At 40.8% G+C, this 72,089-nt stretch overlaps 2 protein-coding genes and 1 pseudogene across 7 annotated transcripts in view; all 3 read left to right on the forward strand.

Annotated features, from left to right (window-relative positions):
* Positions 1 to 4,575, forward strand: part of EPRS1 (glutamyl-prolyl-tRNA synthetase 1) — a 71,862-nt gene extending 67,287 nt beyond the window's left edge. For 2 of the 4 annotated variants that reach the window (XM_023632725.2, XM_070255728.1), the window contains 2 exons: positions 4,048 to 4,112; positions 4,189 to 4,575. In XM_023632725.2, coding sequence (XP_023488493.2) covers positions 4,048 to 4,112; positions 4,189 to 4,207 — 84 coding nt within the window. In that variant the 3' untranslated portion in view covers positions 4,208 to 4,575. The remainder of the gene's footprint in view (positions 1 to 4,047; positions 4,113 to 4,188) is intronic. The other 2 variants (XM_023632724.2, XM_001488930.7) reach the window with 1 other exon arrangement.
* An 8,602-nt stretch (positions 4,576 to 13,177) lies between these two features.
* Positions 13,178 to 59,051, forward strand: SLC30A10 (solute carrier family 30 member 10). Of its 3 annotated transcripts, none has more exons than XM_070255738.1 (4): positions 13,178 to 13,628; positions 44,132 to 44,209; positions 51,019 to 51,258; positions 53,568 to 59,051. In XM_070255738.1, exons 1-4 carry the CDS (start codon positions 13,178 to 13,180, stop codon positions 54,062 to 54,064), a joined length of 1,266 nt encoding a protein of 421 aa, XP_070111839.1. In that variant the 3' UTR covers positions 54,065 to 59,051. The 3 variants fall into 3 exon arrangements, with proteins under 3 accessions (XP_070111839.1, XP_001489195.1, XP_070111840.1); XM_001489145.5 differs by lacking the exon at positions 13,178 to 13,628 and adding an exon at positions 40,779 to 43,455; XM_070255739.1 differs by lacking the exon at positions 13,178 to 13,628 and adding an exon at positions 43,059 to 43,455 and having other exon boundaries at positions 44,094 to 44,209.
* LOC100055808 (ER membrane protein complex subunit 5 pseudogene) lies at positions 19,589 to 21,463 on the forward strand (annotated as a pseudogene).
* Positions 59,052 to 72,089: the final 13,038 nt, after the last annotated feature.

Here is a 72,089-nt window from a genome sequence, read left to right on the forward strand (position 1 = left end):
ATGTGGATGGCCAATAGGCACATGAAAAGATGTTCATCATCACTGATCATCAGGGAAATGCAAATCAAAACTACACTAAGATATCACCTTACACCCATTAGAATGGCAAAAATAACCAAAACAAAAAGTAAAAAGTGTTGGAGAGATTGTGGAGAAAAAGGATCCCTCATACACTGCTGATGGGAGTGCAAACTGGTGTAGCCACTATGGAAAACAGTATAGAGATTTCTCAAAAACTTAAAAATAGAAATACCATATGACCTAGCCATCCCACTACTGGGTATCTAGCCAAAGAACTTGAAGTCAGCAATTCCAAAAGTCCCATGCACCCCTATGTTCACTGCAGCATTATTTACAATAGCTGAGATGTGGAAGCAACCTAAGTGCCCATCAACTGATGATTGGATAAAGAAGATACGGTGTGTGTGTGTACACACACACACACACACCCACACACAATGGAATATTACTTAGCCATAAAAAAGAACAAAATCATCCCATTCACAACAACATGGGTGGACCTTGAGGGTATTATGTTAAGTGAAATAAGCCAGATAGAGAAGGACAATCTGTATGACTCCACTCATAGGTGGAATTTAAACATATAGACAAAGAGAACAGATGAGTGGCAACCGGGGGAAGCGGGGGGGGGGGGGGGGGGGTGGGCACAAAGGGTGAAGGGGTGCACCTACAATATGACTGACAAACAATAATGTACAACTGATATTTCACAAGATTGTAAACTATCATAAACTCAATAAAAGAACTACATAGGTTTTTCTGATTAGGTGGTTAATGGCTCTTAAGATTTTATCAGCTTTATGTGTTATGCGTATACAGATGTTAATAGTGGAAACTTTTAATTTTGATAAGAGGTCCTGACTTGCAAAATTATTAATCACTGGAGTGAATCACCTGTGAACTTTAGTATTCTGGTGTACACGTTTGATTATACAATCAGTCCTGTGTCCCCAGGTTATAAATGAGAAAACCATGGCCCAAAGTCTAAATGAATTAGTCCAAGCTATAGAGAAGCAGGCTTGGTACTAGAATTTAGGTCTTTCTTCTGACTCTGTTTAATGTACTTTTTGCTGTGTCTTTCTTCTTTTTCTTCTTTTTAAATTCATGCTGAGAGTATAAGGCAAAGTTTTAATTGGTTGTGGTTATAACCTCTTATTATATCTCTTATTGCATGAGCTGGAAAAATGTTAATCTCTCTGGCTCTCAGTTTACTAATCTGCAAAATGAGTACAAAGTAGATAATCTCAAGGTCCCCTTCAGATCCATAATTCTTCAGTATTTAGCCTTTTATTATTCTTGATTTATTGCCGTTGTAATCTTCAGCCTTTCTGCTTTCCATATTTGTCACTTGATTCAAACTATGTGCTGCTAATAGAAAGCTAGAGAACAGAGAGTCATCTGATGCAGTGTATTATTTTCCTTTCACTGTAATTTATTTATGATTATTTAATTTTTGTCCCATTAATTACTGAATTTTAAAATTTCCTTTATTGTAGAAATATGGTAGTCACTTTTGCAGTACAGTCTATTAAAGACTGCATAAGAGTTAATAAATCAACAGAGTAGCTGTTAGTTAATCCATTGCTTTCAAAGAAATGAATCTCAGCAGATACTAATGGAATCGTATTGTTTATTCTAATATTAGATAAGATACTGGAGAGATTTCAACCTCTCTTCTAAAGCAGAATGTAGTATTTTAGTTCTATGTCCAAAGAACACGTAGACACCAAAGCAAATTTTGTTTCTTGTGTTGAGTAGTTAGTTCCATCCCCTGTCACACCTCATGTTGGTCAGCTTAAATGTGTTGACTGACCATCAAGTAACCTTTGAGGCTGTTGTAAATAAAATTGTATTTACTAGGAGAGGAGAAGGAGGAAAAGATCTTTGGAACTTGAATGTAGGTGAAAGTTTGATTTTTCTTTTTTTTTACTCTCCCTTATTGGTATAAATGAAAAAAAAGTGTTTTATGTCTGATTTATGTGACTTGATTTTAGTAGATTTTTCAATGGGGATGATCTTAATTAAATGAAAAGTAAATGTTATTTATATATAATATATACTTTTTACTGTTGACATACATTACTAATTTGTTAGTCACTATGATTTTTGAGTATTGATATTTCTCATCAACATTTTCTGCTACAGAATTCAAGATATTATATATTGCAAAAGATTGTGTTTTTAAAATACAGATATAGAAATAAAAAAAAGTAACAAGTTAAAAATCTTTCCCATGGCTGAATAAATAGCCTAAAAATGCATACTGTCCTTTCATATTAATGAATTCATGCATAAATAATCAGAAATTTCAGGTCTTAGCTTTACTTTGAAGCTAGAAAGAAGTAAAACATACTTTACAAAATTAACATATTTTTCAAAATTAACATTTATGAGTTCACGTACATTTAATAATAACTTTAGTTGAATTTGTTCTCATGCTACACCGTTTAACATTTAAAATTTTAAAAATTACTGTTTTAAAAATGCCTTCTCAAGGCTTTGTCAGTTTTTTTAGAGAAAAAGAAAAGATTGTTTACTGTAAAAGTTGTTAAAGTTATAAAAACTATAGCCATAAGTGTTGGGAGTTAATAAAAGTAAAATTTCCTGAGCAACCAAATTTATTACCCAAAGTCATTCTTTGTAATTGTCTTAATATTTTTATCATTGCATAATTAGAGACAGTGATTAAAGTTTTTCCTCTATTCTGTCTTTGTCATGAATTTTAAATAGTAGTTTATGAATGTACATTTTTTTCATGTTTTTTGTTTGTATAAATGCTAATGATTTACCAAGTTTCAATACAGGGAAGTAACTGTGTGTTATTTCAGCTCGTATCTCTAGATTTTTATCAGTTTATCAGTTTTTGGGAATTAGGCTAACACATTTTGCAATGTAGATAACTAACGCTTCCTCACCTTGCAGTAAGGTTCACCTGATGAATTCCTTGTTTTTTTGTAATTTCCTAATCTCTGTTTACTTTCGCTTTACGAGAGAAACCTTTTGAAATGCCTTTAACCAAATCCCAAGTGCAAGGAAGGGTTTGCAGGAAGGACTCAGGTAGAGCATAGAATGCGTGACTGGGAATCAGAAGTTGATGAGGAAGCTGGATAACTTTCTAGCTGTTTCCAAACTAGCATTTCTGATGTATGGAGATTATCCACACCTTTGATTTCCCCAAAACTAACATTGATCTCCAGGAATTTTTTATAGGACTATTACATAATTGTTACTATAGACAAACCTCACTTTGAGATAGACATGCAATGAGAAATTTAGGATTCACAACTGAGAGAAATCTTAATTCTCATCTAGTCCAACATCCACATTTTACAATAGAAAAGTCAGTGCTGGAGGTTTTCAGATAGGCAGTGAATTTCAAAATTAGAATAAAATTCCAGGTGTCCTGTTTCAGCCTGTAATTCTATATGATCTACGAAAGAAAATCTGAGAGGTGGTTTTTTTCCAATAGAAAATGATTTTTGACTTTCAGATATCCTTGGACTTTAAAAATGATTCACTTACAAAATGTTAAAAAAAAAAAGTGAGGCATAAAGTGAGGTTTGCCTGATCGTTAATTGTGTTAACAACAGTTTAAAAATTAGTTTACTCTTCGTCACCTCCCCTCGCCTCCTGATGAGCATTTAGCGAAGTAGAGCAGGGAGTAGTTCAGATTCATAGGCGGGAGGTGCAACTGGAGTCTGGATGCAGGTCAGCTCACCCTTTGTTCTTTCTCTCAGGTGCTGTGTGGTAGCCAATATCTTAGGGCATTTAAGTATATGACGAGGCTGTCTTTGACAGTTGTGTCCTGGTGTTTTATGGTATGTGAGTTTTGGATAGTGGAAAAACATTCTTTCCCATCTCTTGCACCTCTGAGCCAAGTTCCCAGCAGGTTCGCAAAGGTACCATGGCCTGAAAAAGGCTGGGGGATCTATCCTCTTTGCTTGTAAGTTTAATAGAGACCTCAAGTGCTCCTTTTATAGAATAGAAGGAGTTACAAATACTGAATATTTTTCCTTTTCTTATTAGATTGCTCAGATTCCATTCTGTGGGGAAATTGACTGTGAAGACTGGATCAAAAAGACCACTGCCAGGTGAATAGAATTAGCGGATAGAACTTGCGAGGTACTGCGATGAAAAAGGATAGAAATACACAGCATCAATGAACAGACTTCTTATTTGTGTTTAATTGTAGGGATCAAGATCTTGAACCTGGTGCTCCATCCATGGGAGCTAAAAGCCTCTGCATCCCCTTCAAACCACTGTGTGAGCTGCAGCCTGGAGCCAGATGCGTCTGTGGCAAGAACCCTGCCAAGTTCTACACCTTGTTTGGTCGCAGTTACTAAGGGATAAAACAAAACCCCAGCTCCTACCCTCCTCTCTTTTTAAGAAATTGATACTACTATCTTCCCAGATATATCTAGACTGTTTTTTTGATTTTTTAAATAAAAGTTCTAAACAGAGGTCATGTGAAACAAACACCTATTCTTATGCCTAAATTAACAGTAGAATAAGACTTTTCTGTGAACAACCCCAGTAATAAATATCATGAACTGATACTGTTTTATGCTTTCCTTTGTTTCTCAAATACCTGAATTATTACTACAATGACCTTCCTACAAAGAGATGAAGGTAACTGAAGCCTAGGGAATTGTGCTGAATCTAAGCATCCCTCATGTTTCAGACCTTGAACCACCAATGATCTTGTGTTTTATATGTTGAAGTACTTCCTTTCCGTAACTCCTGCTGAATCTAAGATTGCCATAAATCTTTCTCTTTAAAAAATGAAACAAAACCACAAATGGACCAAAAAAAAAAAGGCTTTGCCTTGAAACCCCTCTCCCTCTCATTACTACTAGTTGCTGTGGGGTCTTCAAAAAACAAGTCACGGTTTCTGAAAGAGCGACCAGCCTTCCTCGCTCCTTCTTAGTTGGCGCTCTTCCTTACCCTCCTGCTTCCCCCACCCACCGCTCTTCCCTGAGATCATTAATGCCCCTTCTGACCAAAGCTGACTTCCTAGTTCTTGTCTTCCAGTGCCACTCTGTGGCTATAAAAAGTTTCTCTCTTTAATAAAATTACTCCTGTAACTTGCCCTCCTCCCTCTCTGACTCTTGTTCTCAATTATGTGTCTTTCACTGGCTTTTCCTCCTTGGCCCACTTCTGAGACGTTGGTGTACTAAACTTCCAGACTTGGCCCCCTTCTCAGGCTGCCTGATGAGCCTCCTCTAATCCCGTGGTTTTAAATTGCATTCGTAGGATGATGACTCCAGCATTTTTATCACTAGGTCTGAGCTCTAAACCTCTATTCCAACTACAAACTGAATTCTCTTGAGTGTTCCATCAATGTTTCACGTCATCCTGTCCCCCAAATCTCATTTCTTTCTCCACTTCCAGACCTGCTCTTCCTACAGTATTCCCGCCTGAAAGATTAGCATTACCAAAATGTACCCAGAAACCTGAGAGTTGTCCTAGTCAGCCCCTCCAACACACCGCCATCCACGTGCACTTGGCCAGCAAAGCATACTGCTGTTGCCTCTCCTGTCTCGTGGGCCTCGCCTTTCACAGGGCTCTGGATTGCCTTCATACCTGTTACCTCTTGTGCTGAGTACTGTCATCTGCATGTTTCTACAAGTGTGTTTTTTCCTAACGTGCAGTTTATTAAGATATTTTTCTTCCCCTTAAAATCTTTTCGTAGCTCACCATCACTAACAGGATAAAATTTAAACCCTTGTGCCTGGTCTGGTTCCACCTATGCATCCTGTCTTCTCTTCAATCCAGCAAAGTCTTTGCAAGTTAACCGTTTAGGATTTCCTGTAAACCACATGCTGTTGCCCATCTCTGTCTCTGTTCCTTGGCCTAGAATGCTTTTTATTCCTCATTTCTAGCCTACTTGATAAATCTCTTTATTTCAGGGCCCCGTTCCAATATGCTTTTCTACTTGGTAGTGATAAATACGCCAATAAAGGGGAAAGGGGGACCCGCCCGGTGGTGCAGTGGTTAAGTTCGCCCATTCCGCTTTGGCGGCCCGGGGTTCACCGGTTCAGGTCCCGGGTGTGGACATGGCACCGCTTGTCAAGCCATGCTGTGGTAGGCGTCCCGCATATAAAGTAGAGGAAGATGGGCATGGATGTTAGCTCAAGGCCAGTCTTCCTCAGCAAAAAGAGGAGGATTGGCAGCAGTTAGCTCAGGGCTAATCTTCCTTAAAAACAAAAAAAGGGAAAAGCCTTCAAGAGGGACTTGAATTTTGAGGTGTGCTTTGAAGGATGAGTAGAATTTTAATAAAAAGAGGAAGGACATTCCAGGCAGAGGGAACAACATATGTATGCAAAGCCATCAAAGTATATGCTGTGTATGAGAACACAGCAAAACCAGCTTAAGTTGGCAGGAAATTGCCAAAAGAAAGCAGATTAAATACAGCACTCTTTCAAGACTGATGTTTGGAGTATGTGTATTCATACACCTAGCTTGATGAGATGAATATCTGAGCTACATTTTTATACTCGGAATCAATTTTTTTTATTGATCTATGGCAGTTCAGAATACTTTATCTTGTTTTGCAACCCTCAGTAGCTGTGTAAGCTGCCTAGTTCCTCAGTTGTAATATGGAGAGAGTCTAGCGCTTATAGAGTTACTCTGTCTCATAAAGTGCTTAGAACAATGTCTAACACATACGAAATAATAATAAATAGTTATGACAATGATGCAGGGTCAACTGGGAGTTACCCCTAATACATAAGTCTAGTTAACAGTAATTACTTTAGCTTCTCATTTTTTTTCTGAAAACTAACAAATGCTTTAGAGGACAAGAGTTTTTTTAGGCCAGTCTGTGACAAAGCCTGAAAAGTAGATCATAGACTAATAACCACATCCCCTGGTTATTTTGGAGGAGGTGGCCATCTCTGGTGCAAGGACAAATCCCCAGGCGGTTTTTTTCTTTTTCTTTTGTGAGGAAGATTGGCCCTGAGCTAACATCCATGCCAATCTTCCTCTGTTTTGTATGAGGGTCACTGCCACAGCGTGGCTTGATGAGCAGTGTGTAGGTCTTCCCTGGAATCTGAACCTGTGAACCCTGGGCAGCAAAAGCGGAGCTTGTGAATTTAACCACAATGCCACGAGGCTGGTCCACTAAGGCTATTTTTTGAAGTTTCAGATGAGTAGAACTAATCACAGAAAAGCTTGAAGTTTGCTGGTTTAAGGGAATTTACTTTAAAAGAATTCCACAGTAAGTGATGATGTTAAGACTGGAATTCTTCACCCAGAATCTGCATGTGAGAGATGGGCTTTTTTCTTAAATTGAGGTTCAGCTAAAGTATCAAAACATCTTCAAATATGTTAAGAGTGGTGGTGCTTTTCAAGAGGATACGTAAACCCGAATCCAAATGATATTCTTTAAGAAATGATCACTATTTTACTTGCAGATGACAGCTATTAGTTAACTAGATATGTGACTGACAGTCACAAAAGTGTGCCTAGTGTTCATTGCAGCAAAAAGAAAACAAACAGATCAGGGTATATTGACTAGTGGCTCTGCTCACTGGGACTACCAGTGTATACTACGTGTTAGCAGTTTCTAGTTCTTCCGTGACAGGGTGTTTAAAATAGTTTTTAATTAGGTCAGTAAATCAAATGCAGCCTTTATGAGACTTGGACAATCACAGCAACTCCTTTGGCCTGCTAGTGGAGAGGCTCTGAGTTTGAGTCGACATCAGCAGGGGAAAACTCCATAAAACAAGCAAAGAGAAGGCATTTTGACTGGAGAGTCTGGACATACAACCCTACTTATATCTGATTCTAGTTATAAATATTAGCCATCTATCATATAACTGCTGCTCAGGGGTTGTCAGTAGCATCAAAAGTTTGGGGAGGCAGCTACCACGACCCTGTTATTTTCAGATACATCTTTGGCCCTTTGCTTGTCGCTTTTATTGTGTCTCGAAAATGCTAGCCATTTATTTAATAAATTTGAGTGCCTGCTCTGTGCAGAGGGCCAGAGTAGATAGTAGTAAGTAAACCTAAACATGCTCTTTCCTCTTCTTGGCTTTATCTCCTTGAAGTTTTTCTATGTTAGATGTAAAATCAGGCAATCAAGTGGACAATGAGACCGAGCAATGAACCGGGCTGAGCATTGTCAGTAGGAGGCCATTGCCTCCATGACCCTTCCTGAGACATTGTGAGATTATCCTGCCAACAGCAGCATGCTGAGAACTTTCCTGTAGCTGGAAAATTCAATCAATGCTATTCTGCCACACCATAGGCTTAAAGTAGTAGACACAATCACATTTCTATGACTCAGTAGGTAGCTTTAAACCAGTGTCTTGTTCAACTTTACTGGAAGATTTAAGAGTTTGGAACATCAATAGTACTGAAATGATGTAAAAAGATTTTATTAAATATCTCATGTAATAGGGATATTTCAAAATATATTTTAAGTATGTCACCAAAACCAAATTTTGTGATTGAGAAATACTTGTGGCATGAATGAGGAGTTTGGAGGATATACAGGCTGGTGACAATGCTAACATACATATTGCTTTTTATGTGGTAAATATGTAATTGTACTGTATTTCCCTCATTCATCATTCTCTCACTCTCCTAGACAATTATTTCATACCTTTTCCTCCTCAAATTTTCAATCCTTCTGCTTTCTGACTTTCAGTTGATCATCTTGATTTCTGTTTCACTGAGAGGATAGAAACAGTAAGACTCGACCCACCAGAACCTCCCTCCACCACATCTACCCTACTCATGTGTCCATATATTCTACCTTCTCTCTGTTTCAGATGAGCTCTCTTCTCATAGCAAAAGGCAGCCTCCACTTACGCACCAAGTCTCACCCCCTCCTGCCTTCTCAACGGTGGCATGTCAGCAATTCTCCACTATGTATCATCAGATTTTCTTTCTCTACTGAATCTTTCCATCAGCTTACATGCTGTTATCTTCCCCAACCTAAGAATACCCTTTCTTGACTCCATATCCCTTTCACTTTAAAGTAAAACTCAGTGAAAGGATTGTCTGTACTTGCCATCTCCAATTTCTCTTCTCTCTTCTCTTGAACCCACTTCACGTTTGCCCTCTTGCTAAGGTCACCCATGGCCTCCATAATGGCAAATCCATTCATCATTTCCAGTCCTCATTTTGCCGCCCTCTCAGCATTAGACCCAGCTGATTCTCTCTCCTCTTTGAAACACATTCTTCCTTGGCCTTTAGAATACTGGACTCTCCTATTTTCCCTTTTATCTCTTTGCCCTTCCCTCTTATCTCTTCATATTTTCTTCTCTTTTCTATTTTCTCTCATTTCCCTCGTGACTTTGTGCATTCTTACGGCTTTTAATACTGTAGATTGTCAACTCTCAAGTTCATATATTCTCAGCCTTACCATCTCCCCTTAACTCCAGACTCTCTTATTCAGCTCCCTACTTAGCATTTCAACTTGGATGTCTAATAGATACACCAAACTTAGCGTCATCTCCACCCCTTGCTCCCACATTGTCCTCACAGCTGTCATCCTTGTCTTACCTTCATCTCAGTTGCAGCATCATTCTTCCAGGCAAAACCCTAGTGTTACCTAGACTGTTCTCCTTCTCTCATACCTCACATCCGATTGCTCAGCAAATGCTGCTGCCTCTAACTTCAAAATATGTCCTGGATATATTCATGGGTGTGTGAGCTGTGCGATCGTACAGGGCCCTGTGCTTAGTTTAATGGTCTGCTATTTTGAAATTCTTATAAAAAATTAATTCTGATAAAATAACATAAAATTTATCATCTTAACCATTTTTAAGTGTACACTTCAATAGTCAGTATATTCACATTGTTGGGCAACCAATCACCAGAAGTTTTTCATTTTGTAAAGCTGAAACTCTATACGCATTAAACAACTCCCTCATGTTTCCCTCCCCTCAGCCTCTGGCAACCATCATTCCACTTTGTTTCTATGAATTTGACTACTTTAGATAGCGCATATAGATGGAATCATACAATATTTATCTTTTTGTGACTGGCTTATTTCACTTAGCATAATGTCCTCAAGGTTCATCTATGTTGTAGCACGTGTCAAAATTTCCTCCCTTTTTAAGGTGGAATAATATTCCATTATATGTATAGACCACATTTTGTTTATCATTTCTTCTGTCAATGGACACTTGGATTGCTTCCACCTCTTGGCTATTGGGAATAGTGCTGCTATGAACATGGGTGTACAAATATCTCTTTGAAACCCTCTTTCAATTCTTTTGGATATGTACCCAGAAGTGGAATTACTGGATCATGTGGTAGTTCTACTTTTAATTTTTTGAGGAACTGCCATACTGTTTTCCATAGTGGTTGTACCATTTAAAAATAATTTTTTTTTTAAAGATTTTATTTTTTTCCTTTTTCTCCCCAAACCCCCCTGATACATAGTTGTATATTCTTAGTTGTGGGTCCTTCTAGATGTGGCATGTGGGACGCCGCTTCAGCGTGGCTTGATGAGCGGTACCATGTCCATGCCTGGGATTCGAACCAACGAAACACTGGGTCACCTGCAGCGGAGCGCGCGAACTTAACCACTTGGCCACGGGGCCGGCCCTGCCATTTAAAAATTTTTAATTTTTGAAAGAGGGATCCCGAACTTTCATTTTGTAACAATACCCTTGAATTATGTAGCTGATTCTGCTTGGATGTTCCCACTTCCCACCTGGTGTAAGTCACCAATCTTTTGTTTAGATTATTGCAATAGCCCCCTAACTGGTATCTTTGATTTCATGTGATCTCAACGCAGAATCCAATGATTCTTTTAAAACATAAATTAAATCTTGTCATTCTTCTGCTCCATACTATCCTCTCTCAGAACCTCACATGATCTTCCCCCTCCCTCTGTCACCTCTCTGACTTCATATTCTATTTCTCTCCCTCAGTCTCTCCTTTCCAACCAGGCTGAGCTCTTTTGATGCCCCTGAACTTCCCATTCTCATTGCTCCCTCTGCCTAGGGAGATCTTCTTTCAGATGTCTTCTTGGCTCAGTTTCTTACCTCCTTCAGGTCTTTACTCAAAGAACATCTCAGTGAATTCTTCCCTGTCCACTGTACTTAAAATTACAAACCATCCCATGCCAATACGCTATGCCTCTTCTCTGCTTCATTTGACTCCACTATTCTTATTACCATCTGATATTCAGTACGTTTTAAGATTTATTTTGTTCATTATCTCTCTCCCCCGTCAGAATGAAAGTTTTGTAAGGGCAGAGATTTTTGTCTGTTTTCTTCAGTGCCATATCCCCAGAGCCAAAATCTGTGTCTGACCTGTAGGAACTCAGTAAGTGTTTGTTGCATGAATGGATGAATGAGATTGTCTTAGTGCCGTAATTCCCACAATCTGGTTGTATTAGAAGTCTCATTGCTAGAATGTCAACTGAATTAGAGATTATTTATGAGATGCTAAGGAAATTACGAGGGTTACATCTAAGCTGTCAGGTTTAAGTCAAAGTCAGTGAATTAGTCCAGATAAGTAGAACCAATAGAATGTATATATAAATAGAAAGAGGTTTATTATAAGGAATGGGCTCATGTGATTATGGAGGCTGAGCAGTCCCAAGATCTGCAGGTGAGTGAAGAAGCAGGAGATCCAGGACAGCCAATGGGTGGCTCTAGTCTGAAGGTCCACAGGCTCCAGGCCCTGGAGGAGCTGTTTCAGTTTAAGCCTGAAGACAAGAAAAACCCAAGGTCCCAGCTTGAAGGCAGTCAGGAGAAATCCTGTCCTACTTGCAAGAGGGTCAGCCATTTTGTTCTGTTCAGGCCTTCAGCCGGTTGGATGAGGCCTATCCACATTAGGGAGGGCAATCAACTTTACTCAATCTACCAGTTCAAATTCAAATAATCTCATCCAAAACACCCTCACAGAAACATTCAGAATAATGTTTGACCAAATATCTGGGCACCTGATGGCCCAGTCAGACTGACATAAAATCAATCACCACAGTCACACTTTAAATTCAGAAAGGAAAAGATTGGGTACAGTAATTTCAGTCCATATTTCTTTAAAGGACTGATCGTAGGCAGTCTGCTCAAAACAATAGAGGCCGCTACTGTTTTAGATATTCTGGAACTGGGTAAACCTTTAAGGTTTATATGCGACAGAAGATAAGATTAGAAATGGGCCAGCCCAGTGGTGCAGAAGTTAAGTGCGCATGTTCCGCTTCGGCAGCCTGGGGTTCGCTGGTTCAGATCCTTGGTGTGGACATGGCACCGCTTGGCGAGCCATGCTGTGGTAGGTGTCCCATGTATAAAGTGGAGGAAGATGGGCACAGATGTTAGCTCAGGGCCAGTCTTCCTCAGCAAAAACAGGAGGATTGGAAGCAGATGTTAGCTCAGGGCTAATCTTCCTCAAAAAAAAAATTAATTAAAAAAATAGATAATTAAAAAAATGATTAAAAACAAAAAAAATTTCCTGGATCAGTTAAATCAAGTCATTATAATTTGCCTTTCTTCTTGAAACTAACAGGATTTATGTCTTTAGCTCCTCCACTTTAAAGGTGTTTTATCTTTTCTGAACATGAGGAATGTTTTTCTTGTCTTATTTATGGAGAACGTTTGGAAATAGGGTGCTGGTTTATTCCAGATCAGTGGACAATGTGGTAGAAAATTCACCCTAGCTTCATCTTTGCTTTCATTTACTGTAGCTCTGATCTCTGGATTAGTGACCCCTGGAATATTTCCTGTTCCATGCAGTAAACAGAATTCAAAACTATTTGCTCACCAGGTAGACAAGATACGATGATTTATGCCAAATGACTTGTTTTACCAGAGCAATTATAGCGCACTTGGAGTGTGGACGCTGGGAAGGCCAAAGCCATGGTTGAGCTTCTGCATGAATCAAAGACACAGAGGCTCTTGACTTGTGTAATTAAGTACACAAAGAAATAAACAAAAGAAATCTTTCAAGTCCGTATCTGAAGCCAGTATCTTTCATTTTCATAAGTTCCAGCTCACGTGACATCTCTTGTTTAATCGCCCTTTAAACTGTTTTATGGCTTTATAGCAGCCTATAAAAGGTGATTTCCAAATATGACAAGCACTGAAAGGCTGAAGGGGAGAGTTATCCAGGAGTTGTAATCACTAAATCTGTAGCTGTTCCCCGAAGAGCTCAGCCTTCTCAAGAAAGGCAGAGGAACCGCTGGAGAGCCATGGGGCGATACTCCGGAAGAAGCTGCCGTTTAGTCCTCATGTGCATCGTGAGCTTCTTTCTCTTTGTGATGGAGCTGGTGATCGCCTACGTGGGCAACTCCCTCTCCTTGGCCTCCGATGCTTTTGCTGTAGTTTCCCACCTTGTTTCCATGATCATAGGTTTGGTAGGGGTAAGGGCTAGCAGTGTAACACAGCACAGGAAGAGCACTTTCGGCTTTATTCGGGCCGATGTTTTGGGAGCATTTGGCAACTCTATTTTTGCTGTGGCACTGATGTTCAGCATCCTGATTGAAGCTATCAAAAGGTATGTTAATCCCCAGAAGACAGAGGAGCCGCTGCTGGTTCTCAGTGCTGGAATTATCGGGCTGTTCTTCAATGCTCTTAACTATGTCATCTTCTTGGACTGCTGTTACTGCACAGCACGCAGGCCACAGGGAGACACTGAAACAGGTAAACAGCTCCTCAGACGTTGTAGTAAATGTGGTCAGACTCCCAGCAGGTTTTCCCTTCGGGGCCCTCTGATGGTGCTACGGAGAGAGGCCCGATTCATTTGGCCAGCTTCTTGTCCTTGTGACTTTACAAAATGTCTTTCTCAGAAGACTTGCCTTCAGTCCAAAGTTCTTGTGAGCTGGTTGGCAGCAAGCCACTTTTATCTCGGGGGTCTTCTTTAGTTTTTGGTCACAGAGAATGAAAAAGTGTTCAGACCGGTAGAGAGGAAGGAAAGACATTAACTGGAGGCTTAAAGGGATCATTTTGAAAGAAAGTGTCTGTGGCATTGAAAGCACTCTCTTATACTTATGATTCATTTTTGTCTACCCAGATGTGACATGACTCTGTTTGAGGTTAAAAATAATATTTGTCTCCCCATAAAATATGTGCAAAAAATACTGGACTGCGTAACCAGCCCATGCAGAGCAAAGTATCAACAGTTGGCTAGGCTGATAAACTCTTTGGAATATATTCAAGGAATGTTACATAAAATGGAGAGAGAAAAAATAAAGGAGAGAATCTAGTAAACTTAGTTCTTTTTTGGATGGAAATATTTGTGTTTATTTATTGTATACATCCGTCCTATTTGAGAAAAATGAAAACTATTTGCTAAAAGTCTTTAGGAGGGACTTGAAAGTGGATACCAAACTTATTGGGTCACCTGTCAAAAGATGGAATTAAATCTTGGAAGACGACCAGAAATCTAAAACAATAAATCCAAAAGATAAATTCAATGGAAACATGTTTCTTTATTTCCACAAGAGGAATTAAAAAATATATATTAAAAGCTTCTTGCAGAAGAGAAATTTCAAGTGCTTTTTGAAGGAGTCCTATAGCATGAACAGAACAGGGTCAATCATGGCTCTACCCCAGGGCACTGGTCGAGTTACTCCCCGAGCTTGCTTGCCCACCTATAAGGTGGATGTAGGAAGGACTCAATGAGATCCTAAGTGACGAGTACTTCATAGACACTTGGTAAAGAGTATTTTTTAAAAAAAATCAAATTAAAAAAATGCAAGACTTTGAATTATGTGATAATAGTATCATTGAATCCTAACTGATCATCTGGATTTTAACCAATTTCAAGATTTTCCTTACTTGATGCTGATCAGTTTTCTCTCACTAGTAGGAACATTATATAAGTAACCCTGGGGGGGCGGGGAGGGTGAGTCTCAGAGTCAAAGTTTGCGTTTTTTATTGTATTCCTCCTGTCTTTGCAACCATTGTAAATTATGTCAGTTGGGTCCAGCCCTTTATGCTCTCTCTGTCTAAATGTTCCTATTGGTAGAAGGTATGTTATGGGAGCACCTCTAGCATGTGTTAAGTCTAAAAGGGAACAAACAAGAGACTAGAGTCTATATCTTTATTCGATTTAATGAATCAATTAGGACCTCATCTTTTAAAAAAGACAATAATCAGTTAACTTGGGACCCCATGCCTTGTTTACATCAGTCGTCGTGCAAAAATTACTAATTGGGGTTCTGGACCATAAATTCACATAACTGATGTCAAATAGATATTTTTTTATTGCTAAGTATAAATTTCAGGCAAGGAAGCTGATTTCAAACAAACAGTATTGGCAGTGGGAGTGTCACCATTACTAAGCTTACCATTGTGTTTTACTTCTTCTTTTGTCTTTACTCTTGATATGTGATATTTACCTGCATATAGCAAAAGCAATTTAGGCAAAGGGTTGGACTATTTGACCCACATGACAATTGGTAGACAACCATAGTTCTAGTTTTATAAATTGTGTTATTCTTGGATAGATCTTAGTTCAGCTCTTGCTTGCGAAGGGGTGCTTTCCAATGTTTATGTCCATGCTAAGATAACAATCAGAAGCTTAAGACAAATAGCTCACCCTGAACATATGGGGTTCTATTGTCTTAATTCCAAACTAGCAGTCTTCTTTTGAGGTATTTGATGCTTTTTAGTATTCTACTTTAAATAACTAAGTATAGTGCTAGGTACTATACACAAATAACTAATGCTTTAAGATCCATGTTCTGTGTTAACTCATTATTTAGGTAGCTTTTGGTATTGCTGAATTCTTACATTAGAAATTTTAGAGTGTTTAAATCCTCCAAGTAATTTTAGGATAGTTACTTAGCTTCTTAGTATTTAAAACTCAAGTTACGCATTTATCACTTTTACTAAAACATACATTTTGGTATTCTTCTCATCACCTAAATAAGTTTAAAGTAAACTTTTGAGTTAGAATAACACACCACTGAGTGGTTGCTCTCCAAGCTTCTAGTTAAATTCTAATTAGTTATAGACCACAAGACTATAGCTTCCTGGGAGCTTTCCACCGGACAGTCCTGTAGACACTGAAAGCAAGGAGGGTTTCCTTTCCTTGTAGGGTGAATTTTAGCCAGAGACAAGCAAAGTAGGCCAGGCTCTGCGAGTTTTAGGAGAGGCAAGGGGAATTTTCTGTCTCTCTCCTAGAAGCAAATATCATGGAGTCAATGGGAGACCAGAAACTGCACAAAGGCAGCTTTTCAACCTGGAAAGCGGAAGGCGTTCTAGGCACAGGTTCCCAGAGTTCTCTTTCTAGTTCAGAGGCAGGATTGGAATGATTGGGAGTCTGCAATAATTTAATAATTATTAAATAATTTTAGGAAGCATGATGCTTAATTCCCAGAAGCTGTTACGTATTTGCTGTCTGTCCGTATCTGATGTACCACCATTCTCTTCCAAGCGCTATCGCGGGTTTTGAACAGTTCACTTCCACCTGAGGGTTCAGTGATAAGTATACACACACATATCACAGACCACAGCATCTACACCATTGTACGTGCTTCAGATTCCCTTCCATCTCTTCTGTATGTTTGCGACAGCTTGCTTAACCCTGACCTTGGGTCAGTTATAGAGAGTAAGAAAGATTAAAGGAAGATTGAAAATGGTTGTATTTCACATTTGTGAAATCCAATTCAACTGAAGAAAAAAAGGGCATAAAGAGACCAGCTCCTTGTTCTCAGCGATTTTCTTCTAATACACAGAGGCTGCTCTGACTGATGAGTTAAATTTTAATGAAAACCAGGTGTTTACCGACACTGTGAGTTGTCAGGCACTGCGAACATGTACAGAGAATAATTACAGCACCCTATCACATACATTTGGAGATTTGTGTGTTTTGTGAAATAATTAAAATGTATCACATACATTTGGAGAATTGTATGTATTGTGAGAGAGTATTTGCTATGTCCAGACAAGAAAACAGAGGTTGAGAGTCAGCTCCACAGTCATAAACCCGTTAATGGTAGAGTACAAAGAAATTAGAAGGCTGAATCCAGGCCCTAAATTAAAGACCCTACTCTGCTTGGCCAAACAAAGAAAAAAAAAATCATGGGCAGTGAAAAGTTACTTGGCAATAATCACAAAATAGCATGTCAAAAAGTGTAAATTAATACAACATAAATTGAATCCTAGTTCTGGTAGCTGAATGACTTTCAGAAAGTTACTTGAACTTTCTAAATCTCAGTTCCTTTAGCTGTAAAGTGGGTAACGTTTCTCCTAAGGATGTTGTGAGGATGAAATTATATTGTGTGTGTAAACTGTTCAACATGGCACTTGGTGGTGGTGGTTGGTTGTGATCATCCACAGGTGAAAGGGACAAAGAATAAATGAAATATTAATAAGATCCCTCTGTGGACAATTTGCTTTCTCTCTTCCACAACCCTGGACTGAGAGCCACCTTATCACTGGCCAACACTCATAATACCTATGATCAATACAGATCCATCACCACTCCTGGAAACCCACACAAACCATGTGTCTCACTGAGGATTGGTTAGTATTGTCCTTAGTGGGGTGAACCAGAAGAAGCATAGACTAGTAACTGGAAAATGCGTGTTCTGGAACTTCTTCCCTCATTCACTGGGTCTGATACTGGACAAGATACTTAACCGCTTTGAGCTTCATCTCAGGTATCATTACACCCATTTTAAAGAATCTCTATGCTTTTCTTTTGATAAATAATAATACCTTTGCAATACATGATTTTTCAAAGGTCTGTCATAAATGTTACCTTCCTCATCTTCCAGGGCTCAAGGTAGCACTTTGTAGAAGGGCATTACTTATATATATATATATATATATATATATATATTTTTTTTTAATATATATAATTTTGTTTTTAAAGATTCGCACCTGAGCTGACATCTGTTGCCAATCTTCTTTTTTTCTTCTTCTCCCCAAAGCCCCCCAGTACATAGTTGTATATTCTAGTTGTAGGTCTTTCTGGCTGTGCTATGTGGAATGCCACCTCGGCATGGCTTGATGAGTAGTGCTAGGTCAGTGCCCAGGATCTGAACCGGTGAAATCCTGGGCCACCAAAGCGGAGCACGCAAGCTTAACCACTTGGCCATGGGGCCAGCCCCTACTTATATTTTTCAACTGTTAATAATTATGTATTTTAAACTGTTGTAATGGTATTAACATCTCAATAAGTCACTCATTAAAATAATGCAAATGTAGCTCACATTTCCAAGATACGTATTTCCAAAGTATGAATGAAGAAACTGAGGCATTAAATGTTTTATAGTTACCCCACTGTTGATGTTAGAACCAAGACTTTGCATTTCCATACCTCTTGTCTGCTATAAGATGATTTGCCTTTTAAACATTTCCCTGCAGTTCTGTTGAGTGAGTAATGATGTTCCCATTTTCCTTATGGAGAGCCTTAATTTTCCAGGAAGGTAGGGTGAAAGTAAGATTATTATTTTGGTTTTCATATTGGCCAGATGTTTACAAGATATAAGGAATATATTTGTTATTTTTTGCCTCTTACTTGCTCTTTTGATGGAGACAGAAGTCATTGTGGTTTTTATACACCATTGTATGTGACTGTCTCTAATGATTATGATACACTAGTTTTGTCATCATTTTTTTCTTTTTTTTTCTTGAGGAAGGTTAGTCCTGAGCTAACATCTGTGCCAATCCCCCTTCACTTTATATGTGGGTTGCTGCCACAGCATAGCTGATGAGTGGTGTAAGTCTGTGCCCGGGTTTGAACCCGTGAACCCCGGGCTGGTGAAGTGGAGTGCACCGAACTCAACCACTATGCCAAGGGGCTGACCCCTTGTTGTCATTTTTTTATGAGAGGCGATAACATCTAGAGACTCCCTTTTCTCAGAAGAATGTCTTCCAAAGTCCTCTCCTCATTTTTTATGAGAGGCAATAACCTCTGAGACTCCTTTTTCTTAGAGGAACGTCTTCCGGAATAGTTATGTAGTCTATATAACTATATCAGTTATGCAACTGGGCTGACCCCGGGAAGTAATTTTTGATGAAGTATGTCTGCACTCTTGATTTTCATGTGCCATGACAACCCTAAAAATGTGTCAACTCAATAGGCAGTAGAAAAAAGATGCTCCTTAACTCAGGTCAATGAGAACAAGAGTTTGGTTCCTTATGGGAGAGCAGTGGAGAAGTCAGGTTGAAGAAGGAACTGTCTGGGCATGCCACCTGTTTTCTGTAGAATTCTTTACCTGGAGAAGCTGCCTTGAGATTCTGTAGGAGAGTAAAGAGGGGAACCAGCTATTAGCTCTGTAGCTGGTGACCAGACTCAACTGATGACATCGCTGGGACTTTATGGGGCCAATAAGCAATTTTCACTCATGAGTCTAAAACTAATTGAGAACTAAGGGACCAAAGATAGTCGGATAGTGATAAAAATAGCTCAGTTTTTTAATAAAAGCTGGATTGGAGAATAGGCTTCCTAATACTTGTTTTAGCAGTAGACATACCCATCCACTTAGAGCTCCTCCACTGGAGGCACAGAGGCGGGCCCAGGAACAGGGAAAATGTACATCCTCTGAGGGAAGGCAATTTGAAGGGTAAAGCCCAGGAGGGGCTGAGCCAAGCTTCTTCCATTCTTTCAACTAAATCCACCAATGAGAGAAGACCTTGCCGCCCCAGGGGTGACTTCATACATAGAGGTTAGAGAGGGAATGAAGGGGGTCAGAAGGCGGCTACCCTGGTTGTCTCCTCATGGAAACATGAACCAAGAGGAATGGAGATCTCTCCCTAACACTCTGCAGCTTTATGTTCTCTTCACTCGTGGCTCTCTTTGAAGGACCAGATGCACGGTTATCAGCACGGTATTGCTACACTTTCCTAAGGCGTGCGCCTCCCTTTACCAACCACTGTTCCCTTTGGAGATTCTCCTTGGAACTAGTGTTTGGCAATTTAGATACTCCCTAATGACTAAAACGGATTAGAACAGTGAGTATATTAATTAAATTAAACTAACTTTATTAATTAAATTAACTCCAAGGCTCCACAAATGTTCAGTATTGCTCGTTAGAGATTACATAGCGACATGAAACGACAGCATCAAGATTCTGATAATCCAGTGTCAATGATAGAAAAAAGTCCCCCATTTAAAGACTATGAAGTGACGTCATCTTTATGCGCCGCGCGGACGCCCGCCGGTGGAGGAAGGAACAGGCCGGCCGGTGGCGGAAGGAGCAGCTCGGCCGGTGGAGGAAGGAGCAGGCCCGCCGGTGGCGGAAGGAGCAGCTCGGCCGGTGGAGGAAGGAGCAGGCCCGCCGGTGGAGGAAGGAGCAGCTCGGCCGGTGGAGGAAGGAGCAGGCCCGCCGGTGGAGGAAGGAGCAGCTCGGCCGGTGGAGGAAGGAGCAGGCCCGTCGGTGGAGGAACGAGCAGGCCCGCCAGTGGAGGAAGGAACAGCTCCGCCGCTCGTCGCTGCTTTTGTTGGGCTGCTGCTCCGCCGGAATGATGGCGCCGTCGCTGTGGAGGGGGCTGGTGGGCATCGGCCTGTTTGCCCTGGCCCACGCGGCCTTTTCCGCCGCGCAGCATCGTTCATATATGCGATTAACAGAAAAGGAAGATGAATCACTGCCGATAGATATAGTTCTTCAGACGCTTCTGGCCTTTGCAGTCACCTGTTATGGTATAGTCCATAATGAAGGGGAGTTTAAAGACGTGGATGCCGCTTCAGAACTAAAAAATAAGACATTTGACGCGTTCAGGAATCACCCATCATTTTGTGTATTTAATCATCGTGGTCGAGTACTGTTCCGGCCTTCGGATACAACAAATTCTTCAAACCAAGATGCGTTGTCCTCTGGCACATCGTTGAAGTTACGAAAACTTGAATCACTGCGTCAAAATTTTTACAAATTATAATAATAGGACAGGACACAGAGCTGGAATATTGGAGTTTGGGGTATAAAACACTCCCCTATCGGTATTTATATTGATCTTTCAGACCTAATTAAAAAAAGTCCATGGTCCTTGTTTGTACATTGTTAATCAAATCATTAATACGGTATAAGTTATCTGTGAAATGTCTTTGATCTTTCAAAGAGAGAGTTCTTATTTTCATTTAAAACAAATTCACATCTTTTGTAAAAGTCACTGTTTTGAACACATTTCTTGGAAAAATGTTGATGGTTTTGTAATTATTTTCTTAGATTTCTTTTGTGTTACAGTTTTTAGGATTCTTTTGGAAATAGTGTGACTATTGCATTTTGCAGCACGAACGATAGTAAAATGGTCTTCAGTTCTTAACAACAAATGGACTTCTCTAAGGAGACTAAAGGTAACTTATCAGTTTCTGTTACGCCCCCTAAAAAGTGACTCTGCTTCACCAGGTACTGGCCAGTTTTTAATTTACCCATGACTTCTCACCCCGTTCTGCTCCCATATACCTTCTAACATCAGCTGTCTTGTTTCATCAGTTCTCTGGGGTTCTGTGTGCAGTGAGCAATTTTTGTGCCAGTAATTTTTTGTCATAACAAATATATTTAACAAATTCAACTTGTTGTAAAGCGACGTGTGTTCTCTTCATTTATCTGTAAAAAATTTCCCTAATTGATTTTGTAGTATAAGAATAGTTGAAGATAGACCGAAAAGACCATTCGTGATTTGATTATCTTGCCTGTGTAAAAAAATAGTAATCACTGAGTAAAACTGATTCCATGTCATTAGCCAGTTTAACTTATTCAAAGTCTCTGTTATTTCATTGCACACTAAACTAGTGAATTAGTAAAAATGAAGGAAACTTCTTATTAAAGGTAGGCTTCAAAGGAATTGGGCCAAATATGTTCTATATATTTGGAACTAATATCCTTAATTTTTTAAAAAGGTCAGTTAAATTGTTTCGTAGCTTCTGATTTGTGGCAGGCTTAGAGTTTACCATCTTCATTGTATGTTGCTGAAGGTGAGGATGGGGTACAGAGTAGAATTTTTTTAGAAACAGTAATTTTGGGGAAATTTGGCTAGCTGTTTGATCTGCAGGAAGCTTAACATTTCTTTGTAGAGAACGTTGCTTTTGTTGAATTGTACAGGTATGAAAATAGGTGTAAAGGGAATAACTGTATGCAGATTTGAAAAGGAAATGTGTTTTAGGCAAGAGTCATAAGATGCTCTTAACGCTTGATGGCATTTTTTCCATTAGAAGTGAACCTCAGCTCTTCTCTTCTGCCTGCTAACACACAGCCTCAAAGCACGACATGATTTTGTCATTGGCTTTTTATTGTTGTTCAGTTTTGCTTTGTCTGCCAACCCAGTCTGGGTGTGGAATACTGACTCTGCCTGCTCTCTAAGGAGAACAAAGTTAGAAATCTGCTGATAACCTAAAATAATGTAGAAATAAGTTAAAAATGTGAAGTCACGGGTTAAAGTGGTGATAATTAAATCAAAATATCGTGCACGAATCAAGCTCCTTACATCAGGCTCGTCTACCGTTTCCTCAGGTCTGATGTGATTTGCAAGAGCCTCTTGTTTTCTTCTCTTTTGGGGCTGTCTTCCTTTCCTGATAAATTCATTGAGAGAAAATTCACATAACTTACAATTCACTCATTTAAAGGGTGCAATTTAGCAATTTTGCTATATGTTCACAAAGTTGTGCAACCATGACCACAGTGAATTTTAGAACATTTCCATCACTCCCAAAAGAAACCCTGTACCCTTTAGCTGTCACCTCTCATTTATCCCCTAATGCCTCCCAGCCCCGGACAACCACTAATCTACTTTCTGTCTCTATAAATTGCCTATTGTGGTTATTTAATATGAATGAATTTGTACAATATCTGGTCTTTTGCGACTGGCTTCCCAAATATGGTTTTGTTCTATGTGGAGTGAGAACTTTGCATCTTGGAAACGGCTTGCTGTGAAAGGCAGTGGTTGGTAAAGGCAGTGGATGTGAGGAGGGAGGGTCAGATACCTAACAGGTTTCTCAGTCAATCTTGTGCCGAATAGGTTTTTCTTGTGACCTAGAATTTGTAATGTACTACTACTTAGAATATTTTGGCTAGTCTCTAGAATAGGTATTGAAATCTTTGCCCAGTCAGGAAAGACCTGCTACAACTAATGCCAAATAATTTGGCAAATAATTGACATAACAGTTTTCAGGCGTGTCTAACTTTGTTAGCAGCTTGTATACCTCGGGCCAGGTGAGCTTCCCAAATTTCTTCTTTAATTTCCTCCAGTGAATTTCTGCTGTCTTTATGGTATGTGCCATAGGACTAAAGATGATTTGGTTGTATCGTAACAGTGCTAAATGGGTTAAGTTCAGAATTTTATTTCTAATGCTGTGAGACAGTCCATGACTACCTAGTGCAGTCCAAAAATGTAGTGATTTGAGCTAGTTAAGCCTGCAGTTGACTGTGATTTCAGTGACATTCAGAAGTGTGTACTATTGAAGGCTCTCTATGATATAGGAATACTCACTTCTTAATAACCAGGGAACCAGCCAAATGCTATGGGCTAATGGCCCAGCCACAGAAAATGCAGATTGGCGAATTGGAGATGATGATGCTCTGTAACTCCCTAATGATTGTTTCCTAAGCATTGTGGGTTATTTTTGAGTGGCATGGCAGCATCTTCCTGATTGTATGTGGCCTGTTTCCATGATATATTGAGTGGTGGTGTTTGTTGTGAGCATTGATGCCTGTAACACCAAGCTAAACACATTCTTTTGGATATGTTTCCTCTCTTTAAATGCCCTTGTCCTGTCCAATAATAAATGATTGTCTCAAAAAAAAAAAATAATAGGAATATCTTCCTAATATCAAATTGTTAGGGAGAAATTAAAATTCAACATTAAATGTATTTGACCTTATGAGTTCCTATCCAGATAAACCAATTCGCAAGCCCTTGATTATTAATTTAAAGGCCAGACCAAAGGCAAGTCAAAATATAAATGTAAAACCCTGAATCTTCCTCACTTTGAGCTCAGTCTTAGTTTGAGTATGGTCATGCCTGGTAGAGTCATGGTCCCTTCAGTATTTTTAGTCTGGATTGTTTTCCACTTGAATGGATGTCATTCCTTTAGGACATTCAAAGTTGGATGTTTGGCCCCAAGACTTCCATGTGCTCCACCTTTCTAAGAGCTTCTCTTTGTCTTTGGTGTTCTTCAGTTTTGCTACAATATTTCTGTATGTGAATTTCTTTTTATTTATCCCACCTGAGAATTGTTGTTTCCTAAATCTGAGCCTTTGTATCTTTTATAAATTCCAGAAAATTTTCATATATCATCTCTTCTAGTTTTGTCTCTCTCACAGTCCTATTTTCTCCTTCTGCAACACTAAATAGATAATGGTAGATCTTCCCACACTGTCCTCCAGGTTTTGTAAACTCTTTTTCATATTTTCCACTTTTTGTTGTTCTGTGTTGCATTCTTGGTAGTTTAGGTAGTCCTTTAGATTTACCTTCGCTTATTCAGAGACTGACATTGGCACAGTATATGTATATAGTTCTGTGCCATTGTGCCACATGTGTAGATTTGTGTAAGCACCACCAAAATGAAGATACAGAAATACTACATCATCACAAATATATCGCTCATGCTGCCCTTTTATAGTCGTACCCACCATTCCATATCCTCAGTCCCCATCTCTGTGCCCTCAAAACCGCTCTTTCCCATCTTTATAATTTAATTTCGAGAATGTTATATGGAATCACACATATGTGACCTTCGAAAATGGCTTTTTTCTTTCAGTATTCATCTAAGATTCATCTAAGTTGTTCCATGTATCAGTAGTTGGTTTCTTTTTATTCTGACTACTCCATGGCATGGATGTAGTTAGGTGTGCTTTTTTTAGCCACTCTGCCAATTTTATGCCTTTTCTTTGGTATATTTAGATCATTTACATTCAATGCAATTATAGGAGCTTAGGGCTTAAGTCTGCCATTTTATTTTTAATTTTCTGTGTGTTCCTTCTGTTTTTCATGTCTCTGTTTTCCTTTTTCTGCTCCTTAAACATTTTTTAGAATTTAATTTTGATTTTCCTTTTTTTTTTTTTTTTTGAGTTTTTAAGTGTATCTTGGCATACATTTGCTCTAGGCATTATGTTACACAAACATAATTTATCTTAGTCTACTGGTGTCAACATTTTACCACTCTGAGTGAAGTATGGAAACCTTACCTCCTTTTATGTCCTGTTACAGTTGTTATAGTCACACAGGTTCCTGAGACTCTGTTGATTTTTTTAGGAGTAAGTATAACTTTAATTCATAATTTATTTTAAAAACATTCATTTTCTTTGCTTTTTAGTTTTCTGAGTCATTTTCAGTCTTTTGTTTTTGAAATCTTTCTTTTCCTTGATGATAATTTTCACATCACTGTTGTGTAGCCAGTCTTTGCATTCAGCCTCCCATCTAAGTTGTTTGAGACTTGCACTATCTTTGTTAGCTATGGTGTTCGTGCCAATATTATCAAACTTTGATCCCATATTTCATTCAAATAGGTAGCCAAACTCTTCAGCAGATACAAATAGAGTGGAGTCATTATTTCTTTTTTTCTTTTTCTTAGTCTATTATTCTTAGTCTATTATCCATTAATTATAAAGGATACAACTTGGACAGCCCATGGAAGAAATACATGGGGCAAAGTATGGGGGAAGGGTGTAGAGTTTCCATGCGCTCTCCAGGTGCACCATCCTCCTAGCACCTTGATGTGTTTACCAACCCAGAAACTCCTGTTGATTTTTTTCCCCTATTTTCCCTCTGTTGTTCAGAGTACTTTCTTTTTTTTTAAGGAAGATTAGCCCTGAGCTAACTACTGCCAATCCTCCTCTTTTTGCTGAGGAAGACTGGCCCTGAGCTAACATCCATGCCCATCTTCCTCTACTTTATACATGGGCCGCCTACCACAGCATGGCTTTTTGCCCAGGAGTGCCATGTCCACACCCGGGATCCGAACCGGTGAACCCTAGGCTGCTGAAGCAGAATGTGCGCACTTAACCGCTGCGCCACCAGGCCGACCCCCAGAGTACTTTCTATTACTTTCTCTTTAAATTCACTGATTCTTTCCTCTGTCTTCTCTATTCTGCTGTTGAGCCCATTCGTTGAGTTTTTTATTTCATTTATTGTATTTTTCAGTTTTGAAATTTCCATCACTCCTTTTTTATATCTTCTATTCCTTTGCTGAGGCTTTCTATTTTTTCATCTGTTTCAAATGTGTTTGTAATTTCTTGCTGAAGTATTTTTATGATGGCTACTTTAAAATTGTCACATAATTCTAACATCTGTGTCATCTCAGCATTGATGTCTTTTTTCACTCAAGCTGAGATTTCCCTGGTTTTGATATGATGAAAGATTTTTAATAGAATCCTGGACATGTATGGTATTAGGAGACGGTAGATCTTATTTAAGTTTTCTGTTTGAGCAGGCCTTCCCTGACACTGTGCTGGTGTGTGTGTGGGGTGCTGCTTGTTATTGCAAGATGGGAGTGGAAGGCCAGGTTTCCTACCAGCCTCTGTTGGCACCCTGAGGAAGAGGGGTGCTTCCTCACTGCTGGGCAGGAGTGGGAGTTCAGGCTTCTGATGAGGCCTTCACTGGTAACACCCTAGCTAGCAGGAGTAGGGGTACCGTATATCCAGTTTTTAATTTCAACTAATGTATTTTTCATTTATAGTGCCTTGATCTTTACTCTTCCTCCCATATTTTCCTTTATTCCTGTATATTAAATATACTTACTTTATATTCTATATCTGATATCCTCAACATCTGTAACTTCTGCTGTTTATTATTTTTGCTGCTTCTCTCAAGGTGGCTTGATTTCTCATGTTTTGCGTGTTTCATCATTTTTCATTGTGAACTCAAGTTCAATGGAACTTTCTCTGGGGGAATTCTTTGAGGAACAGATTGTAAATACATTTTTCCACAGAAGATTTACATTTGCTTCTGTCAGGTACCTGAGGGCATTACCAACCTATAAGCACTAAAAAAATTCTTTGCTTGAGGGCTTTTATTTTTATTATTAATATATAGGTACATAGATACTGTGAATTTATACTGCATTCCCACATGAAGGCCACAGTAGAGTTTCGACTTCCCATGGGAGACATTCATCTCTCCACTCACAACCAAGGTTGAAACATCCTTTGAGGCAGTGCGTTTTTGTTTGTTTGATTGTTTGTTTTGTTTTGGTTAATCTTTTACCAAGGGATTTAGCTTTATGAGGGGATCTCTGATCCAACTCTCCACCTTGCACGGGTCTACGTTTTGTCTCTTATGCCTTAAAATTCAAGACTAGAGCATTTGTCTTTGTTGGAAAGATATCCTTAAGTCAGATTCTGGCTTCTCACCTTTTTGGATTCTGGCTTTCACTTCATTTTTTTGGCTTCTGAGTATTTTGTTAATTTCCAGGCACACTTTTTGAAAAGTTCAAAAAATTTGACAGAACCACATAATATATCCCAGAGCTAGAGTACTTAATATAGGTAAATTTAGGTTCCCAGAACTCAGCAATTCGTGTAAGCCAGGACTCTCATTACCACTTACAAGGACCATAGCAGAGACTCAGGAATGTCAGAGGAAAGGACAACAGTCAGAAAGAGTGTTCTTGGTTTCTGTCTCTGTAAGATGCCAGTCAGCATGTACCAGACTTGGCCAGGGCCATGACCTGCACCCTTAGATCCACTGGCAGAGATCTCACCAGAGGTTAGTTATGGTACCAAGTTTTCCGTTTCTGGTAAACACATTGCATCCTTTCCCAGGGAGGGACATTTAAAATATTCCTGCCTACTTGCAGAGTTCAGAAATCAGTGACATCCTAGGCTCCAGATTTTTTGTGTGCACTTTTCATTCCCAATCCACGCGCGCAAGAGAGAGAGAGAGGGAGAGAGAAATGAAAGAAGGAAGGAAGCAACCTCTTGAACTCCATTTCCGTCTTGGGCTCTTGTTTCTGGCTCGGTCTACACTCACTCTCTTGTGAGTGGACATTTTTCAATCCTCAGGGACTGCTGCCACTGCCTCTAGCTCCAGAACTGCTGAGGTCTATGAGTCCTGCTTCCTAAGGAGGCTTCTCCCTCAGTCCCATATTTCTTTCAGCCTGAGGATCAGCCATAGCAGGTTTCTGAGCTGAGCTGTTTTGAACTTTGAAGCTTGTCCCATTGCTCCTGCTCCTGCTTCATGCTCCTCCAGATACTCTCTTTCTGCAGCTTTTGAGTGTTCAGGACTTGAGTACCACGTCCTCCTGCTGAATCTTGTCTTCTGAAGTTTGGGACATCCTTCTAGTGTTTGACTTCCCTTGTCTTCTTCTCTCAGGAAGGCTCAGTTGAGTTCTTAATGGTTTAATGAGATTCTTCAGTTATTCCCCTTCCTTCTGCACCACATGTAAGGCTGGTGTTTTTGTTGGACTTTTCCCTTTTCCTTTGTCTTCGTTTTCTGGGTCAGACATTTGTTTTACCAACATAGATTTTTTTTCTTATCACAGTGAGAGAAATGAAGTCAATGTTCTACGGATCTGCCAAAAACAACTACTGTCCAAACAAATCTTGTTGACTCTCACTTCTCTGAGTTGGATCATCTCACTTGAAAAGCATTTTCCAGCCTAACCAAAAACCTAACCCGGGCCTGGGCTCGAACTGTCCTCTTCCTGCCTCAGTCCCCTCAGTGCATCTCATTCTCCCTGTGCCTGTCCTGGAGTCCTGACTGCTTCTTGACTTGTTCCCACAGGACACAGGCAAAGCCTTATGTCTACAATAACTGTTTTGCTTTGAAGCTCATCTAATAACACCTTAACTATTCTATGCTAATCTTTCTAGCCTTCTCCTCTCTGTCTCTCAGACAGTTCTAAGTTTTATGGAAGCCCTGTACGGCTGTGCCGATCTTCACACAGTGGTTCCCTGTTCTGGTTACTGTGTAGTAAAGCGCTACAAATTTGGTGGCATGAAACCACAATCATTTTATGACACTCAGGATTCTGTGGGCCAGACTTTGGAAAGGATGCAGTGGGAACAGCCTGTTTGCTCCATGATGCCTGAGAAGACTCTAAGGCTGGGGGTAGTGACTTGATGGCAGGAGGCTGCATTATCTGAAAGCTCATTCACTCATATGTCTGGCTCCTGGGCTGGAAGTTCTCAACATGTGGGACTGCTGATTGGACCACCTACGTATGACCTCTCTGTATGGCTTGGCTTCCTCACACTAGCATGGCCTCAGGACATCATATGTGGTAGCTCAGCATTTCAAGCATGAGTGTTCCACCAAACGAAGTAGATGCTTCCATGCCTTTTCTGACCCAACCTCAGATTCTAGGAATTACAAACAAGTGACAAGATGGAAGGAGGGTCAAGCCCATAGACCTCACTTCTGGATGGAAGAAACATCAAAGTTACTCTGTGGAAGAACATATGGAAAAGGAGGTATTGTTGTGGCCGTCTTTGGAAAAAGCTATCTGCACAGTCTGCCTTCTGGCTACATCAAGTCACTTCTATATACAAAATACACTCACCACTCCCCAAGGCCCCTAAAATCTCATCCCATGGGGCATCAGCTTCAGCTCCAGCATCTTGTCATCTTACTCAGAGCCAGGGTGAATGAAGCTCCTCAGATGCGGTTCCACAGGTACGGCTCCTTAAATACCTTCCCGTCCATCTGAAGATCTGAGAACTAGAGAAACTGAGGACCTGCTCGCCACACAACCAACATAGAGTGGTGGAACAGACATGGCATAAGTGCTGTGTTCCCTAGATGCTTTTATTTCGGACAGTATTCACAGTTGTAAGAGGATGACTTTTGACAGCTCCCTGGATCTAGTTCCCTCTGGTGGTGGTGGCCTGCGTTCCAGGTCCCAGTCACCTATCTGACATCTTGCCTTTCTGCCCCTGAGAGATTTTTTTGGTTCCTTGTTCTCAATATGATCTAATCTAATGCCCTTCTTAAGAATATTTAGATATGTGTGCATTTCCTTTTCTTTTTTGCATCTGTCTAGCCTCAGGAAAGCTCTCTCTTCCTTTGGCTCAGTCTGCCTGTTGTTTCTGAGAGCAAACCACTCTCCTTCTCATTTTCTCTGCACAGTACGACTGGAGCATATAGTAAAAGCCAGTCTTCAAAACTCACATTCACTAAGGCCTATTAAAGCAGCCTTATATCTGTAACAACAGCCATTCTTCTGTAGGCAATGCAGAAGAATTGCCTGCTGTGACTTGCCAGGGTCAAAATACTGCCTGACCCACACTTACTGGAGCCTTAAAATCTAGCAGCTCCTGCCCTGACCTCACCAGAAAACTCAATCTCCATATGTTACTTTGACCTCTAGTTTCTCACCTTTATCCTTTATCCTCTAGTATCTCACCTTTATCAAGGTTCCTGCCAAACTCACCAGTATGTTAGGGCTTTAGGGCTTAATAAATAATACCCCTTTCTTATTCTCCTGGGTTTGGAAGCAATTGATATATAAGATATAGGTGACAGTTGAACATAGTATCAACTTTGTTAAAAATAATTATGTATTAAAGGATCTGGCTTAGATGTGTAGCCACAAAGAGCTTTTTAATAGTTCACCCCAGAATTCCACTCACCTACCCGGTCCCGGACCTCCCTCCGCAGGGCAGAGCCTGCCCCTGTTAGTTTCCCTCACGTCCGCACAGACCAGGATTGCAGGGAAGGCACATCTGTAAAGGAAAGCCCAGGAGAGGTTAGCTGAGCATCCTCCACTCTTTCTCACACACTCCCTAATCCGAGCAGTTATCCTGCCTCCAGGAAAAGTCGGGGAAGTGATAGGAAGAGGCCAGGAGTGTTCCTCCTTTGGAGGTGCCTTTGTGGAAATGTGAAGCTTGGGGAATACTGTCTCCTTAACACAAACAGAAAACTACAAGCTGGGAGTCTCTGATGTGAACCACGGAGACTATCGGCCGGGTGACTATTTATCTTGACGGGAAGAAGCACACTTGGTGAGGAGGTTCTGAGACAACAGGTCCAACCTAAAGTCGCCAGAGACACCTATGCCCCAGATCCTCCTCCAGCCCTTTCCACACCATTAGCAGACCGGGATCTAAGTGCCCCACTCAAAGATGTTCACTAAACAGCAAGGATCCAACATGGGAACTACAGAGAGATGCTACAGAGAAAAAGTTAACACAGGAAGCAGCAAAAAGGCAGATGAAAAATATATGGAAGAATAATAATTACTCCAGGTAACAGAAGAAATTTTCAAGTAAATCAATGAACACGAACTGTTAGAACTCAGGGGAAAAAAACGGAAGATAAGGAAACATTACAGAAATGGAAGCCCACCTTGCAAGCAGTGAGACGTAGAAAAAGGAGAACGAAAACGTTCAGTGATATGGAAGACAAGCTTGAGAAATTGACCAAGAAATTTAAAGCAATTAGCAGGAAGACATAGATACAGACAACAAACATGGAGATACACCATCATATTAGGTGTTTTCTGAGGTAGAAAGCAGACAAATGTACCAGAAAAAATACTCAAAGATACAGTTGAAGAATTTGTTCTGAACTAAAGGGAGGAAAAATCTATACATTGAAAGGGAAAATTGATATGGGGCAATCAGTGCATGCGTTCTGGAGGTTTCCGAAAATGAAGGCAAAAGAAAGAATCCCATAAGCACCCAAGCAGAAAAAATATGCCATCTACAAGGTAGAAAATATCAAGCTGGATTCAGTTTTCTCCACAGGAACATGCAATGCCAAGATACAATGACTGGATATCTACACAGTCCTGAGACATAAAGTACGAACCTAAGAATTTTATACCCATCTAAGTTTTGTTTATTTATAAATGACAACATAAAGCCATTATAAAATAAATATGTAAAATACAAGAACCTTTCTTGAAAAAAAACATTAAATAAAATTCAGTCAACCAAAATATGAATCAAGATGAGCTCGGAGATTCAAAAGCCGTGGTCTGAAAAGACTGTTAGAGAGCATCAGACCAATTTAAATACAGAACTATGGCTAAACCACTTTCAGAATTCTAGGTCCAGACTAGAATGTAAATGTTTTAGAGACTAATGAGGAAACCATCCAGAAAAACAATCACTGAATAAAGCTAAAGAACTTAAGGGGTAGTCATGTTAAAAGTGAGAAATGCGTTCATAATTTTTTTATAAAAGGAAAAAATAAAATTGTCTGTTTGAAGATATGATTGTTTACCTAGAAAATACCAGGAAATCTATGAAACAGCTATAAGAACTAATAAGTGAATTTAGCAAGGTCAGAGGATAGAAGGTTAATATAAAAACTCAATTATATTCTTATACACTAGCAGCCAAAAATTGGAAAATAAAACAAAAATAACAATCTCATGCATTTTTGATAGAAGTATAAATTTGTACAATATTTTCGGATGGCAATTTGTCAGTGGCTATAAACAATTTTAAATGTCCATTCTTTTTTTTTATTTTTTTAATTTAATTTTTATTGAGTTAATGATAGGTTACAATCTTGTGAAATTTCAGTTGTACATTATTGTTTGTCAGTCGTGTTGTAGGCGCACCCCTTTACCCTTTGTGCTCACCCCCCACCCCACCTTTCCGCCTGTAGCCACTAATCTGTTCTCTTTGTCTGCATTTTTAAATTCCTCATATGAGTGGAGTCATACAGATATTGTCCTTCTTTATCTTAAATGTCCATTCTTTTTGACTTAATATTTCTAGGAACTTATACTCCAAAGAGTGAGCCACTATATATGCATGAGGATCTTTACTACCCAGTGTTTACATAAACAACTACAATAGTGACCACAACCATGACAACACACAAGTGGATAAAAAAGAAAACTAAATATCCATCAGTGGACATAAGGGTTGCTTAAATAAACTACGTACACACATTTATTCTATGAAATAGCAAAAGCAAGTAAAAAGAATGAGGTAATCATATGAGAACCTCCCAGAATAATAATATAATAATGATGTTGTGTGATATTGTGTGATGAACTCCAGAGGATCAACATTTGAGATGTTTTATAGGTATGACAGAAGCTGTTGCAATTGTCCAAGTGACATGCTTGGTGGCAGAGTCAGTATTCAAAGTCAAGCCTCTGTGGTATCAAGCCTCATGGTATCGTTTCCCACTTCCTAGCTGGGAAAACTTGCACAAGTTATTAACTTCTCTAACCCCAGATTTCTCCAGGCAAAACGACGACATAGTCAGACTTACCTTTTTTCTTGTCCTGAGGATACCATGAGCAAAGATATGCGAGCATGTCTGAAGGGCACCCATCAAGTGCTCGCTGCCGTCCAGCTATGCACGCCCTAGCTCCGTCGCAGAGTCATGTTGCTCCTCTGAACGTGGGACGCACCATCTGCAGGGCAGGACTGTGTGAGTTGCAAACACTTGTTTATAGTGTTTTATATAATTTCCTCTGCAGAAAAGCTTTTATCTTGTCCTGAGTTCTTTGCTTACCTCAAGGTTTAAAAAGTATAGCCATCTGTATGATTCCAACCAAATGACCTTCCGGAAAAGGCAGAACTACGGAGACAGTAAAAAGATCAGCGGTCACCAGGGGTTAGAGAGGAGGGGGGGATGAATCGGTGAAGCACAGAGGGTTCTTTTTTTTGGTTTAATTAATTTTTTTTTTATTGCAGTAACATTGGTTTATAACATTATATAACTTTCAGGTGTACATCATAATATATTTCGAATTCTGTGTAGATAACATCTTGTTCACCACCCAAAGGCTAATTACAACCCATCACCACACACGTGTGCCTAATCACCCATTTCACCCTCCTCCCTCCCCCCTTCCCCTGTGGTAAGCACTAATCCAATCTCAAGCACAGAGGATTCTTAGGGTAGTAAAACTAGTCTGTGTGATACCATAATGGTGGATATATGTCATTATACATTTGTCCAAATCCATGAAATGTATGAGACCAAGAGTAAACCCCAATGTAAACTGTGGGCTCTAGTGATAATGATGTGTCAATGTAGGTTCATCAGTTATAACAAAGGTCCCACTCTGGGGCTGGACATTGATAATGGGAGAGGCTGTGTGTGTATGGGGCAGGGAATACGATGGGAACTCTGTACTTGCTGCTCAATTTTGCTATGAACCTAACATTTCTCTGAAAAATAAAGTCTACTTAAAAGAATAAACAACCCCAAAGCGTAGGCATGCATTGGAACATCAAACGTCTCCAGAGGTCAGGCAGCTAACACAACAGAATGAGAGCAGTCGAGGCTTCAGACACATTTTCAAATGCGTGGCTTTCTCATCTTTCACATTTCCCCTTTTGATAGAGACACGGCTACAAGAAATAACTCCCTTTCCTCTTGTCTCTCTGATTTCAGGTCTTACCCCTCTCCCCCTGCTTACTAAGATCTAGCCCTCCCAGCCACGTTTTACTCCATGGTCTTCCATGACCATTCCACCAAAAGTTGCTCCACGGCCACTCTACGGTACAAAACAGTTTGAAAGCCACTGGAGCAGATGATTTATTTTCAAAATAGCCCTTATCATTACCTGACATTTTCTTTCTTTGCTCTCTTCCTTCCTCCCTCCCTCACTCCTTCCCTTCCTTCCTCCTCTTCCTCACTCCCTCTTTCTTTTATTCTTTGTCCATTCTTTCTTTTATTTCCTGTCTTCCTCTCTAGAATGCATGATCCACAAGAGCCAGGTCCTTCTCTGTCTTGTTCTCTGCTATGTCCTTATCTTAGATAAGGTGCCCAGAATATGGCAAATGTTCAGTAAAGATTTGTTGATGACCAGTGGCTCTCACTCCCCTGCTTGATCCTTCAATGGCTCCCTGTTCCCTTTCCTTGGCTTAGAAGACTTTCAGTAATCGGTACCTTGCTCACCCAAAGCCTCATCTCCTTCCACTCTACCATCTCAAACTCCATTCTCCAGGACTTGGCTCGTGCCATCCCCTCCTCCTGGAGCACTCCATGCCATCGGGCATATGGGCACCCTACCTAGAGCTGGGTGCCAGGGAAGGCTCCCTGAAGTGGCATTTGAGACCCAAGGCATGAAGAGGAGTTGGCACGGAGCAATGAGTTGGGTGCTGAGTGCTCCAGGAGGAGGGGTTGGCATGAGCCAAGTCCCAGAGAAGGGACTGGGCGAGATTACCAAAGGAATGAGCATAGATAGAGAGGAGTAGCAAGCCTAGGACTGAGTCTTGGGACACTCCAACATTTAGAAATTTAGAGGAAGAGGAACTACCCATGAGATGTAAGAAAGCCATAAGGGTGCGTTATTCAGTGGTCAAATGGAGAGAGTGTTCAAGAAGGAAAGCAAGGACTTCAGTAACAGATGTTGCTGAGAATTCCAGCTAGATGAGGCTATAAAGCCAATGGATTCAGGAATGAGAAGATCATGAGTAACCTTGACAAGGCCTTTTCAGTGGCACAGTGGAGATGGAGGTGGCATTAGAGTGGATGGGAGAGAGAAGGGAATTCCAGGAAGTAAAGACTGTGACAACTTTTTCAAGAGTTTTTCCTTTGGAGGGGAGCAGAGAAATAAAGTGGGAATAATTCCTCCAGCATTGGGGAGAAATCAAAGTAAGGGAAGGTCCTTTTTAATTTGCCATTTTATTTTAAGGATTAGATTTATATTTCTCCTGAGTTTTGAATGTGGAGAAAGGAGAAAACCATTCTTAGCGCTTCCTAATCAGCATAGGTTCTTGGCCAACTATTGACCGGGAGTGTCTGATTGGAAGTGACAAAAACCCGACTTATACTTGTTTAAGTCAAAAGAGAAAATTTATTGGTTCACATGATCAAGATGGAACTAGAGACCTAAATCCCAATAGAGTTCTCTTTCACTGTCTCTCATCTCTTCCTGCTTCCTTTCCTATTGCAGAATGAAGGACGTTGAGAAGAAAGCAGGAGGAGACATAATTACCAGGGGCTCTGAGTCACATCCTCACAGCTTAGTGGCTAGACAAGAAACAAAAGCTCTCCTCTTCTTGGGACCATTTTGAAAATTCCAAGAGAAGAACTCTGGCTCATCTTGGATCAAGTACCCATCACCTGAACCAAGCACCCTGGCCAGGGGATGAGGAACTAGGATTGGCTCAGCCTCGGTTACACACTCATGTCTGGGTCCAAGGGATCAGGGTATCTTACCAGCAGGAAGCAGGGAGGGGTTCCAGGCCACCTGAAACCTTAGCGGACCTATTTAAATTACTGGTGGTTACAAATACAGTGCTGGCTTTCTAGAACTCATGTTGATATATAAGTTCAATCCATGTATTGATACACACATGATACAACATGTTGATTGTTATAACAATAACAATGCCTTTTGTTGGTCTGTATATTTGTACCTTCACTGTCTTATTTGATGTTCAAAACTATATGCATTGGGGCCAGCCTGGTGGTGCAGCGGTTAAGTTCGCACGTTCCACTTTGGCAGCCTGGGGTTCGCCGGTTCAGATCCCGGGTGTGAATCTATGCACTGCTCATCAAGCCATGCTGTGGTAGGCATCCCACATATAAAGTAGAGGAAGATGGGCACGGATGTTAGCTCAGGGCCAGTCTTCCTCTGCAAAAAGAAAAAAAAAGAAAGAAAGAAAGAAAAGAGGAGGCTTGGCAGCAGATATTAGCTCAGGGCTAATCTTCCTCAAAGAAACCCCCCAAAACTATATGCATTAAGTAGTATGAAGTTCTTATTTGTGTTTTACAGATTAGGAAACTAAGGGCCAGAAATTTAGTGACTGATCTAAGTTATACAATAATTTAGTGTCAGAGGTCAAGAATCTTAGTTGTCCTCCAGACCTCATGTCAATATTCAACACAGCCCCTCATTCTGTGATGGTAATAAAGTTATGTCACCCAGTCCACTTACCCTGATTCTCTCTAGTCCTCTATTGTACCGTAATAGACGGTAAGGTCATGATGGATAGCATATGACAGCGGAGAAATAGAGCAATGATAGTGGAGAAGTTTGGAATTTTAGATTTGTAAAATATTTTATTTTAAATATTTTTATATTCACAAAGTATTTTGTTAATAAGTATTTTACATTTGTAATACACTTGCTTAATCAATAGCTAATGACTTCCAAGCTAATTAGAGTATTTGAACCAAGGGGAAATAGACGATCTTATAAACAATAGAGTAATCTAAATAGCTGTGAAGGAGATTCCACCATGTTACCTTCTAGAAGTCAACAACAGTTCTGGGAATGATGACAGCCAGAAGTGAACGAGAGGAGCCACTATTTGGTGATTATCTACTGAAGGCACCATGAAAGGCCTCCCACCGTACTCTCTCCTTTCATTCTCAAAACTGCTGTGTGAGACAGTGACATCTCTACCTCCAGATTATAGCTGAGGACATAGACGCAGAGAAGTGGCGTGACTTGCCCAGCTGCCTGTAACTGAGAGAGCCAGGATCGGATCCCAGATCCGAGTGGCTCCAAACCTACATGTCTCCACTACAGAACACTGAGCATTCAACCAGTGCCTTTGGCAGATAAAGGTAAAGGTATTTATTTATAGGTTCTATTTTAACTCATCCTATGCCCCAATTATTCCCATAATTTCTTTGGCAAACGGCCTTCTCATTTTCATATAGTCTAAAACTTAAGGTGAATCTAGCAGTGGAGAAATTTGCTGTTTGTGTGGGATTGTTTCTGATGGCATTAAACAGCACATGTGAATGCTTTTTGTAAATTATTAAATGATACAGGACTTAGCTTATAGCTAAAAACTATTATCAGGTTTAGAATCAATGTCAAAGGGGAGTCCCCCTGTTTCTCAGGACTTCTAGATCTTTTTGCTTCCATTTGAATTGGAAATGGTCCAAAAGCTAATTTTTTTCCTCCTATTCACCAAGCAGGAGGAACGCCACTCCAAATGCTATCATAAGTGATGAGGAATTTGGGCTGATAAGTGCTTATTATATTCCCAGTTCTTCCTCTACTCCTTTCCTCCTCTTCCCAGTAGCCATACCCCCTTTCACCTGCTTGTTCTCTCCAAACCTCACCCATAGCGTTTCCCCTTGAGTGAGGGTCTGGTGTGCCCTTGGGATCTGGAGATGGTAAGAAGCACACAGACCAGAACTGCAGTGCTCGCAAAGACAAGCTGAGCCCGAATAACATGGCCCCGTCACTGCTAAATGTATCAAGCAGCCCCAACCCATGGTCCCTGGTATGACATAAAAGCAATGTCATTCTTTTACACCCCTGTACTCAACTGTTGGTAACCTGGGTTCCTGTACTTTGTATATGTTGAAGAATTGTAATTTGAACTTCCTAGCTTAGTCTGTCTGGCTAAGACTGAGTGGCTTATAAACAGCAGAGATTTATTGCCCACGGTTGTGGAGGCTGGATGTCTGGGATCAGGGTGCCAGCAGAGTTAGGTGAGAACTCTTTTCTGGGTTCATACGCAGAGCCTTTTTGCTGTGTCCTCACATGGCAGAAGGGGCTAGGGAGCTCTCTGGGGTCTCCTGTAAGAGCACAAATCCCATTAGTGAGGGTTCCACCTCATGACCTAACATCTTCCAAAGGCCCCGCCTCCTCATACCATCCTGTGTGGGGATTAGGATTTCAATCTATGAATTTAGAGGGGACACAGACATTCGGACCATAACTCCCCTCCAGTTGCAGGAACTCGAAAATGTTTTATCTTATGTCTGCATAAGTTTCACCCCTCCTAAGATTACGTTGCAAACAAATCCTTAAATGTCTATCGTTTTCTAAAAGTAACTCTTATGTGAATCCTTTGGTGAAGGGAAATATTTCCCCCTCCCTAAATTGGTTCCAAGTCCGCCTGACTCCAAAGCTCAAATTATTAACTGCTCTGCTATTCTGCCTTTCCAGTTTTCTTAAACTGAGTGCAAATTTAGAATTTTTCAGAGTCGAGTCTTTTCTCAATAAGCAAGTTGTATTATTTGATATGATGGCGAGGCTTGTGTTCTGACCACTTCCTGGGCTGGTGCTAGGAGCAGACACCACTTTGCTGCAAGAATATGTGGCATTTCGGAGAAATGATGTAGGTGCCGCTTGGCAGGTTGATGGGCGCAGCTCTAAGGTAATCTCAGAGCTGCAACTCACAGTGCTGCTGAGTAGGTCCCCCAGCAACAGCCCATTCGAAGTCGTGCTGAGCACTGCCTGGTTTTTCTCTTTTTCACATCTTATGCCTCCATCAATAAAAAAATAGTGGTCACCTCAAGTCAAGAACCGCTTAAATTTAATGTATTCTGAAAAGCTTTGAATGATAAAATGCAGACTTTTGGGGTACAAACAGTACCTTTCTATAGCCGAAGTGTTACAAATATATATATTCTATAAATTCACTGATGAAGAACTGAGTTTGTACCCAAGATTCCTCAGCTATCTGGAGGAGCGATCCCCTTTTGGACCTGGGCTGATGGTGAAGTCTCCATCTTTTGATGACATATTTAAAATCTAGAGGCAGTTGCTACGGGGAAAAAGAGCTACCTCTTCTTTTGAATAAGAATTTGGTGCCTTGGACAAGATGTCCACTCTCTTCCCTGAAGGGAGCACCTTCTCTTGTCAAGTAGAACTAAAAAATGAAAACAAAAACAGCTGCTTTTTCAATTTCTGAAACAATAATGGTTTGTTAGTTTCTGAGTCAAACACCAGTGTAGAAAGAACTTTTAGTGTCATAATCTGACTTTATGGATGGTGGCACACTGAGTTCTGCACCTGTAAAAACTGAACTTAAAAAAAATTCTGGGGCTGCCTGGTGGCATAGTGGTTAAGTTTCCATGCTCCCCTTTGGTGGCTCCAGGGTTCACAGGTTCGAATCCCGGTGCAGACCTACATATTGCTCCTCCAGTCGTGCTGTGGGGGCGTCCCACATAAAATAGAGGAAGACTGGCACAGATCGTAGCACAGGGCCAATCTTCCTCTCACACACACACACACACACACACACACACACACATGCATACAATTATTTGTTTAGAACAAAAGTGTTAAAAATGATCAAATTAGTATAACGTGGGGGCAAAGAATGTACACTCTAAAATTTGATGCCTAGATCAGCTCTTGATTCTATCATTTCCAGACTGTGTGATCTTGGGCAAGTTACTTAAAATCTCTGGGTTTTAGATGCCTCACCTATAAAACAGTCCTTATTTTATGGGGCTATTATGAGGATGAAATGAGATGATGCCCATAAAGTGCTCAGCACAGGGCTGGGCAGAGAGTCAGCGCTCAGTCAACAAAAGCTACTGAAGCCCCATCATTTACAGCCATGTAGATGATGCAGTCTAAATTTTTGTCAGTTAACAGATTATATACGTATAACCTATGTATATATATATAAACTGTATATATATATATAATTGTAGTTAATCAACACATTTTTCTGAAGCGCATTTTGTTGACACCCTTAGCGTTTCTTAAAGGGAGGAACTAGCCCTGGGCAGTTCCTTGGACCCTGTCAGCTCCCTCCTCTGCTTCCTCAGCCACTGGCTTCCTAGTTCTATCAACTGTCCTCCGGGGGCAGTGACATAATTCTTGTTATCTGCCCTCGCTAAGGAGAATGACTTGGCATGAGTGATAGATTTCTGCTGACCTCAGCTTTTTCTTTCAGTTGTGAATGACAAAGAAATGCACTCATCAGGGACTCTGTTAGACTGTAAGTGATTTCCAAAAGGAGACTTCCAAAATTCTCTTATTGTGACTGCTTTGCTTGCTGTCATATGTTACAAGTTTCAGAGGTTTCATAGTTTGAAGACAGCATAAGCCAGAGACTAGGCTGGGAGCAGTGTTCTGGGGCATCTCTTGTATTAGAGTGTGTCATCTCTGGTTCGAGGGTAAGTCTGTCATGCATGTGCTGTAATACCAGTATACTAATACTAATACACTAATGATAATATTGGACCTTTGGACAACTTTGCCCTTCCCTCCTCCTCCCACCCCATCTCTTCCTGTTCACTCCACACGCCTTTTTTCTTCCTTTCTGCTTTCTTTCTTTTTTCCTTTGGTGAGAAAGATTGGCCCCAATCTAACATCTGTGCCAATCTTCCTCTATTTTGTATGTGGGATGCCACCACAGCATGGCTTGATGAGTGGTGCTAGGTCCACACCCAGGATCTGAACCTGCAAACTCGGGCTGCCAAAGTGGAATGCATGAACTTAACCACTACACGACTGGGCCAGGCCCTCTATTTTTTTTAAGCATTCAACTAACATTTATTGAGTGCTTAATATGTGCCAGACACTGTTATAATCACTTTACATTCATTAACCCATTTAATCGTCACAACAGTATGCGGATTAAATGCTTATTCCCTTTTACAGTAGTGAAAATCACTACTGTAAACCCAGACAATTAAGGAATTAGCACAAGCCCACACAGCACTGAAACTTTCATCAGCCTGTATCTCCTTACTTCTTTCAAATTATTGATCATTTTAGTACTAATTTTTAGAGAATATTTTAAATGATCAATTTCCTCAAGTTCTCTGTGTAGAGATATTTTCCTGGAGGCGGGCAGGGAATGCTTAACAGGCTCAGGTGGCACCCTCAGATCAAGGATATTTTAGCTTGATTAAGGACCTTGTCTGATCACTGAAGGTCAAGATCACATTTTACAAGGCTAAGGCAATAAATGGGCTAGAGTCAGAACTTTCGGCTGATGGATTCTGTGACTTTTTTGGAGCGAGACATTTTTATTCATTTCCAAGCCAAAAACAGATGTGTTTTTTCAGGAATGGCTAAAGTTCAGGGATTGGGGATGGGGGAGGAGAATAGAGATCAGCTTCAGATCCTTTTTGGAGTGAGACAACCGTATAAAACAAAAATAAGCCGTGAAGAAACCTGCAAGGGCTCCCCGCCCCCTCCCTGAACTGAGCAGCAGCAAACTCCCTTCTTCCTGGGGGGCTGTCCCGGGCCTCTCCCAGGGTCCTGAAGGCAGTTCTCTTCTGGACAACTTCCACTTGGAACACAGCCTGTTGTCAACATGAAAGGCTCTATTTGGAATAAACCTCCATGTAGGTCAGTTGACTGAACTGGGAATATCAGGTCATGCTGTCAGGGGTACATGGGGGTGAGCAGAATATTCTCTCCAATGGAGAAGGAGACAAGCACACAGAGGAGGCCTGCCCTGGCTTCTCTGGTGGCCAACGACGTGTGTCCACCATAGAGAAAATGCATTTCTGAGTGCTGGGTGGGAATGTCATGCTTACAAAAGCGTGATGTGCGCTCTCCTCCAGGGCTGCCTGCAGTTCACTCCGGGAAGGAGGCCTTGTGAGTGAAGATCCTAGAGATGGGGGACTGAGCCGATACTGTGACATGGCAGGTGGGGAGGTGACAGAAACGATGTGCCCTTCCGAAGGCTGTGAGCAAGAAGAGAGGGTAAAATAGCCATTGCATAGGTGGTCGTGGAGTGGGAGTGCTGAGGGAGGAATCTGCCCAAACTTCAGGAAATGGACAGCAGGAAACACCCTGGAGGGCAGGGTTGGCTGGGTTAGCGCTCCAGGGCCTTCCCGGGTTCACGGGGAATCTGTAAGGCACGCAGCGCCTGGGCACGTACGCACAAGTGTCCAAGTCCACAGAGAATACAGCTCACAGCGGTCAAAGTCATCGTCACTGAGACTGTACAGTCAGGGCGTTGGGGCATTGGCGATCCGAGTGATTGGAGAAGCGGGGGTCATTGGGTGACTCCCACCTCTGCTGTGTCCGTGAGGCGACATCCAGACACGCCCCCTTTTCTCAGCAGCTCCCCTCTCTGCCCAGTTCTGTCCTAGAAGGACAGACATAGGCCCGTGGCCACCCGCCCAGGGAGCCCAGGGCGGAGGACTGGACCCGGGAGGCGGCGTAAGGTCTTCAGATATCGCCGCCGCGGCCACTCCTTTAGACTCTGGCCGTGCAGAGCCTGGGGGCGCTCTGCCGCCGCCTTATAAACGGCCCAGCGCAGGCCGCCCGGGCCGGGAGGCGGGGACCGGGCATCGGCTGAGTCAGGGGCGCCCGCCTGCGCCCACCTGTTGCGGCGGCGCGGGGCGACCGGCGGTGGCGGGGACATGGGGCGCTACTCGGGCAAGACGTGCCGGCTGCTCTTCATGCTCGTGCTCACCGTCGCCTTCTTCGTGGCCGAGCTGGTCTCGGGCTACCTGGGCAACTCCATCGCGCTGATCTCCGACTCCTTCAACATGCTGTCGGACCTGATCTCGCTGTGCGTCGGGCTGACCGCCGGCTACATCGCGCGGCGCCCCAGCGGGGACTTCAAGGCCACCTACGGCTACGCGCGCGCCGAGGTGGTGGGCGCGCTCAGCAACGCCGTCTTCCTCACCGCGCTCTGCTTCACCATCTTCGTGGAGGCCATGCTGCGCCTGGCCAGGCCCGAGCGCATCGACGACGCCGAGCTGGTGCTCATCGTGGGCGCCCTGGGGCTGGCGGTCAACGTGGTGGGGCTGCTCATCTTCCAGGACTGGGCCTCCTGGTTCGCCTGCTGTGGCCGCCGCCGCCGCCGCCGCCAGCAGCAGCATCAGGAGCAGCTGGCCCAGGGCAGCCCTAGCGGCGCTCTCGGGGGTCTGCAGGGCACAGAGGGCCGGTGGCACGCCGGCCGGGACTCGGTCGTGACCCTCCGCGGGGCTTCGGTGGAAAGGAAGAAGGCGGAGGGGGCGACCGTGTTCTCAAACGTAGCAGGTGCCTTTCGGTTGCATCCTCTGGACCGCTTCTCCATCTTCCCTCCCCGCCCCAACTCCTCCCCCCCTGCCTGTCCTGGTCCCTTCCTCTTCACCCCACGCCTTGTTTTTTCCTTCCTGTCTGCTTTTTTTTTTTTTTTTTTTTTAAATCTGTTTCCTCTGCAGTCCAGCTTTAATTATCTTCTGCTATTTTACCATATTCCCCACGATTTCTTTCTTTTTTTTTTTCTTTCTCCCGGATCCTCAGGCTCCCCCCCGCCCCCACCCCATTCTCTCTGTTTATCAGTATTGATTTCCTTGGAAATCAGTTATTATTATTGGTCAACAGGAGCACTGCCACCCCTCCTCCTTTCATTAGATGCCATCTACACTTTATTTTTCTCCCTCCCCCTTCTGTCCATCCTTCTGCCCCCTTGGGAGTTATGGGTTTGGGGTGCAGGCGGGCTCCCACTTGCCTCTTTTTTCTTTTAACTTGAATGGAAGTGTGAATGAAGTCCAAAGGTGGATTACATGGCTTGTTTTCAGGCCAAAATAGACCATTCTGGGCTGTGTGTGTGGAGAGATAAGGGGTCTGATAAGCTAGGAGGAATTTAAAATAACAAAACTTTTTTTGAGTCCTTTGGTTTTTTTTGTTTGTAGAACTTATACACAACACAAGGTTTCTTCTTTGAATGCAGGTGATTCCCTGAACACCCAGAATGAGCCAGAAGAGACTGTGAAAAAGCAGAAAAAGTCCGAAGCCCTGAATATCAGAGGTAGGATTGACTTTGGGTCCATTTGAAATCTTTTTCAGTGGCACATGTGGACTGTGCTGTCCTCTTCATTTCTGTTTGCCTTTTCATAAGGTGGGTTAGAAAGTAGGCCAGTGACACGCAGAGACTATGACCCTAGTCTCTTGCCTAATCATTGCATCGATTCAGAGGGAGAAGCTAGTTGCTAATGATTTATCCTTGCTCCAGTTGGGTCCCTGCTAAAAGCTGCCTGCTCCAGAGTGTCACAGAGCAGTGGCATGATACAATTTTACTTGATTTTGCCCTGCTCTGGATATCGCTACATAAAATGCAGCCTATTTTAATTGAATCTCATTTTGAGAAAGGCAAGAAAAGAGTAGCTGGGCTGCTGTCCAAGGTGGCACTGGTGAATGACCCTCATTGCCTCAGTTATTTCTGCCAGAAATCTGCTTTTGTGATGGGTCTGGTGGCTCACTTGAATCTCCACTTCCATCCCCAAAGTGGGAGTTCTGGTGAGGTCTCTGGAACGCACATCATTAGCATCCCTTCTACCATGTGCTCAAGGTCACAGAACTGGGCAGAGGTCAGCCCAGGGAGTTCAGAGGTGCGATTCTCACCAGACACCAACATTGTCCACAGCATCTCTCCTTTCCAGCTTCTTGGACACAGACTTTGCTTCAGAGTGATTCAAGAGGGGTCAATCCCCAATCTTGACTGAGAATTTCAACAAAGATTATGCAGACTTTTACCTCTAGATGGTTTGGCGAAGCTGTCCTGGGGCTCAGATGGAAATAACGGAAAGAAAAACTCATAATGTGGGAGGCACCTTCATTTCTGAATGTCTCACATCTGTTTTACAAAGTGATACCCAGAATAGATCCATAGGGAAAATCAGAAAATAACAACAACAACAACAACACATAAGCTCCTCAAAATTTCTAAATGAATTAGTTTTAAAAAATTTAACCGCGATAGGGGAATTTCGAAAGAGCTTGGTGGTGAATCTTTTTGGAAAGAATCTGTAATGAAAAATCATTATCTTTTAATTTCTTTCCTTTTTAAGGTTCAGTTAAAAAATATATATATTGTAGGTTTTTAAGATGGACTTCACTATCATCACACTTTGTTCAAAGCACGTTCTGTCAATTATTCATTCTTTTTTTATTATTGAGGTATAATTAACATATTATATTAGTTTCAGGTGTACAATGTAATGATCTGATATTTGTATATATTGTGAAATGATCTTCACAATAAGGCTAGTTAATATCTGTCACCATACAAAGTTCTAATTTTTTTTTTGTGATGAGAGTTTTTAGATCTGCTTTCTTAGCAACTTTCAAAGATACAGTACAGTACTATTAGCTGTAGTGATTATGCTGTGCGTTACATCCCGATGACTTATTTATTTTATAAATGGAGGTTTGTACCTTTTGACCTCCTTCACCCACTTTGCCCACCCCCCCACTCCTCGCCAATCTGTTCTCTGTAGCTATGAGCTTGGTTTTATTTTTTAGATTCCATGTATAAGTGAGATTGTTAATTATTCATTCTTATGTTATGTTACAGAGAAACTGAAGAGGTAAGTGGAAAGAAGCAGAGAGGAATGAAGAATAGGTCCCAGTAGATATTGTGACTTTGTTTGGGAAGCATAGCCTAGGGAAACTTGTATGATCTTCTTAATTTTTAGTCAAAGCTGTTGGAGCTCCTGGATAGAAGTATGCCAGTGGTAAAATGCTGAGGCCTGTGGTCCACAGGGCCTGACAAAAGTGCGCCTCTAGCTTCCAATAGAGGTGAATAATGCAGTGGCTGAGATTGAGATTTGGGCTCAAGCTGCCTGGGTTTGGGTCCTGGCTCTGCCCCTTAAGACTATATGACTTTGGGCAAGTTCTGGAGCCTCTCTAAGCCTCCGATTCCCTCATCTTTAAAATGAGGATAATAAGAGTACCCACTTCATGGGGTGGTTGTGAGATAAAGCATGTGAAGTGCTCAGGCACATGAAGGAAACCAGCTACCATTTTTATGGCATGCCTAGTACTCTGTGCCGGGTACCATTCACGATTGAGTCATTTAGTATGAGTAACAATCTCATTACTGTCATTCAGAGAGTGAGTGGAATTGCTGGGTACACACCTGCAATGCTTCAGCTTGCTTACTTACTCACTCACCATCAGGTGAGCTCAGATCATTCCTGCTGCTTGTGATGAGTGCCCAGGTGATGGCTAACAGGGGCTTTTCCATATTTGGGGCTAAGTGTGAGGCTGGCTTCACCTTGGGTCATGTGTCCTCATCATGGAGCCACATTCTGGGGAAGGACCACAGAATGTTAGAGCTGGAAAGGCCTCAGGGACAATGGACCCCAACCCCTTCACTTTACAGATGAGGGAACAGAATCCAGAGAGTCTGGTGACATCCCAAGTCCCCTGGCTGGCAGCAGAGGCAAGGCTGGAATCCTGGGCTCCTGCTGCGCATTTCTAGCTCTTTCCATTATTGCACACTGCCTCTAGACTCCACGCAGGATGGCTTGCTGCTCCAGTGTCCACCGTCCACTGAATGGTGACGTTTCTGACATTTAAGCCACTGCTTTAGAAAGCAGGACTGTCCCCCCAGATCTACAATAAGGATTCTTTTGAATGAAAATCATTTCTTGATTTTCATTATTAGTTCTCTTATTCCAGTGAGGTAAAAATAATGTCTTCGAAGACACACACTCCATCTTCTACCACAAAGCGTAGTAAAAGCAGGCTCCTTAAAAATTCTCGTCAATGTGTTTTGTAGTGGTTGATTTTATTTGTTTATTTATTTAATTGAGGTAAGATTGGTTTGTAACATTATATAAATTTCAGCTCAATTTTATTTAATAGGATCAAACATGATACATTAAAAACTGTTGCAATGGAGTGTCAGAAAGACAATTAGGGACTGGCCCCATGGCTGAGTGGTTTAAATTCTGCACACTCTGCTTCAGTGGCCCAGGTTTGTGGGTTCAGATCCTGGGCACAGACCTACTCCACTTATCAGTCATGCTGTGGCGGCATCCGACATACAAAAAACAGAGGAAGATCGGCACAGATGTTAGCTCAGGGCTAATCTTTCTCAAGCAAAAAAAGAGGAAGATTGGCAATGCATGTTAGCTCAGGGTGCATCTTCCTCACCAAAAAAAAAAAAAAAGGCAATTAGCCCTTTCTATTTGGGTATAAATATAAATAGATGAATAGCAATCTTGATGTCGTTCGAAAATTAATCTCCTTTGATGAGATGTTTCTTTCTAATTTTTGTTTTTTTCCCAATAAGAAAGGTCTCTTATCCTTTCATAACCACTTGCTAATGCCCAGTGCTAATGCACCGTGTTTCCAGTTATTCAATAAAGTCAACAGCATTGATGGCTTTTCCAAGTGCCGGGACATGCATCAAATTTCAGCTTATGTCGAATGGCCAATTCATGTTATATGCCAGTTTCTTCTGAGTTTTATTTTCATCTAGAGACAGCAAGGGAGGGCCAAATGCTGAGGTGTCCCGTCTTTGCAAAGCTACCCTGTGAGCATTCTGACTAACCAGGCGATTGAGTTGTCTACCGAGTGGCAATCTCTGCCTCTCCGATCGCACTGCCCAATATGTCTTTCTGATTCACAGATGTGATCGCATCAGAGTCTGCTCAGACACCTGTACTGCCTCCAGAATAAGGTCCTAACACTGCTGACATTCAAAAGCTTGCTGTTCTGGTGCTAACACTCCTTTCTAGACATTTCTGCCCTTCTCTTCACCCTTCCACAGCCTTACCTTCCTGCCACCCGTTAACGGTCTCCCCTGCATCCACCATTTAACACACACTTAGAGCTAGGTGAGAAGTGCTCAGTCAGGTAGATCTGGGTTGAGTTCTGCCTCTACCTTGTACTAGCTGAGTGACCTTGGACAAGTAACTTAACCTCTTTGAGCTTCAGTTTCCTTATCTGTATAATGGAGATAATCACAGTATCAGCATCACTGTGTTGTGAGAGTTACATGAGTGGTTGGAACAGCTCGGAGGACCCACTCAACAAATGGTGCCCATTATTGTCATCAGTTCTGCGCACTTACTTCTCAGAGGGTTTCAGACATTGTTTCACGTGCTCTTCAGAACAAGCCCCTGAGAGAAGTGAGGCAGATGTTATAATCATTCCCATTTCACAGATGAGAATCTTCTTGCTTAGCGAGGTTGACTTTCACAAGGTCCGTGGCTCATAAAGGCTGTCCGGGTCTATGACTCCACATTTAGCGCACCTGTCTCCCACGTTGTCTGACAAGCGTGTCCTCATCTGCAGCCTCCCTTGAATTCTCTGCCTGGAACGTTGTTGCTGTTGAAGTCTGTCTCCTCTTCAGAGTCCTGCCCACATTGCCCACCTCTCGAGGAGCTTTCCCTTTACAGGGAATAATTCTCCCCCTTGGGGTTATTGATGCACTTGTCTCAGAATCCTGCCAATGGACTGTGGTCCCCAGAGGATAATGACAATGCCTTCTTCATCTTTGCATGAGAAGCCAGAAAACACATTGCCGTATTCAATCTCAAGAATTTAGTGAAATGATGCCTTAAGTACTTTTTCAAACTGAAGGTCTTGATAGTTTGGTTCATAAAATCAATTTACTAGAGTATGATCAACATTTAGAAAATTAACTAGAACTGAATGAAATAGAACAGAAAATGGTAATAAGTCATATGTAAGGATAGGTTTTATTTTTTCATGAAATATTTGTTTCAATGTGTATGCTAGGATGCAAGATATGATTTTTACTGTGGATTATTGAAAAATAGATCTGAAAGCTATTTTATGTAGTTGTTAGGGGTAGGTAGTGAGATTTCTCAGAAGGAAAACCTGAAATTGGAACTTAGGATTTGTATGAGGCAGAATGCAGTGGTTCTCTCGTCAGACTCCCCAGACTTATATTCTCACTCTAACGCTTTCTGGCTGTGTGATCTTGGACAAGTCATTTAGTTACTCTGTGACTTAGATTCCTCATTTGTAAAATGGAGACAGTAACCACCTTAGGGAGTCCTTAAGAGGACTTAATGTGTAAATACATGTAACATACTTAAAACATGCCTGGTGACAGCTGGCATTACAGTTATTATTAAGTAAAAGACAAGAGTTACTCTGTCTCATGGAGTTATGACTTTACTAACCATAAAATACAGTTGTATTGAGTAGCTGCATTGTAAACTTCATGTTGCTTGTAGTCTAATGGAGGAAACAAGGCTGACATGCAGAAACATTGAGAGAATAACGCATGTCTCAGGCAGTGAAAGTGATGTCAAGTGTGTGGGGGAACTATTTGGTCTTTCTATTTTTATGGTAATATTTTGTCCTGCCTTGAAGAGAGTTAAAGCTTCGATCTTCAGCTCCTTCAGTTCCTCCTGTGGGAATACGTCATGTAGACCAACTCTTGGGAACATTCTGAGTTTCCCTTTGTGGCTCAGGACAGGTCCCGGGGAGTAAGAAGCTCCTTTGGGGGTGAGGTGAGGGAAAAGGGGGCGCAGAATTGGAAAATGGGATCATTCAATGCATTTAGTAAACCAAGGTTCTATTACCATAAATAAACACTCAGCCAGAAGGAAATGTGGGGGTTCTTTTCATTCCTGTTTTTTAGTATGTTTACGGAATGTTATTTTACCTACGATGCTGCTTAGAATCCTAGAAGTGTTGCCAAGAGGAGCAATTAGCTCGACTAAAGCCCAAGGGAGACTGTTCAGTCGTTGCCATGAGTGAGTTGTTAGTATTTTGGATTATTATTAGTTCTACTGAGTGAATCTGTGGGATACTTTGAGAGACAAAGAAGACCTTTCTTAATCTATATGCTTTCTTCTCGAGCAGGGCTTGGAAACTTTTGAATCGCCCGGGGATCTTGTTAAAATGTACACTCGGATTCAACAGATCCAAGGAGGGGCCCGAGATTCTGCATTTCTCACAAGCTCCCAGGGGATTCTGATGCTGCTAGTCTGCAAACCATACTTTGAATAGCAAGATTCTGGTGTTGCATTCTGCATAAAAATACTTTGCGTTTATATTTTATAATCCTTCTGACAAAGCTTTCACCTAGTTCACTAAACCCCACTTTAGTCTGTGTTGTTTGCTGACAAACAACTGGACACCAGATCTTCTTTGCTAGGATTGCATGTTATCTGTATCACAATCAAAACCTTTCGAAACGGTCCCTTCATTATAGGCGTTGACAATTTTTGTTATTATCTGTAGAATTTTAATTTTATTTTATTGTGACAAATGGTTCTCTATTCAGTGGGACCACTGCTGGAGTCACTGTTCTGAGGCCTTCTTAAACAAATTGTGATTTAAATGACCACGAGCTAAGGTAGTAGTAGGCAAATGTGTATAAGGAAGGAAAATGGATCTAGATAGAGGCAAGAGCAGGAATCAAAAGAACCACTCTCATGACATATCTTAGTTGCTTCTCTTCTTAAAAATGTTTAAAGCAATTTAAAGCACAGACGTTTGTCTGAAAGAAAAAGAAACCATTTGCACAGCCTCTGTGTTCCAGCTTGGTGCCCTTGGACGGGTGGCAGCCATGTGGCACTATGAATGAGCACAGTCCTTTTTCCCACAGGCGTCTGCAGCTCAGAATCCTCCTGGATTGTTCTAGGTTCTCTGGGTCCTGGGATGGTGGCCTGGGCAACTGTGAAGCAGTTGCCATTTGTTTTTTCATTCACATCCATCTTGCTGTTTTAACCAAAAAGAAAACAAATAGCAACAGGTGTTCATAGACTTGGGAACCTGAGTCACTGAGTGTCGCATGGCTCCCCAACTTGGATCTGTGCTTTAATGGTCTTTCTTTCTTTCTGGCAGGTGTACTTTTGCATGTGATGGGAGATGCCCTGGGGTCAGTGATTGTGGTCATCACAGCCATCATATTCTATGTGCGTCCCCTGAAAACTGAGGACCCGTGTAACTGGCAGTGCTACATTGACCCCAGCCTGACTGTGGTCATGGTCATCATTATTTTGTCATCTGCCTTCCCACTCATCAAGGAGACTGCTGTTATTCTCCTGCAGATGGTCCCCAAAGGAGTCAACATGGAAGAGCTGAGTAAGTCGGAGAATTCTGATCTAGAACCACTGCCCACTTAATGTTCTTCAGGCTGAAGGGCCAGCGTCATTTCAGAGTGGTGTTTGCCGTATATATCCTGAAATACTTAAAATCACTAAGCAATAAAGACATCCATCACATGTGTTGTAGCCTAGTAAAATGCCTCACGGCTCCAAGAATCAAAGGTTCTTTGCAACCCATGATTCTCTGACTCAGCTGCAAATTTTTGAGAATGTAGCACTTGTCAATACCTACTCCTGGGTATTTACCTTCATGTCAAAGATTTATTTAAGCTCAAACAGAGCACTCTGCCAAGCACTTGATTTTTATTGTCCTTTTTCTGAAAACACAAATCATTCTTTCGTATTCTAGATCCTGCTATCTAGTTAATTGATTTTTATGAGCATGCAACTCACCACGGCTCTTATAACACCGTAAAAAGGGCCGTGTTTTAAATTCACATCATTCATGACCTCATTCAGTAATGAAATCTGTTTCTTTGCTTTGCTCAAACAGAAGGTCAAACTCTCTCTCTTTCATGCATGTTTGCTTTTGTGCTGTCTGTCATTGCTTCACCAGGGAGCCAGTGAACATGAACTAGAGCCCAGGTCCACGATGAGGCTGAAAGTTGAAAGACCTTATTTCATGACAAATACCTGAAATTAGCTTTGAATTGTTCTTAATACATTGTCTGGCTGTGGCTAGACTTGCTCCTCTGAAGCCGTGACGTACAGAATGATGGCATCGTCTTTGCCTTCTAGGAGCTTGTTTCTCAGTTGAGGAAACAAGATAAATCATATACAAAACAATTTGTGACCTATACTGGCTTATATTGACTTTTAACACAATAATATATATATTTAAAAAGAGATATTAAAAATAGTAATAAGAATAGCAACACTTTCATGGCATTTACTACATGCTAGGGCTTTTTCTAAGTACTTTACTTGTATTAACTCATTTTAATACTTAAAATAATCCTGTGAGGTACTGTTATTCTTATTCCTAATTTAGGAAACTGAGGCAGAGAGGAGCTAGGTAAATTGTCCAAGGTCATGCAGGTAGTAGATGACTAAACTGGGATTCAAACTCTAGCTGTCTACAGGGGTTTTGCTCATAATCACCATTCAATACCATTTCTCCAAATACACCCTCATTTTAGAAAGTATGGAAAATGCAGAAGAGTCAAATAGTAGAAATCTCTCATAATCTTATCACCCAGAAATGACCACCCTTAATATTTTTGTACCAAACATTCAATAAAACAAGACTTTATCTGCCTTAGAAAATTTTTGTGTGTATATACACTGACGTTTTGTAAAAAAAAAGAAAAAAAGTTCATGCCATATATACAGTTTAGCTATTTGCTTTTTTTCCTAAAAATACTTATATGCCTTTTCTCATATCCTTAAGTATGCAACTTACTTGTTAACAGCTGTATCACATTCTATTATATAACTGATTTAACTATTTCCTTGTTGTTTCCATTTTTTCATTAATACAAAGATTGTTGCCCAAACCATTCTTGTACATAAATATTTGGCTATTTCTTTTAGATTATATTCTTAGTACTAGAATTGCTGGTATAAGTTTTTGATTCATATTGCCAAGTTACCCCCTCTCAAAAAGGCATCCTAGTTTAATAAAGAAGATGTGGTACATATATACAATGGAATACTACTCAGCTGCAAAACAGAACAAAATCATTCCGTTTGCAATAACATGGATGGACCTTGAGAGAATTATGTTAAGTGAAATAAGCCAGCAAGAGAAAGATAATCTGTGTATGACTCCACTCATATGAGGAATTTAAAACTATGGACCAAGAACAGTTTAGTGGACACCAGGGGAAAGGTGGGGTGGGGGGTGGGCACAAAGGGTGAAGTGGTGCACTTACAACATGACTGACAAACATTAATGTACAATTGAAATTTCAAGAGATTGTAACCTATCAATAACTCAATAAAAAAAAACTGGAAAAAAAAAAAGGCATCCTAGTTTATATGCCCATTAAGGTGTCCATTCTCTTGTAAGCTCAACAACTCTGGGCATTTTTTTGGTTGTTAAACTTATTTTCTTGAATTGCCTTTTATGGGTTAACAGTGTATAGTGTAGGAATTCAGAGAGGAGAAAGAAGATTATGGGAAAATGTACCTGTCTAGGTATAGCTATTTTTCTTCCTGTTATTCTCAGTAAATACATCATTTTGGTGAAACTGCTTAAAGGGTCCATATCTGTCCTGTGGTGAGTGGTCCCATGTGTTACTTACAGCTCTCACTTTGGCTATTGTTCGCTCTTCTCTATTCTAGTGAGTAAACTCTCCAACGTGCCCGGAATCAGCAGTGTACATGAAGTGCACATCTGGGAGCTTGTAAGTGGAAAGATCATTGCCACCCTGCACATCAAGTTTCAGAAAGACGGGGACTATCAGGATGCCAGCATCAAAATTCGAGAAATCTTCCACGAGGCAGGAATCCACAGCGTGACCGTACAGTTTGAGAAGGTGGACGTGAGGGAGCCTCCAGAGCAGGGGGACCTGTTGCTCTGCAGCTCACCCTGCATCTCCAAGAGCTGTGAGAAGCAACTGTGTTGTCCCCCTAGGCCTCTGCCTCTGGCCCATGTCAATGGCTGTGCTGAGCACAATGGCGGTCCCCCCCTAGACACACACCAAAGTGACAGCCTTGGGAGACAAGAAACCACAGAAGTGACTATTGAAGTATCTTTGGACGGCTCTCTGAGTGAGCACGGACAAGCTCTTAGCAAAACTCAGGAGGACCAATGTTATGTCAACAGCACCCATTTTTAATCTGGTACCCACATAAACAGACTGTATAGACAAGACTCTTTGAAACTACTGGCTTGGCTTGGGAAAGCGCTTTGTGGGTTGTAGACACCGACCACTCACAATGTGCATGCTCTGTGTTCAGTAAGAGGTTGGCTGTTTGGGATGTTAGTTGAACATGTCTCTTAATTTTGATGTGACGGATAACCTCTTTGCACTGTCCTGGGTGTCTCAAGCTGCTCTTCTACAGTTTTAGTTTGAACATTTATTTTCGGAAGCAAACGGCACTAGTCTATAGATCAGGGACATTGAAGGCTGGGCCTCAATGGCTGTGGACACAAGGATTCAAGGTAGTGTTTGTTTTAAACTGATTAGAACTCCTAGCTGACTCTCAGGTGAGGTCATAGCCAAGTACATAAAAAAACAAAGAACATTAAGAACCATAATAGCTATATTTTCCCCCATTCCACTGGAAGGAAATGCTTTTTGACTACCTCTTCATTTCGTGAGGTGGAGAGAAACTACTATTTACTTTCTGCTGTGAACTGAATGTCAGCTATAGGGTGTTTCAAGTGTTTAAATACATAAAATATTTTTTTTCCCACTTGGAAGTGTGGAAATATTTCTACATCCTTAAATATGACACAAGTGTGTATATACTGTTTTTTTTTTGGGGGGGGGGGAAGATTAGCCCTGAGCTAATACCCACCTCCAATCTGCCTCGTTTTGCTGAGGAAGAGTGGCCCTGAGCTAACATCTGTGCCCATCTTCCTCCATTTTATATGTGGGACATCTGCCACAGCATGGCTTGATAAGCGGTGCATAGGTCCGTGCCTGGGATCTGAACTGGGGTACCCCGGGCTGCCAAAGCAAAGCGTGCGAACTTAATTGCTGTGCCACTGGGCAGGCCCCACGTATATACTGTTTTTTAAAGTCAGTCCAGTTGGGACTGTCTTCATTTATTGCTTCATAATGACTTACTTATTTGTCTAAATTTCCTTTGAATCTTCTTTTATATGATCACATTGATCTATGAGCATTTACCAGGAGAGAATGAGTATATTCCTGGGATTGAATATACGGCATTGAATATTCATTCCTGCCAAAATAATAAGCTAGATTGACTTTTCTTTAATTAGACATATTTTAAAGTATTTATTATTGTTGCCAACTAGTAACTTGATGGGAAAGTGTATGTACAAGGGAGAAATGAGCATTAATTTAATTGCTGCCTTTAATGTGTTTTGAGGAGGTAACACTTTGCTTTTATGTTTTTGACCGACATTACCAAGTTCAAATAAATTGATTAGAATCTGGTTTGGATCCATAACCAACCTATATTAGTATTGGAGAAGCATCTGTCGTGTACTTAACAAATTGTTTAGGCAGTGATATATTTTTCTTGTTTTCTTGGTAAGGAAGATTGGCCTTGAGCTAACATCTGTTGCCAATCTTCCTCTTTTTGCTTGAGGAAGATTGTTGCTGAGCCAACATCTGTACCAGTCTTCCTCTGTTTTTTCGTATGTGGCATGCCACCACAGCATGTCTTGATGAGCAGTGTGTAGGTTCGCTCCTGGGATCCGAACCCATAAACCCAGGGCCTCCGAAGTGGAGCACATGAACTTAACTACTATGCCACTGGGCCAGCCCCAGGCAGCGATATTTTAACTAGAACAGTCTCAAAATAGCTATGAGAAAATAAGAGGCCCCTCACTAGGGAACTAGAATCTTCTTTGATGGGTTGCCAGTCTAACTGAAAATGATCATCTTTTAGGCTCTAAGCATTGAGTCCTGTTTAAAATCTGCATAGAACTCATCAGAAATGCTGGATTGGTAATGGAAAAAGCACTCACGTTTTTCAGCACAAACGCCATTTTAAAAAAGGTGTCTTAGGCTTAAATTCAAAGGCTGAAATAAGTAAGCAACCAAAATCAGTAGGATAGGAATTTTTTTACTCCTTGAAAATTTATTATGTGAGTTTAAATTGGCCACGAACTAGGTAAATAGAAAAATGCCCACATATGTTTTTATCCCAGGAGTACGTTGAACTAGGCTATATATATTGTGTAACTTAAAAGAGGATAAGATATAAGACAAAAATTTTGCTCTTAACGTTGAAAGTATGGCACTCACAAAAACCAGAGGATTCTCTGTGACACTCACCATAGGGATATATGGACCAAATACTCCTAGATAAATGTTGGGTGAGACGCCTTAACTGGAGCCAAAGAAGAAATTTGTCTCTCACTTCCAAATTTGAAGGTCTCATTTGATTTCACATCATTCTGCTTCTGTTAAAAGGGAAAAATTATAATTTTATAGTTTTTGTGCCACTGGCTAAAGGAATGCATATTCGCTTACCTCCAAATAGTGTTCTTTAATCTCGAAAGTATTTTTCTGGAAAGGAAAAGGCACTTCATCACAATATAGTTAAATCTCACTTCAGAAAAGTATCTTGATGGGCATTTATGAACATACCAAATTATGGAGCAGAGTCCATGTGAAATAATACCTTTTTAAGACAGTTTGGTGAGTGCATTTAATAATGTCCAAACAGGCTGATTAAGTGCAATATTTTTGTATTGGGGGAAGTGGTTGCATTTGTCACTCAGGCACCGTGATGCCTGCTGGCTGGTGTTTTTATTTGGGTTTTACTCTTTGTTTAGTTGTCTTGCATTTTAAGCCTTCCAAGGAAATGCAGGAGTTTTCTTTTGCCTTTTGAATCAGCCCTGCTTGGTGGCAGTAGCATCTGATGAACAGTTGATTTGAATGCTATTTTTCTCTGTGATGAGAAAAATATTGTCACTCAGTTTACTGCTCCTGGGTGCTTAGGCTAATTCCAGAAAATTCTCTCTTTTTTTTTAGGGACTGAAAATAATTTTTAAAAAGTCTGGGGCGTCCTCTGAGTGTCAGGTCAGGACTACCCATCCTGTATGCTCACCTGAAAGACAGGGCTGGCATTTTCCACTGCCCTCTGTCTTTCCATTTTGATAGAGTCCTTTCTACTTTATTTCAGCACCAGCTTTAGCAAGCCCTATGTCTGCTTTAATTTTCCAACTTTCAACTTCATTTTTGAAAATAGAGGTTAACTTTTTTTTCATGATGTTTGGCCATTATGAATATCCATAGGGCTACCAGGCTCCATTGTTGACAGAAAAAAACATATTATCCTTCAGATTTTTTGATAAAATATCAATAAAATAGGGAGACATTGTTTAGGAAGAATTAAAAATGTTCTCCATATTTAGTTACAATTTTTTTTTTTTTGCCACCAGCTGGCCAGACTCTAGTGGGGGTCAATCAGGAACCCCAAAGTTCAGAAGGAATGGGTGCTCTGAATGTCAAAGAAACCACTGAGGCAGATTCTGGATTATAACAAGGCAGCTGCCCTGGGAGGTAGTAAGAGCTTTTGTTATTCTTCCTTAATCTTGGCATTATTGATGTTTTTGAACTGGATAATTCCTTGTTGTGTGCATTGTAGGAGTTTTAGCAGCTTCCCTGGCCTTTACCCACTGGATGCATCTCTACAAGTTGTGACAACCAAAATTGTCTCTAGACATTGCCACACGTCCCCTGGGGGCAAATTCGCCTCTTGTTCCGAACCACTGACTTAACCTAGAGATAGTTGTAGGATATTGTTGATGAAAGCACTTCCAGAGCTCAATAATTCTTTGAATATAATCCACTCTGCAGAATTCACTCTGTAAAAAAATATTTTTCAAGGCGAGATCAAACTATTCATAAAAATTACAGTTGTCTCTACATAGGAACTTTGGACATTTAAAGAAAAAAATATAATTTGTACGAAAAAGCCCTTACAAATCTGATGATACAGTTCAGCCATTATACCACTGAAGGAAGCGAAGAAAAAAGCAATTGCTGTCACCATTCTGTGATGATTTCTTCAACTCATGAATATCCCCAATTTGATGACCCCACGCCAAGCTAAGACTGGATAATATCAGTACAATTGATTCTTGGGGTTAAGGTGTTTAATTCTCCACCGATTTTGAACTTCATGATGTTTCTTGTTATTGACAAGCTCACTTTAGTGCTAATGATAAGTTCAGATGTTAAAACAAATTCTTTGACATTTACGGCTAACTTAATCCGTTGCCAAAACATATCCATTTTTTCCAGGAGGACAAAATACATTTCCTGCTTTAAAATTATCCTGCTTTTAAATAGATCTTCACGCTCTTGTGATTAAAGACTACAACAACAGACTGGTTTAGAAAAAAATGGGGAAACACGACCTGATTTGGGTTTCGAATTTAGATTGAGTGATGAATATCCACTACGTGCCTCTTCCGTAGCTCTGTCATTCATCAGATAAACTGTCTCCTCTTTGTGCTTCTGAGTGTATTTGCACGTGAATAGCTACAGGAATGAAGTAAGAATGAAGTAATTGAATCAGGAAACTAGCTGCTCAAATGGAGCTTGAATTGGACCATAATCCTCACTGCAATCTAAATGTTCTCATGAATTGGAATTTAGCTAACGCACGTGTGTCATTTCCTGGAGCATCTCTTTTCAGATGTTTTATTCTGGACATTTTGTTTACATGAAACTTTCTTGAATGTTGCTAGATGTATCAACTCTCTCCTCTTGGTTCAAAGCCAGGCCAGAGACACTGAACCTGCTCTGAATTCTAATGGGAGTAATCCAGAAGAGATGATAATTTTCAAGGGGGTAATTTGCAAGACCTTCCTGGAGGTCTGAAGTTATGTTACAGTATTTTGGAGTTCTGTTGCCTAAAGTCTTCCATTTCTCTTCATAGGCGATTTTGCCAAGCTATAATTGTCACATTTGGGGGAATTATTAAATCTCTGAGATATGAAGTTTAAATAACTCATTACTAATTGCACATGAAACCCCCCAGTAATGTGTACACATATGCACACCTTTAAAAGTGAAAAATGTTCATTGGTGCTGTAAATAAAAAATTTTAAAAAGAAATTTATGACCAAGATGTTTGTGGAAATTAAACAGATAATTCAAAGTGGCTGAACTCATTTTGTCTTTGTTACTGACTTGAGTCAATTTATTACTCAGTAACTCTGTGGGTTGGTTTTAATAATTTGGGACTAATTCTGTCTCCATTTTGCTGTTCTCTTCATCACACCCCTTCTGCCATTCTCCACCAACTACATTGTCACAAGGCCCTTCTTGGCAGAGATGTCACAAATTGATCTAGCTGCCATAGTTACTGTAACCTGGACTAACCTGGTTTTCTCATGGAGTCTATTTGGCCCTGGGCTACCCAATAGGGTTTGTGCGGGAGGGGAGCTTCTAGGATTTAGGGAATGGTGGAGAGGCTAGCATTACTTTGGAGAGAGCCTATAGATTTGGGAAACCCTCCAATGAGCTGACTGTCATCTTTATGAATATTGAAAAAAGGGAAGAATTTTCTAGTTCTTTCAATGGTCTTTTATTTTATCAATCAATCAGCTGATTAATCAGCATATACTTACTGTGTGCAAGTAGTTCTTGCCTCCAAGGAGTTTGTAGTCTGCATGTGGAGCTAAGTAAGGCAGTCCAACTTTGTGGGAGTTTAAGGAGAGCTACCCATAGCCTGGGATTGCCGCGGGTAGAGTGGGGGGATCTTGTGCTCTATGGGTTCTGGTACTTGAATGTGCACATTCTAAGCCCTGGGCAGCATCTGCAAAAGGAGAAGGCTATACAACATTCCATGACCAGCAGCTTCCTTCAGCAATAAGAGTCTGTAGTGTGAAGCAGGGGACTGAACCCAGGGCTTGTGGTACAGAATCTCTGCCTACTCCACCTAGAAGAGAATCTCGCCTTTCTCTGTCTCTCCTACCCTGCCTAATGTTTCTTCCTAGTACTATCACTTGGTAGCATTCTATTGTACATTTATTTGTTTATTTCCTGTCTCCCCAACTAGAATAAGACTTTGTATAATGCATCACTGTGTTATTCAGCTTCTATCACAGTGATTGGAACAGTGCCACAGTACCTGGCACATGGTAGTGGCTCAATAAATCTTTATTTATTAGATGAATGAGACTACGAATGAATGAATGAGTAAACACACGAATGAATAGGTTCAACTCTTGGTGTTCCCAGTTATAGGCTTCGAATATTATTTAACTTCATTGTGCTTCAGTTTTCCCATCTATAAATGAGGCTCATGATGAAGCCTGTGTTCCTTTCCTTACAGGGTTGTTGTAGGAATCCTAGGAGATAAGATGTGAGAGCAGAGTTAAGTGTCAATGGATTTTATTACCTTACACTTTCAATCTGCCATCCACATTCTTCCGGTTCCTATCCTGCCTCTTCTCATCTCTGGAATTCCATTTTGTCAATCAAACACCACTTAAAGCTAAATAGCACTAAATAGTGGTACAATCACCATGGATAAAAGTGAAGAGGAAAGAAGGAGGAGTCAAGGACAGCTTCACAGAAGACTTGGCATTTAGAATTGGCCTTGGAGTAGTCCAGTGGGTGGAGAAAGAAGGAAAGGACAATCCAATTGGAGAGTTTAGATTTCATTCTTGAGGCAGTTGACCCTAAAGCTTTTGTAGGAGGGAGGTGGGGGCAGGGTGCAGATTGGGGAAATGTCAGGAGTAGAATATTTTTGGGAAGTAATGTCATCCAGACGTGTTCTCCATGCTGCTCTGTTGTTCCAAGTTCAGAGCATCTGCCACCTCATCTCCTGTCCTTCCCGGGGTCCTGAGCTCCACCAGCTGTTGCTAAGACTCACTGTGCATGTCCTCCAAGAGTCTGTAGACACTCCAAATTCACTGGGAGTTTATCCCAATTCTAAACTCATCTTTCTGTGATGCTTTTCTGCTGGTTTCAGTGAGAGCGTCTTGTCCACAGTCCCCTCATGTTCATCCCCCCAAACCACCTTGAACCTTGCTGCCATGTTTAATGCTGCCTCTAGTCTCATCCTCTAACTAGTCATTGTGCTCAATTAATGTTCCTTTCAAAGGACTCTTGATGTCAGCCCCTCCCTTTCTATTCCTGTCCCCGTCTCTTGGGTTCAGCTTCATCACTTCACACCTGTACTGTTGCAGAAGACTCTTGACCAGCCCCTTGGCCACTTTGAAACTTCTTGTCAACCCTCTTGCTTCCCTCTGCTCCAGGAAGAGGGACAAACTCTTTAGTCTGTCACTGAAGCTTTCTCCTCACCCGGGCCCCACAAGCTTTATCTTTTCAGCACACAAGAAGAGCCCAGATACCTAAGGAAGTTAGAAGGTGAGAGAGTATAGATAGTTTCTTGTTAACTAGTAAATCGAGTTTTGTGTGAATTGAGGGATAAATATTATACAGTAACCTGTTCCTTTTATATTCAAAAGACATTTTTCACTTTTTGGAGTTTTGAATTAGATTTACCAAGTTATTTCTTTTCTGGTTTCTCTTTCTTGTAGATTCCTTTCTTTTCTATGTTAGCATGTTACTTTGCCCCAAAGGATGATTTCTTGTGGATGACAGACTGCCACCATTCCAGGCTAGTGTCCTGATTCAGGAGTGCACTCTCAAATTGACATATCCTGTGCCTGGAAGCAGAGCCATGAGGTCTCTGGTCTTTACTGAGGCAAAAAGAATGGTGGACTCGCCTTTGTCTCACATCTTTACCACATGGTCACAAATGTGGCCATGCCATAATAATGAGCTCCAATGTAGAGCCAAAATATATGGCACATCACTCGGGTTCTTTTAGACTTGGAGATGCAAGAGTAAATTTGCATGGGATTTATAACCTCAAGGCTGGGTGGTATTTTGTCTACATTTTCTTAGAAGAGAGGGTTAGAGGGAGGAGTAAATTCTTGGAATGGCCCATGTTGATACAGGCTTGCAGTGGCGATGATAATAACCAGGTCTCCTATCTGCCTCAGAAAACTGGGAACCTGAAGATCATGCTGGAGTGTTGTGAGTTTCTGGCTGTAATCTGATGTTCAAAGGTGTTCAGAAAAAACTAATATGACACATTTGGATGGAACGATGCTTGATGCTTGCTTGCTATTGTTAAAACTTGCAATACATAACACTTAAGTGGGGAGACATGGCCTGTGGCATGATGAAACCTAGGTTATAGAAAAGTGCTTTAAAGAGAGATTTTATTATAAAAATTCACAGATACCAGGAAGTATAGCTTAAAGTTGAGTGTTATGGTTCTAGAGTCAGCCTGCTGTGAAATCCCAGCTCTACTACTCTTTAGCTGCTTGATGTCAGGAAGTACATTGTCAGTGAATAAAAACAGTCTTCTGGGCCTCATTTTTGCCATCTGTAAAAATGGAGACAATCATAATTCCTGCTCATGAGATTGTTGTGAGGATGAAAGATGTCCTGCGTGGATTGCTCAGCACAGGGTCTGGCTCTGGGAAGGTTAGATCTTCTTTCAAATGCCCACTTTAGTAATTAAGATGACAACTAGGTTTATTCCTATATTGATTCACTAGTTGCAGTGGAAATGTCCAAATGTATACTGTAGACCAACCTGAGTGTCAGCACCCAATTAGATTTTGAACTCCTGGAGGGCGGAGGCCATATTCCATGACTTCATCAAAGAACAATGGAGACCTGATCACATGACTGAAAAATCCCGAGGCACCATATCCCTAGGAAAACAAAATATCCTGGGGAAGATTTAAGGAAGTGGGACTTTGCCCCGGGCTGGATGCTGCCACCAAGTGGGGATCATTCTATGATTGGGTATCTTTTACTTGTATTGAGGTATAATTGACATATAACATTTTATTAGTTTCAGGTGTACAACATAATGATTTGCTATTTGTATATATTGCAAAATGGTCCCCACAATAAGGCTCATTAACATCCATAACCATGCATAGTTACAAATTTTGTTTTTCTTGTGATGAGAACTTTTAAGATCTACTGTCTTAGCAACTTTCAAATATCCAATACAATATCATTAACTATAGTCACCACGCTGTACATTAAATCCTTATGAGTTACCTATTTTATAACTGGAAGCTTGTACATTTTGACTCCCTTCACCTATTTTTCCCACCCCAACCCTCTGCCTCTGGCCGCCACCAATCTGTTCTCTGTATGACTGGGCATCTTAATAAATCCTGTCTGCAAGATGGGAGGAATGAAGCAAGGCTCAAGTTCTAATTGGTAAAGAAGCAACAGTCACTCATATTATCCAGGACAAGGGGATGTCTGGTATTTTTGTGGTTTGCAGAGTTCTCCTGTTTTTGTCTATGCTTAGACAAGAGTACAGAGTGGCCTCTTGTCTGCTGCTGGTGTTCTGAGAGATTGTGTTCAACAGGAGAATACCAGGGCTTGGCTGTGAATGCCAGGCTTGTCCTGGCAACACCAAGGCCTTGCTGTAGGGTTCAGTTTCCAGATGTCAGGAGACCTGCTTGTCTCTTTCTTATATTTTTGGTACTCCAATATTTGTTGGTACATTTTAATGAAGCTAGCATGAGGCTATGAGCATTGAAATCCTGGTTAGAAGGTCACTTAGAAGCTGTGTGACCCCTGGCAAGTTACTTCACCTCTTGGAGCATCAGGATGCTCCACACCTGGTGTGTGAGGTATGACTCCTACTCCCAGGGGTGTTGTGAAAATTAAGTGATATCATGAGTGTTCCTGGTAAAGAGTTAGTGCTTTAAAAATGTTAGTTGTTTTGTCGAGTCCTTCTGTATTTGTCTGCCTCCATGACTGTCTCATTTTAGGACACGAATCAAATACAGTCTCTCATTTTGCCTCATTTTGTTTCTCTACATCTTTGGACTATTTTAAAAAACAACATTAACATCACGATGAGAAGACCTGCCAGATGCCTAAGATTAGTGCTTCCATTGTACGCACTCATAGGAAATACTCTCATGTCACTGCAGTCATCACTACCACAATGGGGTCAAATAATAAGAACTACAGAGAGTCTGGATAGCATGTGTGTCACAGCGTGGGAGGTCACACAGCTTGTGAGTGGCCAGACTATTATCCAGATACCTTGGTATCTTTCTGTCAATCCTCAATTCATGTTGAATACATGAATGAATGAATGTAAATGGTGAACCTCTCACCTCACCTCCCACCTCACAGCCTATCAAGCAGGTATTTTCTTTGTCCTTTGACACCAACATTCAAACGAGGCTCCATTGTATAGGTTACAAGTCACATTCAACACTTCGATGCAAAGAATGCTCTGAGTGAGATAGCTGTGGTTTCCAAGAGTCAACAGTGTTTCGGAGGAGCAGACTTTCCATCTGCTCTTTACAGACCCCTGGACCAAGGCTACCACACCCACAAGCATCTCAGGCCTTCACATTGGAAAGAGATGTTTTGAGCCCCATTGCTCATTTAATAAGATAGTGTCCTTTGTTACTTTGGGGTTGTTGATGTCTTTTGTTTCCCCTTCTTCCTCACCTCCCTTTACATGTTCTTTTTGCCGTCTTTAGAACATTTTTTTTTTATTACTAGATGGTAATAAAACGAAATAGTACAGATCTGTGTAAAGTGTTTCAGATAATTTCAAATCTCAGAGGAAAGCATGCTTAATAAAATAACCATTTTACACTATATATTCTGTTCTTCAACTTGCTCTTTAAAATTAACAATATATTCTGGCTATCTTTCCAAGTCAGGACATAAAGATCTACTCTATTTTTCTTAATAGCTATGTAGTATTCCATTGTATGGCTATATTAAATATTTATTCTCCCATTGATGAATTTTACTTCCTTCAGAAAGTCATATGGATTTCAATCTAAGTACCACCGATATTACTCTGACGCTTTATGGGTGTTACGAGTGTGTGGATTTGGACTTAATATCATTAAAATGTTTCTTCTTTATACTTTTTGCCTGTCCCCCCCCAATTTTCTATAATGAGTATGTGATACTTATGTAATATCAGAAAAAATTTATTTAAACATTGCATTCATTTCACAAGTATTTTCTCAGTTTTGAATTCTAATGGTACTTATTGTTACTACTACACCATCTAATATTTGATTACGTGTGTCATCTCTTCATATAAATAGTATGTTCCTTGAGAACATGGATTGCATCTTAATAATAATAATAACATTGACTCAGCACTCCTATGTGCCAGGTACTTGACATGTATGGATGATCTCATTTAATCCTCACAGAATGCCTGCAAAGTCAGTTCCCTCTTTTATAGTTGAGGAAAATAAAGCTTGGAGAGTTTAAATGATTCCCTCAGCTCAGTTCTGGTAGAGCAGGGCTTAGAACCAAGGTCTCTTCGAGTCTAGTGCCTGGACCTTTTCACTACCTTGATCTTCCCTTACTTTGGAATCCATTGTAGCACCTAGCACAGGGATAGATACACAATATATGTGTAATTACAACTTGTTGGCTTAAATAAGATGGGGTCCTTCCTCTACAGACATAGCCTAGCCAACATACCAAGCGGTCTCCTTAAACACGAAGTCTGTATGATATTGATGAGGATTATTTTAGGCTGGTTACTGTTAAAAACTGCAGATGAGAAGGAGGCTCTGAGGAGTGGAATTTGCTTGCCCTTTGATGAAAGACATTTGCATTTGTGAAGGAAGTCTTCATCTGTGGGTCATGTCTCCCTTTCTGCACCAGGAGGAAGCGGGGTTGACCTTATCTCTAGAAACTCTTAATGGGGACGGCAAGGACTTAAGTCTTGTTTATTGTGCTTGCCTGGTAACCTCATGTAGCTAACTCCCCCCACCACCAACATTCTCCTTTGTCTTTAGCTGAAGATAATATTTAAGGTGGTGGCTTCTGCCATTTACTTAATCCAGTTTGATTCTTATCTAAAAGTTATAAAACCACCCAATAACCAGACCCCACCTGCACTGATACCATTTTACCAACTTCTTTTTACATATTCTTTCCTTTGTCTTGTAAAGAGATAACTCACACACCTGTGCCTTAAATTTAGCCCTACTCTCAACCCATGTTTGCAGCAGCAGCAGCAGCAGCAGCAGCAGCAGCAGCATCTCTGACTGCCCATGGGTCCTGTCCCCATGCTATTCCACACTATTCTCTAAATAAAAGAGCACTACTGCCAGACCTTGAGAATCCAAGAGATCTTTCTTTCGACTCTTCGGCTTGCCGACCCTGCATCATTTTGACCTGACCACATGTTTCTCCCCTGACAAATTGAAATGGCAAGCAATAGGATATATTGGAGTATATGAGGAAGCCATTTGGTATAAACCTAATTCGGCCTGACTTTGTTTTTTCCAAAAGGGCCTGGCTGTGGCCATTGAGCGTGCATTGTATATCTGCTTAGACATTTTGAGATAAAGGTGCAACTTCCCTCCCCCTCCCAACATTGGCATCTCCTTAAAGATTAAGCATCTTTCCTTAGGCTGGGAACTGATTGCAGTGATCATCTGTGACCGCCCAGCTCGAGGCAACAGACCTGCCACCCTGCAGGGTTCACTGAGACAGCAGACCTATCTGCTGTTTCCATCAATTGCTGTGCTGACAGAACAGCCTTGTGACTATTGTAAAAGGGACATTTCAATCATATGTGAAACATACTCTTTGAGGGTATGTAACCATCCTGTTTTCCCCCACTTCTTTGGAGTGCTCTGTTCCTTTGTGGAAAGACTCTCCCAGGTTATAATCTTCAGATTTCAGCTCAGAATAAACTCACCCAAATTTTCATTTATAGATTAGTTATGGATTATTTTCGTCGACACCCCTAATACTTCCTTCTTTATAGTATTAGCGACTGAGTTCGCTTCAGCATATTGGACTTGAGATATCACAACATGGAAGGAGAAAATGTGAAGTGGTTTCTGGAAACAGAAACATTTTCTGGAAGACAGAAAGTGAAGCTCAGTAGATCAGAGTAAATGGTGACTATGGAGCCCTGGTTATCAATAGGGAAATGTGGAGGTACCTAGAATTAACGCTCTTATCTAATAGTTGTTCATTAGAATTCGTAATTGCCTTGTCATAAAAGAGGGCTTGCATTGGAAAATGCTGGGAAAGCAAAAACTCTGGACTTTCTAATGTTTTTGAACACTCTATTGCTTAGGAAAACATGCCTCATGGTGATCTCTCCTCCAGGCCTCTGGAAAGCAGGTCATGTCTCACAGTGTACTCATGGTCTTTCTTGTTTATGAGCATCTCTAAGTATGTCAGATATGTAGTAATCTATCCTTAACTACAAGTTCTTATTTCATTAGATTTCAACATAACAAGATTTACTTCTGTATGCCTTTTCAACATCTGGGAGAATTTGGATTCTAGAACATGCAAATTGCATGTCAGCTCTTGTGGGGTAATCTGGAAATTAGAGAGCTGGTATTAGGAAGAGAGAAAAGAAGCAATTGACAGAGCAGAATTAGAACTGTTTGCAAGGAGGGCTTAGGAAAGATAAAAGCAAATGAGGGAAATTAACCTTGGCCTTGAGATTGCACATGCACTGGTGTCCCTGAGAGGTGCTGGGATGAAGTGAGGGCAGGGCTGTGGAATGAAAGGCCAGCGGAAGGGCTGAGGTGATAGAAGGCTGGATGTTGAGAGCAAGTTTGCAAAATATTTACTCAACAAAGTACAGGTCCCCCAGGTTACCCAAAGCTTTCTACATTTCCATTTCAAATTCCAAAGTCACTTTGAACTCCTGAGATTCCAGAAAGCCTGGGGTGAGACTGAGTGGGAGAACCCTGGGAACCAGGAGTTAACAGCTCCAAGTCTTAACATTGGAAACGCACTCAACTTTTGGCTCAGGAAAAAAGTGCCTTGCAGTATGAGGATTATCTGTTTAAGAAAAAACCCTCAAAATAAATGTACGGGTTTTTTCAAAATTGGGGAGATCATGAACATTTTTCTAGCAAGCAAGCGATCATGTCATGAAATAACAATGTAGCCTCTTAATTACTTATTTACAATGTATAAATATGGTTACTATTGTCTATATTTGGTATTTTCTTCATAGCTTTATTTGGGTGGATATAAAATATTTATTAGGGCTTTCCTTCTTATCTGTGCCCTTGTTTCAACTTTTATAAATAAGGTTTTAAGTTCTTTCAATGGAAACATCTTCTGTCTGGGAGCTTTTAGAAACCCAACCCCAACGTTTAGGGAGAGTGTACTGTTTTATGAATGATTTGTAATAACATCAAAAGAACGCAAAAAAAAAAAAAAAAAAAAAAAGAAGACATGGATACAAAAGAATAAGCACCATGAAATATTTGCCATGTCAACGTCGTCTAAAAACATTCTGAAAATAGGAGGCCTCACTTAAATGACAAAGCAGTTTGGGCTGAGCAGAAATATTAACCATGACAAAATCTGTTGTTGCTCTCCCCTGATAACCATTCCCAATTCCCTTCTCTCTTGTCTCCTTCCACTGCAGAGGCTGGAAAAGCTAAAAGCTTACTTTCTCAGCCTCACTTGCAGCCAGGAATGCCCATATGGCAGTTTTGGCTGGTGACCAGTATGTGACAGTTTTTGAGGTGGGAGAGAGGAGAGTTCTGGGAAGGCTTTTGTTTTTCTTGACAAAAAGGCAAAATAAACTGTTACTTCCCTTCCTCTCTTCTTTTTTGCTTGGGTACAGACTAGATGCACAAAGCTGTGACAGCCATGTCATGACCAAGAAAAGGGAAAGTTCCCTCCCCTGACGCCACACCACCACCAAAAATATAATCATATAGAGATTCAAGTCCTGATCTCATTGGGCTACTGAACCAATCAATGCTGCTGATTTCTAGGCTACTTTTTATACATGAAGAATAAACGTGTATGCTTTTAAAGATATTGTTAATAAGTTTTCTGTTACTTGAAGCTAAACGCATTCCTAACTGATTCATAGTATCCTAATTTCCTCATGGACAAACGTTAGCCTGTTCATGGAATTTATGTTAACAGTTGATAGTACCGAGGGGACTGTACATTTCAGCTATTTCTTGTATTCTCATGCATTTCCAAGTCACATTTTCAAGTCTCAAAATATTTTGAATTCATTTTCGTACTATAGGCTGTTCTCTCCGTTTGAAGTGATTTCTCAGTGTTTAATATTGAACGACAGCAAAGATATTTTGTGAAAGTCGGGGAGAAACTTGTCTATGTTAAGAGTTTTCATAGTCTCACTAATACTTGGGGCTGAACACTCTCAGTATAAATCCTCATCTCATTCCAAAACTCTGGTGGAAGGTGGCAGGCCAGAGTTCTATCCATTTTATAGGTGGAAAAATGAACTCGAATGATAAAATCTCATACAAAATTTTGCAGCATATCAGACTTTGGGGAATAGCAGAACTTTTGCATTCTATTAGGAACCCTCTAGAATTTTCTTAATCTTTTAAGTTCTTAATAGATTTTTAACAGGTGCCAGAAACACTTGATTTATTTTGCTTGGATTTTTAAAGTATCCTGGGATGTGGATGGTTAGCTTTTTACAGAAATACGTATATTTAATCTATTTAATTCATCCTTTACTGCTTAGTTCTATGTCCTTCCTTCCTCCTTCCTTTATTTTCTTCCTCCTTCCTTCCCTCCTTTCTTATTTCTTTCTTATTTTTATTTATCTCTCTTTTCTTTCCATCATTTCAACATTTGTGTAGGCTGTTCTCAATTGAGTTTATTGTAAACCCCATTTTGGAGATGCAAAAGTTAAAAAGAACAGTAAATGACTGTCTCTTTAAGAGTCATGTTTTACATTTTCCTTCCTCATTTAGGTGACTTCTCCTTTATCTTCAAATTAAAGAATGAGTTTCTATTTTGTTGTCACATTCTGGACATCCGATCTGAACTTGGAGAAAGAACCCCTGGGCTGGGCTTCTGAGTACTGGGCGAGTCTTTTCACCCTGGGCCTTCTTCTCTCCCTCTGTAAAATGAGGTAGTTGGGTGAATGATCTCCAGGACCCTTTCCAGCCTGTCTATCCCATAGTTCATGATTGGAGCTTCTTGGTCTTATTCTTGAGCATCTTGAGTACTTCTTGCTACTTTGCCTTGGTATCCTTCTCTGCTCGTACATATGCGGTACATGATGAGTGTTTCAGTTCTATTCTTGGCTAACTTTATTTCTCTTTAGCTTCTTCTTGTTTTCTTTGTTTGTCTAAAGCCTTTTTATCTTACATCCTTTCCCCTTATGCTCTTGTATTGAATTATTTCTGGACTCCTGTCCCCATTGTAGCTCCCTTACACAGAACCTCTTTGTGTCTTCACGGTCAGGAGATTGGCCTAAGGTCAGTTCTGAAGGCCACTTGTGTTCTTTCAGGATGTCCGCCCCCATGAGACACTGGATCCATAGAAATAAGAGCCTTGCAAAAATTTATTTTTCTTTTCTTTGCTAATTGGTTTTGGCATCCACTCCATTATGTTCCACTTGTACCCTTTGGTTCTCTCTCTTTTATCTCTCTCTTTTATTTCCCATGCATCTAGTAAGCTTCAAACTACTTTCTCTATGATTACCTTTAAGCTCTAAAAACTCAACTTCCTATATTCTCTTTATGGATAGCAAGCAGCCTAGGGTGGGGCCATATTCCCAAGGCAGGATCCACATGTGGGAAATCATTTTTGGTGATATGTGGACAAACATCTTTTCTTTACATATTGTGTATTTATTTTAATGTTTATTGAAATATAACTATCACATAAAACTTGTAATTTCACAGCTGTGCTATAAAATCTCTCTTTTTAATACACTTACTTAAGTAGCAAAAGCCTGACTTAAAGAAAATTCTGAAATAATACTGGTTAACTTTGATTGATTACTTAGTGTAGTGCTTTAACGTATATTAATTCATTTAATCCTCAAAACCATCCTATGAGGTGGGTGCTATTTATTCACCCTCATTTTAAACATGAGGAAATTGGTTTGCTATATGCTTCGGCATGAGTTTCTTGACTTGCAAAATGTAACTGGGCAGGGACAGCTGAGGTTCAAAATGGGAAATGCCTATAGCAGTATTCTTGTGGTTAAATATTTCCAGATTTTACAACTTTGAACCTACTATCCCATAAGGAATAACACAAATGGCTCCAGCCTATTTACCCAAGTGATTACAGTGGCATTTGGTAAAGATAAGCCATTATATTCTTCACAAATGATTAAACCTCTATGATGAATACAAGGGTAATTGCATTTTAATGAAAAAGATTGATTTGCTGAGTATTTTGAAAATAGTCAGATGCCCTGATAGAGTCACTGAAAATGAAATTTCACGCATCTTGGTTGAAAGGGCTTTTTAAAAGCTCTCCTTTTCTTCTCATGAATGTATGTGGCTTTTTTTTTTTTTTTTTTAAATAATACTACATTCTCCCTGACTTCTCCTGTAATAGAAGGAAAAACAGAATCTGGGTCCAAAGTTCTACATCAAATCCCCACTCTTCCATTTAAGATGGTTGCATGACCTAGGGTAATTCATGAAATCATTCTGGACCCGAGTTTCTCATAAATAAAGTGGGGCAATGATACCTACCCTGCCCGCCCTAATAGGGTAATGGTGGGGGTTATCATGTAAGATAATATATGTGAAAGTGTTTTGAAAACTGAGAAGTGCCATAAAATGCAAGGTATTAATTTCCCTATGTTTTCTACTCAGACACCAGGTCATTTTTTTTTAATTTTATGGAGGCCATAATGGTTTATAACATTGTGAAATTTCAGGTGTACATTTTTGTTTACCAGTTTCTGTAGGGACTGCATCATGATCACCACCAATAGTCTAATTTTTATCCATTATCATATATATGTGCCCCTTTGATCCTTTTGCCCACTCCCAAACCCCCTTCCCCTCTGGTAACCACTAATCTGTTCCCTTTATGTATGTGTTTGTTTATCTTCCACCTATGAGTGAAATCATGTGGTGTTTTGTCTTTGGCTGGCTTATTTCACTTATCAAAATACCCTTATGGTCCATCCATGTTGTTCCAAATGGGACGATTTTGTCTTTCTTTATGACTGAGTAGTATTCTATTATATATATATATACCATATCTTCTTTATCCATTCATCAGTTGATGGGCACTTGGGTTGCTTCCACATCTTGGCTATTGTCAAGAATGCTACAATGAACATAGGGCTGCATAAGTCTCTTTGAATTATTGATTTCAAGTTCTTTGGATAAATACCCAGTAGTGGGATAGCAGG

The sequence above is a fragment of the Equus caballus genome, chromosome 30 (genome assembly GCF_041296265.1).
Source record: "Equus caballus isolate H_3958 breed thoroughbred chromosome 30, TB-T2T, whole genome shotgun sequence".
NCBI classification, from domain to species: domain Eukaryota; kingdom Metazoa; phylum Chordata; class Mammalia; order Perissodactyla; family Equidae; genus Equus; species Equus caballus.

Bases quoted from the DNA above. Each gene is read 5' to 3' on its own strand.
- SLC30A10 (XM_001489145.5), top strand. From the start codon at position 42,831: ATGGGGCGCTACTCGGGCAAGACGTGCCGGCTGCTCTTCATGCTCGTG. The intron at 43,456-44,131 runs GTGCCTTTCGGT...CTTTGAATGCAG, and splicing joins CGTGTTCTCAAACGTAGCAG to GTGATTCCCTGAACACCCAG. The intron at 51,259-53,567 runs GTAAGTCGGAGA...TCTCTATTCTAG, and splicing joins AGTCAACATGGAAGAGCTGA to TGAGTAAACTCTCCAACGTG.